The 72089-nt window shown below is 42.3% G+C and overlaps 1 pseudogene; it reads right to left on the bottom strand.

Moving 5' to 3' along the window:
* Positions 1 to 27510: 27510 nt before the first annotated feature.
* Positions 27511 to 55504, bottom strand: LOC120438076 (annotated as a pseudogene).
* Positions 55505 to 72089: the final 16585 nt, after the last annotated feature.

The raw sequence follows: 72089 nt of genomic DNA, 5'->3' as shown, positions 1-72089 counted from the left end.
TTCCACCACGATAAAATCACACCTCATGCAGAGCTCTCTCTCTCTCTCTCTCTCTCTGTACTTCAAGAACAGTTTCCGTCTAAAAATCTGTTTTCTGCATTATTAAACTTGTTGGTTACGCATAAGTCTACCATTGTTTACAGCGCTGTCAGCCGCTGTTTTTCCCTTTAAATACTTCGAAAAGAAAACCTAATTTCTGCCGTTCAATAGGCTACTAAACAAATTTAAACTTTTAACATTATGCAAAATTGCAAAAGCAGCTAAGGTGTGTCTCTAATAAAACCTCTGTAATTTGCTCTGCTTCAATTCAGCAGCATCAGGTAATGTTCATTGGTTGATTAATGGTTTTCTTTCGTTTATGATCTACTGCTGAATATTCTTATAAAATTGTTTTTCTGTTTTAGCCTCAGCTACGTTGACACAAAGGCATCTGCTGTGATGCTTACACATTAGATAAAGTCTCGAAAGTGTCAGCTTTCTTTTTATAGTTATAAAAATATGCAAATGTACTGATCTATGATCTGAATTATACTATTGACTGACTGTCTGAGGCTAACAGTTACACAATCATGATAGTTTCCACTTTCTCTTTTGTATCACACACACTGAGACAATATTCGGGATAAATAACCATGAAAGCAATTTATTTATTCAGTTTAGAGTGTCCTGATTCGGAGATGTTGAGAACCAAAACAAAATACCAGAGGCCCAGAAGGATGCAATCAAACAGATGAGTTTATTGAACACACGCGTGGGAAGAAGCACACAGCATCACATCTGCGGGGTTCTTCCCCAAAAATACACAGAATGGTTTTTATAGCGTCGGAGTATAACGCCTCCTCTTGCGTTCTAAGAACATAATTTGTATTTCTAAGAACATCATTTGCATCTTGTACAGACAATGATCAATTTTTAGAGCTAAAGTCAGACACAGAAGTTCCTCTTTCTAGCATCTTCTTTCCAAATATGGCGATGATTTCAGGCCCCTCAAGTCCCCATGGACTTGTCTTCTTTTAGCACATCTTTGGTCACTTGTTACCAAGCAAACTCACTTGCAACAGGTTACAACAAGAAGCTGAATGCATTCGGGCCTCTGCTCAGGCCTGTTCCTAGATTATATGTATTATATGTGTTTTGTAAGCATGTATGCCGTTTTAACCTTAATGTTGTGTGTGTACACAATGATTATGGCTGCTCCTGTAATACAAATGCCAACCCAAAAATACAAAATGAACTTACACAGACAGGCAGACAGAACACACAGCATGAATGAGAGTAGATAGGGAAGATCTTGACACAGACCAAAGAGAACACAGGGCTAATATACACAGAGGGCGCAATCAGGGAATGAGAGACAGGAGGAAACACAGCTGGGACAAATCAGGGCTGACGAGACAAAGGAAGCAAAACCAGGCACGCATTAACATGAGACACGGACTTTCAACGTAAAACAGGAAACATAACACAGAGGCATAAACTTGACAAGGGGATCCAGCTGACAGGGAGACAGAACAACTAGAGAACACAGAGACATAAACCATAAGACAGAACTCTAACAAAGAAACCAAAGACTAGAAATGATAAATAATATAATAAACTCAAAACCCTGGCTCAACAACCCAGGCATCCTAACAGAAAGGGAGAAAGAAAAACAGAGGGGAAGGGTGCACAGTAGGAGAAGAGACTATGAAAAAATTGTTTTTAATTCTTTGTGGTGGCATCTGTGGCATCTATTAATGTCAAATCTAGCCTTTCTTTAGCAACATGAGCGAACTGCTTTTCTATTTAATGAGCATTTCTGTTTACATTTTAAATAATAATAACAATAGTATTTGTTTTGCTACATTCTTTAGGAATGTGACTGTAAAACCCTGCCTATTGCCTTCAAATTAAAATATTTTTTGAGTAATAATTTTTAAAAATATTTCTTAACATCATTATGTGGGCATAAGTAAGCGGTGTCATGGGCATAAGATTGAGAACCAGGCTTTAAAGTCTCTTATTGCATGTTTTGTTTGTTTGTTTTGCAACTAGAGAACACAGAGACCGTAAGACAGAACTCTAACAAAGAAACCAAAGACTAGAAATGATAAATAATATCAAAATCAATTCAAAACTCTGGGTCAATGACCCAGGCATCCTAACATTAACTGCAGCAGGTGGAGCTGTGTTTTAGCATGGAACATTTTTTATTATTATTGTATTTTAGGCGCATATACGAATATGGCAAAGATGTAACACTAAATTAAATGCCACAAATGCAGAGCTGAAAAAAAAACCCCAAGGGTAGATATATTTTATATTGCCTCTCAACAGTAGTCCATCTACTGCACTAAGCTCTGATTTAACATGATAATACCTTGAACAAGACCCTTTGGGCCAGTCTCCTTGGATATTTTCCATCACTGTTTGCAGCTCCTTGTCTGCAGCTGTCTCTTCACATACTTGTTTTATCTTTGCGTCAGACACTGGCAGAGACTCCACAATCATATCAACATGATCATCTACTTCTCTCTCAGTGGAGTTTGTGTGACACACCTGTGATGCTCGTGACAGTGCATCTGCTACAGCTAAATACTTTCCTGGTGTGTATATATCAAGTCAAAGCTGTACCTCTGCAGTTTCCGTTGAATCCTCGGCGACATCTCATTCAGATTTTCTTAATGATTGAAACAAGAGGACAATGATCTGTCTCAACTGTAAAGGTAGGAAGACCATAAACATAACAGTGAAAATATCAAGTCCATATGCCAGCCCAAGACATTCTTTCTCAATCTGAGCATATTTGATTTCAGCCTTAGTCATGGATCTAGAAGCATAAGCAACTGGTTTCCAGCTCCCTCTTCAGCTTGAATAAAACAGCTCCAAGCCTGTTGCAGCACCTTCACCAGTCTTTTATTATGTTCTTGTAGGGTGGAGCCCCAAATAACCACTTCAACAACATAACAACGAACATCTTGTAATCCCTCTAACATGTTGTCCATGGCACGAGGAAAATCTCAGATGCTGAGATTATGCCAAATGGCATTCTGAGGAATCTGTACTTACCAAAAGGTGTATTGAAAGTACAGTATTTTGAACTTTTCTCATCTAGCTTTATTTGCCAAAAACTCTGTGCTGCATCTAGCTTTGAAAAGTATTTGGCACCTGCCATTTCACTTTCAATTTCTTCACACTTTGGTATCTGGTAGTGCTCACGTTTTGTAAGGCTTGATTTAAATCGAAAGGGTCCATGCATATTCTCAAATCATTGTTTTTATTCCTTTTATCCACGCACACCATTGAGTTTACCCACTCAGTCGGTTCTTCCACTTTTGTAATGACCATAACTGTGACATCCTGTCCAGTTCTTTCTTTAAACGGTCCTTCAGTGGAGCTGGGACTCTCGTGATGAATGGATCACTGGCTTTGCATCCTCTTTCAGCTGGATACTATAAGTGCATGTTAGACATCCCAAACCTTTGAAGACATCCTCATAATGCTGTACAATGGAGTCAACTGCTCCTCGCTGTCTACTTCCTGCTTCTGCACAGCTGATGTGGTACACTCTTTCTACTAGGTTTTGGATGTCACACCACCAACAGTGATTCACGACCCTCTGGTACAACAATAAACACTTTACATTAAACATTGTGTTTTATTGTCAATTTTATTCTGCATTGACCACTGCTTTCAATATTCTTCCCATTGTAGTCTTTTAGAGGTAGTCTTTTCTTTATTATTTTGGGTGCTCTCTTTATTATGTCCTCTGATTATCGGTTACCATCACTGGAAATTTTCAGGCAAGTTTTGGCTGAATTGTTGTTAACACCATGTGTCCCTGAGTCTCACGAGCAAGCGCTAACTCCTGGCTGAAGACAAGGAATGCTGTTATTTAAGGTGGGAAATCAAAATTTGGGAAACAAAATAAAAACACACACACTACCAGAGAAATGTATAAAAGGCACCTGTTAGAGAAATGCCTTGTTTGGGAAGAAAGTTAAAATAACCCACCTACAAAGCGCACACACACGCAATGAAGAAACAGCTTACACTCATGAACACGTGAAGATTTTCTAGCAAGGTTAAAGCAGCAAAACTTAACATACACCTGTTCTTAAATGATAAAGTTTATCCACTACTAACAAATAAACTTTCTGGGTTGCAGGACAACAACAACTTCAAAAAGAATGAGACTGGTATGACCAACCAGTGATGAAACAACAAATTTAGTGGTAAAGAGTCAAATTGTGAGATGTTTTCTGCTGATTGAATAATATAAGTGATTACTGAAGGAAGGAAAATTGCTTTTGGGCTTTTAAACATGATCCTAAAATTTTAACATGTACCTGTGTTGTCCTGTCAACTTGGTGGGTTAGGAGTTGATTATATGGTGAGAAAAAAACAAAAAAGGGGAGGAAAGGCTGACACAGGGCCTGCCCGGTGTTTCTCCCTCTCTGAATCACACAGCCAAAACAACATCATTTTCCTGTTCGTCTGTTTTTGTTTTGTTTTTCTCTTTATGTTTAATTAAAGGCTGCTTTGCCGGCCCTGAAAGCCGAGGCTGACCTGGATTCCTGCTCTCCCTCTACCATCTTTGACATGACCCTGACCAAATGCTGCAGCAGCTGGACCCACAACAACAACCTGAAAATGTCAACAGTGCTGCAGGAAAGCGATCTCATGCAGCAGAGACGGAGAGTGTTAAACTCAAGGCCCGTTTCACTACACAGGGAGATTCCCAGACAGCTTCAGCTGACAGAGCTGTGATGAGATGCACATTAGGCCCGAATGGAAAGTGAGGCCGAGCAACATAATGCTGACCTTAACAACTCTGCATTAACACTGTGCAGGAAAGTCATGGACCAACACGGATGATTGGGCAGCAAAAAGGCGCGACAGAGACAGGAGGAGCAACTGAGGTCAGGAGGCACCTCAGAATGGACAAAAGCACAAGAAGAAAATAAGCTGAAGGCACAGGTGTCGGGGCTCGGCCAGGAGCTGACCTCTGAGAAGAGCCGGACAGCAGAGCTGCAGAAGGCCTTGGAGCAAAGTAAGGAAAACATCAATAAGCTTCAATATGGCGTGTACAGAAAAGACTCTGAGGTTTCTGCCCTCAGTAAGAGTTCAAGGCATCAGAGCAGAAGCTGAGCATGGCTCAGGAGGAGCTGGACAAGGAGAAGATGCAGGTTTCACCTGCAGTGAGCATGGACACTGGAGAAAAGGACTGCCTGATTTGGGGCCAGAACCAGGACAGACTGACCTCAGCAAGGGGGGCAAACAGATTGAAATGGAGGAGGGCAGGACCCCAGGAGGCGCTTCAGGCCGTGGTTTACCCAGAACACCAGAACAGGAAAGTGATGAACACAAACACACACAAACACACACATCTACATACACTGACTCAGAATGAAAAAAACACAGACATGAACAGAGGTGCACTCGTTGATTGAGTGAGAAATGACACACAGGCAGCACCTAAATCGAAATGCTGATTCAATTCACTGAGAAGTGATCCACACACATACACATGCACACGCTTGTGCAATGAAGAATGCTTTGCTAACAAATGCTTATGCTGATACACAAAATGCTGCACACAAACATCCAAACACAGAATCTGTTACAACAACAAGAAGCCATTGATTGTTTATTGGTTAAATTGTGTTTCATGTCACCCAGAGGGCATTTGTGTAGATTTAAAGGACAGGGTCTAAAAGCAGTTTGGTTATGAAAACAATGTCTGTGCGTGATGTCTGTTTATGGCTAAGGGCCTGGACTGAATTGTTTACTGTGCTTCACACAGCCTGTTAAGGAGCAGTGGTACAGAGTGAAAATGATGAATTAACGGTGTGAGTTTTATTTTGGGCGCCACATTTTGTGATTGAGACTTAATTGAAGGAGGAACACACTGGAAAAAACAAAACAAAAAAAAAAACTTGGATTCATGTAAGCATCTCACGTGTATTTAACACAATTGCCTCAGGCTTTAAAGTTAAGGGTAACTATATAGTGTAGAAAGTATGATATGTAGAGAGGGTAGATTAAATTGTTCATATCATATTTAAGTGAAGTAAGTCAATAATATAGCAATGTTAAATCCGCTACACTGAGCGGGTTTTAGTCTCGCTTTCGTTGGATCGTGGTTTTAAGGAAAGCATCCATTTCAGTCAAGTGGAGCAGCCACCTCTACTTTTTGGTATACCGAAAAAAGTAAATTGGGTGGTTTTGCATTAAAAGTCTAACTTGTAATTTGAACACAATAATTTCATGTTTCTATGAGCGTAATTAAACCATGTAGGATCTGTACAAGATTAAACAACTTAATTTGTTCTCGTTGAAATAACACGATACAATCTAGTAAGAGTGGTTGGTTGCTGAACTCACGAATTCACAAGACCGCATAAGATTTCAAACTGCAGGAAAATCACTGGAGTTATAAGAGGCGAACAACGACACACACACCACATGCATGCTATTGTTATGTATTGTGGATTAAACTGTCAAAACAAGAACAAAAGAATTCTGCATCAAATGCAGAAATCATAGCTTTCCTGTATTTCCTAGATTGTTGGCATGCTGGTTAGTGTTGTTGCTTCACAGTAAGAAGATCCTGGGTTCAAATCCACAGTCTGGCTGGTTTGCAGTGGTTTCTCTCTGGGTATTCTGGTTTCCTGTCACAGTTAAAAGTCATGCAGTTATTAGAGCTAGGTTAATTAATGATTCTAAATTACCAGTGAATGTAAGTTTAAATGGTTGTTTGTTTCTATGTGATAAACTGGCAAGCTGTCCCGCCTAGTAACCTATCACTTCAGGGTTATTTCCCAGCCCTCCTGCAACCAGGATAAAGATAGGAGGATGGTAGTTGTTGTAGACCCATTTAATTTTTATGGTAACTAGGATCTAGACTTTGTTAAACAGTATGTAATATGAAGACAACATGTAGTATTTAAGTGACCAAGTAGTATTTGGATAAAAGTTATTGAATAGTGTTGAAATAAAATGACAGAATTGTGAAGGATTAAAATATTCCAAGAGCTCAACTTACTGTTGAGCATACTGTTCATCTGAACATGTTTCAATCGTGGTTTATGAACACAAAATGCACAGGTTTACTGAATATGAATAAGTTGTGTTGATTTAAATCAGTTGTTTAAGTTTCTGCCAGAGCAAAACATTTGTGTGCAACCAATGTCACTATTGAATCAAGTAAATCCAACATGTTTTTGGTTTTTCAGTGCAAAAAGGAGTTACAGTACCTGTATTCCTACACAATACTGTCCCGGGAGGGAGAAAAACTTTCTGGTGAAGTTTTGGTTGATTTTTGGGTTTTGCTTAGTGTTAGGTTGATTTTATTAGTAAGGTTTGGGTTGTTTTCTTTCTCTAGGAGAGAGAGAGATGGGTTTATCTTGGACATGTGTCCAACAGGCCCCAGTATTTGGTATTTTATTAGTATTTTGTTGGTTACGTTTGTTTTGTTTTGTTACAGTGCACTGAGATAAGGAAATCTGAGCGGTGTGATCCACTGGTGGTGATATTTTGGTATTTTGTGAGTTCCTGATTTAACAAATCAGCTCTTTAAACCAGGCCTGAGAGATTGAAATTTAAAGCGCTATGAAATATTTTTACTGAAAACAGTTGCAAAGTGTGCTTCTCCATGATTATAATGGGCTTTGGAGAAATTCACTTATATGGGACATTGATCACATGAGAAGTCCTGAGTCTAAAAGGATTGCAGCGAGTCAATCCAGTCAAAAAACAAGGAACTGTTTTCATTTAAAATGATGACGTCATCTTGCTGGTGATGGATACTTATTTTGAGATAATTTTTGTTTTACACTCTATCTAAAAGCTATTTTTGCTTGAAATAAATGTAAAATGGTTCATTTTTAGATATACAGACTAAATAAGAAAAAAAAGTCATATATACTTGAAACAAGTTTAATCATCTAACACATGAGACTGGAAACTAGCTTGTAATGTTCATAACAAGATGGACAAGATAATCTGGCTAAATTTAAGACAATAAATCTTGTCAAGCTACAAGGAATTTGCAGTGCACAGTCCAGTCACATGCATTCATTCGCACACATTCATACCAGATATTGCTGATGGAGTCTCACGCGCAAACTATTTGAGAAACATTCACCTTTTTCCTTTAACTAAGAAAGTCACTCATTGGAAGGTATTTATTTCAGGTTTTTAAAGAAAGGACATCTTCAAGGTTATATTTTGTCATAACATAGACACTGTTTCTGAAATGGACTGGGTAATATGACGTAAAATCAAGTAGGTTTTCAACATCAGTCAGTTCAGTTGCTTGGGCAAGGTTGGGAATTGCCACTTCATAGGCAAGAAAGTCTTTGTTGAAACCCAAGGTTTCATACACCTGGTATTCAAAACAATAAAGTACACTATTAACAATAAAAATGTTTTTTACAAGTCCAAAGATAGGGTTTAAACCATTTGCTGAAATGAGTATAAGAGACCTGTCACAGATGTATTTGTTTCCATGTAAAATAAGCCACTTTACTCTAACGGCATGATGTATAGCATCTTCAATCCCCAAAATCTACAACCTTTGATTGTAAATGGTCCATATTAGCAACCTCTGATATAGGACCTAGTTCTTTCTCATTACAAATATCGGATGCTCAGTTCCTGCTTCACTTTGGCAACACTCCAGCAGCTGATTGTGGTTTACAAAGAGACTTGCACACATTCTTAAAGTTTAATTTGGATGACCATTGTTTAAAAAACTGTGTTTAGACTCGAATCTCATGCACATATGACGTATTACAGGTCCCAGGGCAATAATTTGAGAGGAAGGTGCAGCATGTAATGTTGCTTTGGGATTACATTTTTTCTGGGAACAGTTGCCTGAATTGTTTAAGATGATCTTCTATCATTTTTTTAGTTTGGACACAGTTTGTAAAGACACAACTGGGGAAAAAAGTATTTAACAATTTCAATTAAATCCAAAATAAACTGGATAAAGGGATTTTTCTCTACAACACTGTACAATAAGAATGGCAAAATCTTGATCAATATAAGCATTTGTCAGAGGATTGTTTGAGTCTGTTGTCACTTGAAGCTAAAGTAGCAATACTAATTGGTGAAGGCTTGTCACGTATGTCCACTGATGAAAAAGGAAAGTTCTGCATGGCAGAATTAAACAAGTCAATTCAAATTTCCAGATAAAACAAGGTATTTCAACACACACTTAATTTCCATTGGTGCCACTCCTTCAAAATTACATGCATAATATCCTGTGGCATCTGCTCTATGAGATTAAAACCTGGAAATCAACTAATTTGCTTTGTCTATTTATGCCAAAAGTCGTTTTGAGCGAGGATTTCAAAAATTCAGTAGTTGCCCTTTCTATTTCAATGCACTGCCTAATGTGTCCGTCCAATGTCCGTCTGGTGAAACTATGTTCATTGAAATTTTCTTGCATTTCATCAAAAGTACACTCACAATGACGACATTTGCTATCATAAAACCAACTCCTTCCTTAAATCCTGCAAGCTCATGCTGGGCAAGAGTGTCTCCACACACAGCATCAACTGCTCCATTTAAATAAAATTCCCCATTGACAGTGTTAATCATAACACCATCGTTACAGTAACTTCAAGTCCTCATTGATTCTCCGTAGTATTATATCTACCCCACACTCATCTATGTCCCTAGACTTTGCGATTGCGAGAAGTCTGATGGAAGCCAACTTTGATCTAAACTTAGGGTCTATGTTGCCTAAGGTGTAATAAAACATTAGTAGTTTATTTACACTGCATACACGTGACCCTAGGGGTTTACATTTCTATCTCATCAGAATAGAGTATCAGTTGTAAAAAGCAGAGTTCTTCTTTGAAAACAGTGGGTGGGTTTTGAAAATAATTCCATCATTAATGTCATACAAAAACTGGCATTGGGGCAACTCTGAGGTCCAGCACTGAGCATGTCAAATAGTCTTGAATTGGATAATAGCTGTTTCAAACTTTCAATCAAAGGAATGTAGTAGAAAGACTTGTTTTTGATTGCAAGAACTCTCGATTCTCCCTTTTTAACTCTACAGGCATACTTGGAAATGATGATCTCCTCAGGTGTGACAGGGTTGAAATACATCTGTGTTACACGGTCCTGTAGGTTTGAAGCTGCACATATGGGAAAGGGATCCTGAAAGTTGTCCAGTATTGAAAGAACTTCTTGTTGTAAAGGTCCATTGCTCTCAGGTTGCCTTTCCAGGATGGTCTTTATTTTTCCCCTCAAGGACGTCAGAATAGAATAGAATAGAATAGAATAGAATTCAACTTTATTGTCATTGCACATGTCACAGGTACAGGGCAACGAAATGCCCTGTACCTGTGAAGAGCTGTTTGATACTGTTGGACACCAAGGACAATGTTGTTGACACTCCTCTGATGGGGGAAAAAAAAAAACACACCAGAGACATGAAAACGTAAACAGAAAATATAACAGAAGCAAAATGCAACTCTATTTCTTTAGCTCAAATTAATGAGCCACTGAATGTTGTAATTTACCAGTGGAGCAGTAGAAGAAGAAATCAGCCAATAATTGGCATTGTTTTGCATGACATGCCACATGCATGACTCACGTGGCACAAACACATTGCACCGAGCAAGATGGAGGAGCATGAAAGGTTACAACAGAAAAAGGGAACAAATGATTACCTCATTTATTTTTTTTATGTAATTCTACTTCATTTGTCTTTTATGTCTAAAAGTGAACATATTTTACACTGTTAAGCCTATTTTAAACTGTTGAATGTGCCCAGAGTTACATACATTGCAATGAACTGCACAACTCTTGTGCTTAACTTCTTCGTAATGTACATTTGTTCTTAATAACTTATATAGGTGAAAGTAATAGCTGAATAAAACCAGTGAAAAAAAACAATCAATTAATTGCAAAGATAGTGGACAGATTATGAAAAAAAAATCATTAGTTGCAGCCTTACATTGAACCAGACTTATTAACAAGTTAACAATGACACCCCCATAATATCAGATGAAGCACTACCTGTGATAGGTGGCATTGCTCCCGCACACCAAAAGCAAATGCAGCTGCACATCTGGCAAGATCAACAGTTTCTCTTTTACCCTACAGGACAAAAAGAAAAACAATTGTGTAAGAAAAATGACTCACTCAGAATGTGTTTCAAATTCCACCAGATGCAAAGCAAAACAAAGAAATATTCCAAACTGTTGTACATTTTTGCTATTAAAAGATTCCTACTACAATGGATAGCTAATGAAGCTGCAAATGTTATGAACAATTTAAGAGTTATTTAACCCCTGTTGGGCCATAAAAATGCACCCTTTAAAGGCCTAAGGCCACAAAAAGGTCCCAGGGCCTTTAATGAAACTTAACCAGTCTTTATGGAATCTACTCTGAAGTTAACTGAAAGAAAAATTTGAAAACTGCTTGGTTCATGGAGCATCTAACAACAACCAAGGCAGGTACACAACACTGGTAAATAATGAGTTTATTTATTATGTTTAAGTATGGTAACTAAGCCTACATTGTTGTGCAAGCCTGAATTTCAACGGATTCATGCATTCTAAATTAGGCACTGGCCTTCATACCTATTAAAATATTCTAATCAAGTAGTTTATCTTAGAAAACACAACTTTAAAACTATAACCTTCACTTGAACTGAGTACATTTTCTCTAGTTAGGCTTTACTACGGTTTTACTGAAGCTGAATTGGGGTAACTGTGCTTGGTTAAGGTTAAACAACACACATACATTTAAAAATTCGCGCGCGTACACACAGAAACACATAAAGTACATTACCCGATTCTGATGAGGTGTTTGAAGCTCAGCTGCGTCTTGCTCCATCACGTTCTGACTTTCCTGTCGTTCCTCCTCCAACACCTCCGATGTGACTCGAGGGTCTAGTGGTGGTGGCTCTACTTCAGTGCCATTGGCATTGCTAACAGTTTGTCTGGGTTCGGCAGTATAGTCACCAAAAATGGCTGTACCAAAATTTTCGCCTCCTAATACATTTGCATCGGATGAAGCTCTCAGCCATCCTGTAGGCGGGTTCCCAGTGGCTAAGTATTGTGGATGTGTGCGTCTGAGATGGTGGTAAAAGCGAGTTGGCTCACGGTAATCCTCGGCACATCCATCGACTCCACAAATGACACAGAAATCTGGACTGCGACTGTGTGCAGTATTAATGTGACTTAAGAGAGACTTCAATGTTAACGCCACAAAGACAAAGCAAATCACACACCTCCAACAGGCCATTGTAGTAGACTAAAGTCAAGCAGAAAATATGTTGCAGAGTGGAGCTGTTGTCGCGCTAGTTTGGGAAATACCAAGTTCATGGGGGGAGGGGGGTATTACAAACTGTAGCTGTAAAAACAAAAAATGGTCACAAATAAGGTAAAATGAAATAACACCTATAAGAGTGTATTTTAAATCAATGAAGAAGAAATTTACCTATCATACTGACTGTGTTTTATGAACGTACAAACCACTAAATTGTATATAGAAGCAAAAATTGAGATGTCCACCCCTTCATGTCCCATGTTGGTTGTTACCTAACTCCGTTTGAATTTGGAGTCACAGGAATCTTCTGCACCTGGCGTTGAAAGAAAAACTGTAAGAAAAACTTCTTCAAGAAAGAGAGGTAAGCAATTTTAATTTTTCGAATGTAAGTAGTGTGTAGTCTAATCACTGTTTTAAAGTCAAGCGGACAGAATAATAAATTTAATTTGAGCGCGGGAAGGAGTAATGTAGCATGCTAACGGATGCTAGCGTTAACAACAGCCACGCATGTGGTTCAGAGAACATTTAGTGAAGTATCTACTGTAATGTTGTGAGAATTCCTAGCTATTCTATTTATAAGGGGCAATGTTAGCCATTTGTATTAACTTAAGTTAATAGGCACACTGAAATTTCTTTCAATTAGCAAGAGAGCTAATTAACCACATTCAGGGTTTTCAATTGTCTTTGACTGATTTACTAGCTGCTTGAATTCCCTCACAAGGTGTGGGTTTAAATTAATATTTTGATATTAATTGGATTTATTAAAGTGGGCTCAAAACAGTGTTATTCAGGAATCAGGCTGGTTGGTAAAACAAGTAGCGCTGTGTGTCGATTCAAAATTGAAACAGAAGATGGCAGCACTGCATGTACAAGGATGCCAGCTGCCATTAAACCCGAAGAAAAAAAAGCTGTATCCCAGAATTCATAGCGGCCCTAGCTCAGTTTCCAAAAATGGCGGCAGCTAGTTAGTTTAAAATTTCTCTTATTACTCTTTCTAGGTCACAAAATAAGCGTTTAACATATTTTCAGGCGAGAATGTAGCCGTGTAAACTTCAAATATCTGGACAATTTATCAAGACACCACATATTTTCAAAAGCGCTCCGACATTTTCGGAGCGTCTGTTACCACTAGCTCGATAGCTAGCCGGGGTTTAATGCTCACTAGAGCCTGTGAGAACACGGACTCCGGGCAAACCATTTTCAAAACCACCGCCGTCTTTCACTACTCAGGTGAAACATGATATATAAGTCACTTAAATAACTTAAAAATGTTATTGTTTGGCTTTTTCAGTATTTTATTTGTTCCTGAGTAAATCTGTTTGGCTGAGATTAAAGTTATAGTTTTTACACAGCTGAATAAACGTCAAGCAGACAACTGATTATTAGAAGTGTGAGATGCTCGAGAATATACTCCGGTGTCCTGTTATATTTTAGATAGCAAGGAGCAATCTGCAAATTTCTTTAAAATGTAATAAACTATCATCTTGTCTTTATTTTTAGTTAGCACATACCTTAAACACTTAAAGCTGTAAGCTAATGATAGTTATATAAGAGCAGATGCTGGTGCAATAAGCTGTACATTTCGTCCAATGGATGCATGATCTGATTAGTCGACTAATCGCAAAAAATAATCGGTGACTAGTCGACTATCAAAATAATCGTTTGTGGCAGCCCTAGTCAGCATAATCTTATTGATGAAATTCAATGACACAAATCTGGGTGAGTAAAAGTTCACGGGCAATATTGTATAACCCTTTCAGACCTCAGCCTGGCTGTCTGGACATTTCTTTTCTATTATAGCTTTAAAAGGGTAAAAATGTTGAACAATCAAAGCGATTTTTGGCGTGAATCAATTTGATTCTCATGGGACTCAATTAAGATTCAACTTTTCAAATGTTTTAACATAACACTAATTGTAAACATTTGTCTTGCAGGTGACTGAGCAATGGAGAAGCTGGATAATGTAACAGTATCTGTCCTTAAAGGTTATATTTGATAATACATTTGTGTGTATCTGTGTGTGTATGTATATGTGTATATATAACAGTTTTGTTTGTGCAGTTATGTGCTTGCACAGTTTAACTGGTGTTTGTCTTTTTGTTAGCTGCAAGCATTGACGAGCGCATGCTTTTAACATTGACCCGTGATGATCTGAGGGACCTTTTTCTGGGCCTGAGCACTTTCTCAGAAGAAAACATGTGTGGTCAATAATTCATCCTGAGGTATTTTGTAAAACATATTTAGTTCAACTAATCTCCAGAAAGTATGCTTTTATTTTAGCAGTACTTGACATTTTATTTTCTCACCCTAAACCAGGAAGACCATCCGCTACCACAGAAACCTGAAACAACTTCTTCACCCAGGGTAGTTGCAACAGGCCCTCCAACCGCTGATGCTAATGTAGGCCAGCTGAAAATCTTGCAGCTCCCCAGTCCTCCGGAATATGTTGTGTACACCGACAGTGAGTTGGAGCAATGCCGAAAAGAGTTACCTGGAGTTGGCCTGCTCCGGCGGGAACAGGCATGCGTCATGTCAAAAGAACTGAGATGCAGATTGGTGAGAAATACAATCACAAGTATGGTGTCCCTTTTGAGAGCAAGCCAAGGCCAAATGGGCGATACCCCTCTAAGTCTGAAATCACTGCAATGGCTAAAAAGTTGTGGAATATTATCCTATGCTGCAGGATAATGATGCAAGCGTAAAACACGTAAATTTTTGTATTTGTGTGTCATATATAAATCATTTGTTTTGTTCAGGGGCATGATATATATGTATTTTTCACCAGGAGAGCATTAATGCCAAGTTACAAAAAGGCTGCAAAATATGAAAACCCCAGTAAAAGGCAAGGACCAACACCGGAGGGGATGGCCCAAGAGAAGGCTCACTGACCTCTCCCAAGGGATGAAGAAGCTGATGATGAAGATGCTGATCGCAGTTCTTCCAGTGGTGCATCTACTCTGTTATCACCTGTCAGAAATTCTGTGATGCCTCCACTTCATGTGAGTACATACATGTAATTTTGTAAAATGGTTATCAACACACAGCCAGTAGTAGCTAATGTTTTGTGGAGTCTACTTCAGTAACAATGAAAAACCAAAATGCTCTTGTACTTCTCTCTATCTTAGCTGACAAGGATAGTCGACAAATACAAGCAAGACATTACAAAACATTACAAGAAATGTGCAAGAAGGCAAAACCAAACCAAGAAGATGTGTCCCAGCTATTAGACCTCGAGTTTGAAGCCAGAAGATCCTTCATTGACTCAGACACCATGAAAGAGGAGAACAGAGCTCGCCTCATCTTGGATGCATATCCATGCTTTAAAGAATTGCATCATGTAAGTTTTGGAAGAGTTAATCAATAATCACTTTAATTTCAAATATATTTGGTGTGGTAGTAAAGTTATTTTGATTTTATTTGTTCTTATTTTTTTAAACCTATTGTAGGCATTGGGTGAGCTTACATGAAATTTTGGATCCCACAACAACAAGTTCATCAGTCAAATAAAACTGAGATGGGAAGAATTCTGCTCCAGGGTAGAGTTCTACTGTGTGTCAAAGAAGGCAATGAATCCACCAATGACCATGGACAAAAGTAAGTTTACCATTTGAATACAAAGTTCTCATCCTTTAAAATTTATGTTTATGAAGGTTTGTTTCTGCTTTGTCCAGCTGAAGCCCACCTTGCACTGATGAAGGCTCTTCCAACGCTCTTTCCACACCTGCCCATCCACCAAAAAGATGGGGAATGCTTCTGATGCATTTCTACATGTCCTGAAGGTAAGTTTTGTAAAATTTGCTTATAAAGATCTACAGAAAATTTGGCAAACGAAATTTTTCGGTCAAACATGACTCAAAAATGCTTTTTAGGTTTCAGCCGAAAGACTTAAATCTATAATTTATTGTTTTCATTAATTTCTAACGTATTTAGTGTACACGAGTGTGGTCACATAAGGGTCGCTTGACACTGATAAACCATAGGTCAAAACTACTATAAAATGTGTGTAACCAACAAAGAACAAGATAATGGCGTCTCCGGCGTTATGACCAAATCAACAAAAAAAACATACAATTAACATAAGATGTTAACTGTCATGTCTTTTGTGTGTCTTTTCTGTCATGTCTTGCAGCCTACAGAAGATCCAGATGCTGTCCTCCAGAAAGCGAGGCTTGTCATGTCCAGTAGTGATGTTCGATGGATGCAAGTGTGTCATTGCTGTTGGTAATTTACCAGTTACAACATTTGACAAAGAAAAAAACTTGGTGAGGCTATGATATATGTGATGGCATACTTTTATGCACTCCATCTGACTTACCCCAAATGCGTGGCAACCCTGCTGTCTGTCATTCAGACAGAAGTTCTCAGGATGCCATTCATGAGCATGACACTACATCATCTTACAGAAAAGCCCTGGCAGAATGGCATGCATTTATTGGAAAGTAGTGTGTAAATTTCAGATAAGATTATGAGAGGGCACTTCTGTTTTGTTTTTTGTTTTTTCAATCTGGGTCTTATTTCTAAAATGGAAAATGTTCATTTACTCACCCAGACAAGTTTTGTGGTATTTGGTGTCATTCGGAAGAAATTTGAATCTTTGTGGTCTTCCTATGTCACTCGTCAATTTTAATGGGGCAATGGCGAAACCTCTAAGACTGTTGAAATGTTGAAACCACTTAAACAAACTCATAATGTCGGACCTGTACTGTTCAATTGTATCTTTATTATCTACAGGTTATTGTTAAAGTGGACAAATAAAGATGGACACTTATGCTCTGTTTCAATTTTGTTTTGTCCTTAATCAGCAATATAATCTTAAAGTAGTGTTTACCTAAATTTAAAAAGAAGAAATATCTTTAAATTGATTTAATGTACTAGTTTTAGATTATTTGCCTTGATTTATTCGTTAGAATAAGTGTTTTATACCTATTTTCAGATTTAATTTCTTCAACATTTTACTTAGAACAAGTGGTTAAAAGCTTATGTTTGGGTTTCAAGCCATGATTGGTTGCCTGGAATAAGTGTAAAAGACTTATTTTAGCTTTATTATCTTTATTTGTGGGCTACAATAAGTGGTTAAAGCTTATTTTAAGTTTCAATGTTCTGATTTGTTGCCTGGAATAAGTGTAAAAGACTTATTTTTAGCTTTATTATCTTTATTTGTGGCCTACAATAAGTGGTTAAAAGCTTATTTTAAGTTTCAATTGTTCTGATTTGTTGCCTGGAATAAGTGTAAAGACTTATTTTTAGCTTTATTATCTTATTTGTGGCTTACAATAAGTGGTTAAAAGCTTATTTTAAGTTTCAATGTTCTGATTTGTTGCCTGGAATGAGTGTAAAAGACTTATTTTTAGCTTTATTTAAATCTAGATATTGTTCTTATTTCAAGAAATCTTAATAAGAAAAAAACACTTATCCCACTGGCAGATAATTTCACTTGTTTTAAGCAAATCTTCACTAAAAATAAGTGTATTTTCTAGTATTAAGGAGGTGGGTTTTTGCAGTGCACATGCTGACTCTGCTGATTTATGGATATATTCAATCATTTACATCACTGCACTCACACCAGGAACAATATATTACATGATTGTGTTGCACATATTAACAACATTATTGACATTGTTAAATAAAAAGTGGCTGAATATATCGTTGCATTCTCACCTGCTCATTAGTGTGACTGTTGTGAACCAAACACAGATCAGTTCAGTGTTCTGACAGTGTGTGTTTGCACGCACAATTATTAGTGTTGTTTTTATGTTACCTGCTCATCCATGTGCAGCCTTTCTCTCTTTGCTCATCTGACCCACTGTCACCTCCTCCTTTCTCCTGCCCAAGCTCTGCACCTCCTCTGTCACCACCTTCACTCTCCTCTGCACCTCCTCTGTCACCTCCTTCACTCTCCTCTGCACCTCCTCTTTTGCCTCCTCTCTCCTCATCTCTGCTTCCTTGTGTCCCTCTTCGATCACCTGCTCTGCAAACCTCTTGTACCTGATATAAAAAAGCTCAGTTAATGTTTAAATGGTTTGACAGAGGTGGGATATTCACATGGTTTTGGAGAATGCATGTTCCCTTACCAAGAAGCTGGAAAGCATTTGAAACACCTTTTGCCTTTCCTGGGTATAATCACCAATTTCCTTGTTATAACACCTTGAAATGTTTCTGAGGAAAACTTTTATTATTTCATCATTTGATTGTGTCAAGAAAGGAGTTTTCTCAGTGGCCACTATAATGCTGTGATTGTAGCTAATCAACAAGCTAAATGTAGGACATCCTTGTTAACATCAAAGTTTGCAGTGATTTATGGTGGCAGACGTCAACAAACAGAGCAAATATTTCCTTTTTCTTACATTGCAATTATTTTACATTCAGTATTTCAGATTTTTTTGCAGATAAGCTAAAGAACAGCTAACCAGATGTTTCTGTTAAACTCAGCGTTTCAGTCATAGACTCCATCTTTTTGTAACTAACAAGCCTACAAACATGCAGCGTCATTCACCGTAGGTCTGTGTGTGCAGGTGTGAGTGCTGGAAATGAGTGGAGTCTGAACCTTACTGTCTATGCTCTGAACTAACCATTAGCAGCTAGCTGTCAATGACAGAGTTAAGCAGGAGGGATGGCAGATGGCTAAAAGATGCTAACACGTGTGACTGTATTGTAGCAAACAGCGACTTAAGTTACAATTCAGTGAAACTGACAGTGATCCTAGACAGTCGGCTACATCACTGGCAGCCTCTGGATTTTCCTCACAGGAGGCTCGGCTGGCAATCAAACAACTAACTAACCAACTCCAGTCAACTAATCATCAGCTAACTTAACAACACAGGTATTTACCTCCTTTGGGTCGGACTTTTTTTCTTTGTACAAGCGGCTGGTCTCGACCAACAATTAAATAGTGTTGCCTGTCCGCCTCTTTTCATGTCTGATGTCTCCACAGTTCAGTTAGCAAGCATTTAGTTAGCACCAGTGACTGGGCTAACAAACATACAGCAAATAGTGAAGGTTTGGTAGAAAGCCAGTTGGGTAATACCAAGTATGCAGTGAAGGGGCGGGGGTTACATTACTAGATGATTAAACATGAAACTATTTTGCTGGCAAAGAAAAAAATCTATTAAATGATTAAAAAAAAAATCAACAAGCTTTTATGCAAGATAATTCATAATTTTATAAACTGGAATGATGAAATTATATTGGCTGGATCTGATTATTGGGGGTCATGACCCCGTAACTTCTAAATTACGCACATGGTCCTGAGGTCAAATCCACCATCTTTGTTTCAGTGCTGAGCTTCATGTTCTCCCGTGTTTGTGTGCGTCCTCTCCGGTACTCCGGCTTCCTCCCACAGTCCAAACACATGCAGTTAGTGGGGTCAGGTTAACTGTGAGTGGTTGTGTCTCTCTGTGTTATTCCACCTTAATAAATGACTTCCTGTCAGCATTAAGTGCTTCTGTAGGACTGATGTCATTTTCATGGGTTGGATCATTTAAATGAAGCTGGACTCAGATGCAGTAAATAAGTTGATTGATCATTAATGAATAAAGCTGGTCAAATCCATCACGTGGACACATGTGATTGTGTATTGTAGTATTGATCCCAATGCTGGTATTAGTCCTGGATCAATAACACTGGATGGATGCGTTCAGCATGGAGCCCCTGAGCTGTGTTACAGACAAACATGAAACTGACAGGTCTGTGTCATTCACAGTCTGTAACACTTCTAAACAACAGAGGCTGACCCAAGTGCCTCAGAGCCAGGCACGCTCACATCACAGCTCTCTAAAGAAGTTTCAATATAAGAGCTGAAAGCTGTGTTTGCTTGTGTTAGCTTATTATTGTGGAGACTAACATTCAGCGATCATGTGTTCAGACTCATAATGATTACTCTCATAAATCCTGATCTTTGTATTTACTGTGTGTTGGATCAATAACTGAGATTCATCGTATCACACAGCTGTGCTGCTGCTGCTGCTGGTGGTGATGTCAGCACATCTGGAACAATACGAGGTATCTGCTACCAGACTGAGCAGGACGTGAGACCTGTGGACTGTTTAAACCTGTCCCTCCACAGGTCACTCAGACCTGAACCACACCTCAGTGAGATTCTCTGACTTCCTCAGTAGAGACAGAAACCATTCAGATCTGGGACGATGAGCTGACCGATGATGTCACACAGACTGTGTTTTCAGGAACAGTGATTCTGATGTGAGCCTGCTAGCTGACAGCAGACCTGATGAAACCACATGTTGACATCTGTGAGGACAAACTGGACTCTTTGACTGCACCCTGGTTCTCCTCAGAGGTCTGTACAGGAGCATGTCCACCCCACTGAAGATCTCAGTCACTGTGAAACATAGAAACCTGCTTGTGTGGCCTCTGCCTCACATGTAGATACAACTACAGGTTTCTCTGTCAGTCAGACTGAAACAGTGTCCTGATGCTCCATCTATCATGTCCTGATGTTTCTCTGGGTCAGCAGCTTCTCCATCACCATCAGAGGTTCACATGGAGCTGATCCAGTATCTCCAGTAACTGTGTTCTGTGCCTCACTGGTTCATCCTTCTGTCTGTGTGGCGTCAGTCAGATGTTGAGATTAAACTCTGTAATCTTCACTGTGTCACAGAGTTCAGTGAGTCCGTTATTCACAGTATCAATCAGATCATCAGAGAACAGCTGATCAGCAATCAGTTGCAACAACAGCACCTCCTGTGGTGAGAGGATGCAATAATGCAATGTAGGATTTTACACTGAACACTTCCAGTCATGGAAACTGTCTGTTGGATCTGTGTGGCGTTGCTTTCTTGTTTTGGTTTCTTGGTTAGAGTTCCTCACAAATGTCCAAATTATTCTTCTAATGAGGCGTCGACCATGTTTTCAGTTCTTTGGAAGAAAACATAAGCCCTTTGCCATCATTACTTTTCTTTGACTTCTTCAAATGCACCTGAACTCCAGCTGGTATTTTTATTGGATTTTGCAGCTGTTTATGGTCATTTCACTGGCAGGGACCACTCCCTTGGTAACGATGAGCAATGAGGATGAGGAAGTGTGATTAGTGCTGCGGTTTGGGAAGGCCTTGAAGGGGACTGGCGGCGGCTCTCGGGCGGGCAGAACCCCAAAGATGGCATCCTGCAGGAGCAAAGACTGGGCATAACGGAGGTTTTGGAGAATGTTGTGAATGTATACCAGGTAGGCTTGTGATGACCATCGACCCAGGAGCTTGAATGAGTGGTCAGGGATTCCTTTGTGGGAGGCAGAAGTCGCGACACCGGTGAGGAAGGGATGGCCAGGGAAGTGATTTGGAGGAATCCCGGAAGGCGAGGCGCTTGGCGAAAGTGTGAGAGGGCCATGTCCTGATTGGGCGTGGCCAGATTTGAGTGATGAGCGGAGGATCTGAAGGTAAGGTGTGCTGAGATTTCCTGAGGTTGAGGTAAAGGGTTAGTCGTTTGAAGGGTCTTAAAGGAGAGTTTATTTTGAAGTAGTATGTAGGCGTGGTGCTGCCCGATTGATTGGTTTGCTTCGTTTGAGGATGAAAATGAAGCAGTCTTCAAGTCGGATGGAACTTGAGGATGAGGGGTGGTCGAACAGCGTAAGGCTGAAGAGGCGAGCAGGAACATGGCCGGTGTGTGTGTGCCAGGAAGTAGTCGCTATACTTCAGCGGAGGTAGAGATGCAGCGATGCAGAAGATCTGAAGTTAGGGAGTAAGCGGTGTAGGGTCATGGCAGGTGACTGACGTTGGAGACTTTTGATGAGTAGTGATATCTGGAATGACGTAATGTTTGGGTATGGTGAACCTGTGAGCAGTTTGGCAAGGAAATTGATGCCGCTTTATGGAGGGAATTTTGATGCTCTGGGACCGGAAGACATGGAAATGAAGCTGGAAACTGTTGCAATGTCGAATGACGGGAAGGGCAGGTTGGAGTTTTGATGCAATGAACGGAAGCTTGCTACGAAGCTATTTAAAATCGCTTCTTGGGAGATGCTGATGAGTTCTGCGATGAGGGGGTTTAGATCTCGAACGTCGTGGCTGAAAATGGAGGAACTGGGGTCGCAGCTGCCTCTGCGTGGGGCGCCAAGGCTCTGAATGTCTGGGGGGAGATGCGAGACAGAGAGTCGGCAATGGAATTGAAGTGGCCTGGAATGTGTTCTGCTCTAAATAGGAACTGATGGGTGACTGATAGCAACGTGAGCCGCCCCATGAAGGGCATGATGGAAGGAGAGTTGCTTGACCTTTGTTGATAATGTCGACTACGGCGAAAGTTGTTGGACCGAATGAGGATGGATTTTTGACCATTCGTGGCCCCACAGTAAGGCTCGCGATGACTACGGGTAGATTTAAGTAAACAGCTGATGAAGGCAGGAACCGATCGTGGATATATTCTACGGAACTCGGGAGGCCAAGCTGAAGAGAACCACCTTGGCCGTAATAGCCCCAAAGCCGACAGAAGGGTGGCATCTGTGAAGAGCTGAGCATCATCGGGGTGGGAAAGCCGATCGTTGTAGAAGAAGGTGATGTCCTTCCAGTTGGTGAGCAGAAGTTGCCAGAGGCGCAGTTCGGCCCTGGAAGAGCTGTCCAGCGTGATGGAGTCGGTGGCGGTTTAGATGCAGCGGTGAAAGCAAGTGAGAGATGAAGGAGCACCCTTGAGGATGATGCATAGGCGAAGTTTAAGTGTCCCAACAGGAGAGCAGCTGTCGTTTAGAGCAAGTGGGAGCGAGAAGAAAGTTTTGGAGGAGAAGGGTGATGCGATCGAGCTTTTCGGTGGGCAGGGAGGCCTGGAAACGTTCAGTGTCGAGAGTTATCCCGAGGAACTCCAGGGATGTCGAAGGTCCCTCTGTTTTCTCTTCCGACAAAGAACGCCGAGTTTGGAGAAGACTAACCTCAGAGTGGATAATCCGTGAGCTGGTGGTGGCGTGTGAGGGGAGATGACTAGGAAGTCGTCGAGGAGGTGAACCGAAAACGGCAGGTTATGGTTGTTAGAGAGGATCCAACATAGAGCTTCGGAGAGTGAATCAAAGAGCTTGGGGCTGCTTTTGCAACCGAAGGTCAGTCTGACGGCGAAATAATAGGCGTCCCTCCACTTGACTCCGAACAGGTGCCAGAAGTCGGGGTGAATCGGCAAGACCTTGAAGGCACTTGTGATGTCAGCTTTAGAGAGCCATGCGCCTCTGCTGGTGAGTTTAATGAGAGAGATGGCATGGTTCACTGTTGAGTACTTGAGAGAGTAGTCGTCGCTGGGAATGAGGCTATTTATGCTTGGAATCTGACTGCCGTGGGGAGCAGAAAGATAGATGATTATGTGCTTTTTTCCTGAATATTTCCTGGTGGCGATGCTCGGAGGGTTGATGCGAAAGAGAGGGAAGGGAGGTTCGGGGAAGGGTCCGATCATGAAACCCTCCCTGACTTCCTTGGCGAGCAGGCTGTCGACGGTTTCTGGGTCTTTGAGTGCTGACTGCAGGTTATTGCAAATGCAAGTAACCAAAGGCTGGGCGATGATCCCTGGGTGGAAGTCCTCCAAGAAACCTTCTATTAAGAAGTTGACGAAGTTTGGGTTAGGGTGATTTTGTAAGGTGACTTTTAGTGCTGGAATGTGGATGGGTGTAGAGGCTGAGGGAGCTAGCCGTGGCTTGGTGGGGATGTGGGGGCATGCGGGGCGGGAATGGCTGCCGCCACAAGAGGAGCATCAGTGAAGATAGCGGCGTTGAGACAAGGAACAGCTGGAGTCGTTGGGGGAATGCGAATGGCAGAGCTGACGGCTGCGCGGCGAGGACGGCTGCTGGAAGGCGCGCCGGACGGGCCGGCTGTAGTAGGGCACTCCGCGGCGGCTCCACTAGGAAGATCAGATCGTGGATCCTGAGCTGCTAGGGGAAAATCAGGCGGAGAAGGAGTGAGGTCGTGGTCCGATGGGCTGAGGGACGGGGAATTCATGGTGATGAGCCGAAGGTTGAGTAGTAGGGCTGGGCAAAACGATTATTTTCCTAATCGATGAATCTAGCGATTAATTTTTCGATGCATCGATTAATCTAATGATTAATTTTTCAATCCGATTCAATTTCGATTCGATTCGACTAACGATTTTTTCCCCATTATTTGACTTGTATAGCAATTTCACATTTACTAATTTATGTATATCAATGAAAAACACAAATTTCTTCATTTGAAGACCTTTTAATAAAAAAAAAATTTGCAAAATAAAGTTGTAGAGGTCGTACAATCAATACAATAGAGATAGCATTTAACAAGAAATTAAATGTGCAAACATATATAAAATTAAGGAAAAGTTAACAAAACATTTCAAATAAATAGCAACAATGGTGTCTTTAAACAAACAAAATGTAACATTCACTTTGCTTTCTGCCAAAAAGTGCTCTTCATTCACAAAACAAAATCCACAATAACATTGTACTACAATCTTCTGTTTTTAAGGGGGTCATTATCCCTTGGAATAGGGGCTTCCCCAAAATACAACAGTGCTTCTTTCCTCACTGCCTCATTTTCTCCATCCCCACCCTGGTCAGTGTTTTCATTACAATCTTCCTTCTCAGAATCTGTACCCAACAAAGTGTCCAACACAGACCTCTTCTTCGTCGGGGGACTCGCTGAGGCTTCCTGTCCCACATGTTCCTGCTGTAACTGTGGTCTCTGCTCCCTTTTGAGATCAAGTGTCTCCCTCTGTACTGTTACTTGCAGTTTCAGAGCATCTTCTGGAGAAAGGAATTTCAGTTTACTGGCGTGGATCGAGGGCAGCAGCAATGGTGACACATTTTTCCATCTGCTTGAAATGCAGATACTTCTGGCTACACCTATACAAGATTTCCTCTTCTGCACAGTTCTGGAAAGAGTTCACTGCGGCAGAATCAAATGATTTGTTTTGGGTGGATTTCAGGAGACCTTTCAGCAGGGGGGGAAGAACAGAGACTGTGACATAAGACTGGCCACTAAGAACATTAGTGGCTTGCTCATAAGGCTTGAGCACCTCCTTTAATTCATCCAGAAGAATCCACTGATCACTTTTCAGATCTACGTACTGTTTCCCACGCTGTGTGACTTTTGGATCTGAAAGCGTCGCAACCACTGGCCATCTCTGTTCCAGCAGACGTTCAATCATGTAATATGAACTGTTCCATCTGACAGCGACATCCTGGATTAGTTTATGCTCAGCTGTACCCATCTGTTTTTGCTTCTGCTTAAGTTTGGTGCTAGCTGGCTCAGTTTTCCTGATGTGCTTTACAAGGCCCGTGCAGCTGATAGTGCCTTATCAATCTTGGGGTCTTTCAGTGCATGGTTTACAACCAGTTGCAGTGTATGCCCGGCACACCGATAGGACACCACTCCAAACTTCTCTTTCAGGATGTGGAGAGCTGCAACTATGTTACTTGCAGTATCATGCACAATGGCAAGGACATTATGCAAGGAAATGTGGAATTTTTCTGCCACCTTCTCCAACCAGGAGGCAAGGTTTTCTGCAGTGTGGCACTCTTCAACTGGCAGTGTTGCTAAATTGAAGGAGTGAAGATCCCAATTGTCATTAATGAAATGACAAGTTACCCCTAAGTAGGACTCTGTGACCAGACTTGTCCAAGCATCAGTGGTAAGGGAGATTTTGGATGTGGCTTTTTTTAGTTCATTCCTTAGTTTCTCCACTGGAGTTTCATACTTTCTCTCCATCATGCTTGTAAAATGAGGCAGAGTGTAACCTGGTTGGAAAGTGGTCAGCATTTCTTTGAATCCCTCACCCTCAAACACAGCAAGTGGTCTCATGTCTTTTAAAATAATAGATAAAACGCTCTCGGTAAGTACAGCCACCTCCTGGGGGGTGCATGGTGTACTTCTTCTCTGAAAGTAGTCCTCCAGACTTTTCTGTTTGTTCCTGAAATCATAAATCACACACAGCACACAGATGAATTCGAATAATTACAAAATAATTATATGGAAAGCATAATATCAAAATAATTTGATAAGGATCTGGTTGTTATATATATATATATATATATATATATGTACACACACACACTGTTATGCCATGTGCTTTCATAGCATAACAGTAAGAGATTAATGAAAATCACCAATGTTGAACATATGATATGTAGCCGTGGTGATGGATGCAAAAGATAACGTCAAAAAATAACGTTTAAACAGCCATAGCTGATGGCACCTTTACTGGTGCACTGCTTTCTAGTCATTAGATGCCATAACTTTGTCCTATAAGATCAAGCTGGAGAAGCATTACGTATAAAAACAGCGTTCAAATAGGATGAAAGACATTAAATTTGACAAATCAAGAGTTTGTTGTCATTTTGCTTTTGCAAGCACTTTAACAATGTTGTAATAGTGTCCACGACGGCTACGTTTAGCAGGTGGTGCATTAAAATATCCCCATACTGTAGAACTGCGTGTTCGGGTGGAGTGGTTTAAGTCGACTGCCTCACTCATGTTGCCGCTACTCGCTGCCACCATGTCTTTTTTTGAAAGTGACGACGCATCGACGCAGATTTTTTTATGTCGACGTATTTTACGCGTCGATGTAATCGATTACGTCAAAGCATTGTCCCAGCCCTAGTGAGTAGGAATCAAGCTCTTAGGATTTGCGAGGTGTCTGACGATGAGGAGTGTTCGCATGAAAATGAGAACAGCGGGTATTGGAGAAGGGGGGCTTTTATAGGCTGAGGCCAGAGGGAGCAGTGGTCCCGCTGCTGAAATTCAGATGACATCTCCACCAGTTTATTCCTGCAAACCTCTGAACCTGAACAACAATGATGCTGCATTGCTGGCTGATCCCAAAAGGTTGATTCTGTTCATCTGGACGTTTTCAGAAACGTTTGCTCACTGATCAGGTGACTTCTTCAGTCTCAGCTGACTGCAGCTTTACAACCTTACAAACAGCACATTTGCACAATGACTGAAACCAGCAGCACCTGATATATATGATACTAATATAATACATATACATATATAATCCATACTAATGATGAAGGAACTGAGCTCACAGTGTTCATTCAGTGAACTACTCAGTTTATTTTGGCCTCAGAAATGCTCACTCTGTTTGTACATCACTGTCAGCAATAGACTCATTCTGCTGTGTGGACAGGAACACATGTGACATCACTTCCTGTTTGTTTGTGACTGAAGAGGAAGAAGTTTACAAGGAATCATTTAGAAGAGTTTCAAACATCAACTGATTGAATCCATGAATGTGAAAACGTGTTTGTGAGTGAAAGAGACAGACATGTACAGACTGAACTATCTGTTCAACAGTCAGAGTGTTTCTCTAACAGGAGACACTCTTTACACTCAGCACAGGGACACCGAGGAACCAGGACTGAACCTAAACCCAGGATAAAGAGTTTGAGTGAATGTGGTGTTGAAGGTGTGGAGGTGGATCAGAGAGTCAGAGGAGACTCTGTAGAAGGACAGAGTGCCAGCAGGACAGTCCACATACACTGCTGCTCTGTTAGAGACAGAGGAGGAGGAGGAGATGGATGTTTCTCTGCTATTGTGCCAGACAGAGCGAGGACCATAATCAGAGCAGTTCAGACTCCAGGACTGATCATTGTATCAAACACACACTCATAACTGCCTCCTTTCCTTCTGATTCTTCTGTAACTCACTGATATATAAACGTTTCCTTTCCACTCGACCTCCCAGTAACAGCGACCAGTCAGACCATTTCTACACAGCAGCTGAGGATAAACATCAAATCTGTCTGGATGATCAGGATATGACTGAACCTCCCACACATGTGTCACCTTCCTGATGTTGTCAGACAGTTGGAGCTTTGTGTGTACTGTGTTTGTGTCGATTGTGAGTTGACAGGAATCTGATGGAGAGAACAAACACAATCCAGCTGCAGTTATTGATCCATCATCTGTTCATTGATTGACACTTTGATGATGACTCCTGACATCAGAATGATGAAGATGGTTGAATGTGTGCTGCTTTGTTTTCATGAATCCTATTAAAACACACTTACACTTCCTCAGACCTGGTGTCAACCATCGGACTCAGCAGGCTCCACCCTGAAAGGAGGAGGGGGTCAGAGCAGCACAGTCAGCATGCACACATGGACATTACATGGCTCTCATACACAGACTGTTACACACTGAGCTCAAAGCTCGGCTCCACTGTTTTATTCAAAGAAATCTACATTTATTTATCAGCACATTTAAAAACAACACAGGTTAGTGCTGCACAACCTCAAATAACTAAAATTTGAGTTATTTTTTCATTTTGGCATACTATATTAGCACAATTGATCTAAATTCAGACAATAAATTCAAAATCCGAGTAGAAAAAAGTTATATTTTGTACTGTAGAACCCACAAACATGTTTAACGAATCATTTTCATAACTTGAAATGCAAATAGAAATTGAACTTTTCTAAAAATTATGCACAAGTTTTGCAAACAACAAAGTTATATGGTACTATTTACCTAAAAATGCAGCCAAGGCCTCAGGCGTTTTTTATATAACCATTTAAATCTATTTACAGAACAATCAGGTGTGCTGCATCAAATAAGAAGGCACACAAATTATTTGTGCCAGTCCAAAAAAGATAGTTTGTGTTCAGTATAAGACAGAGAGAACACCACAAGCTTAAACCTTGCAGGTCTGACAGCAGGAGGTGTATCACTCCTGTTTTCCATGTGGAATAAGCGTTTACACTGGAATCTGCCTTTGGTGGCTTTTTTAGAGCAAATATGAAATTCAGCAGTCTAACTGACACACAATACAAAACAATAACTACACAACACACTAACTATAGCCTCCAAACATGCTAAACGTCACTAATGTCTCACATATGAAAACTTGCTCTCTCTATTTCTTTCGCTCGCCCCCTTTCCGTCGCGGGTGTCACTACTAAAACTTCCCCTTCTCCCTAAACAACCAAGTGCCACATGATGCCATATCATTTTTTTTGATTGGCTGACATGGTAAACTCTAACACCAATAGGGAAGGGGTGTTTTTCTTTTCTTTTCACTACATAGCGCGGAGAGTGTTTGCTAGCGCTGTCCGTAAGCATGCGTTTACCATTCTTCCGCTGTAAACACTACTGTTACACATTGTTACATTATAACAATGAGAGGAGTTAATGTTAAATAGGCTGCCATTAGCAGCTAATTCTAATTACAGGTGAATAATTATTACCAGCTAATGCTAATATCACTTTCCCTTCCTTTTTTTTTTTTTCTTTTTTTTTTTAGTTTTCTCCTCTATATACGGGACAGACTTAACTGGGGGAAAGAAAGGGGAGAAAGAAAGAGGGAAAGAAAAACAGCGGGGAAGAGGGACGGGGAAAAAGGGCAAAAAACCAAAAACCAACAGAATAAGCAGACAAAAAAATACATATATCGATCATCTGGATCACCTGTTGAGAAAAAGAAAGCAAGCAGAAGAAAAGCGAGTAATAAACAACATCACAATGATCTATGGGAATATGACAGTAAATACTAAATATTAAACATTATTGTGCAGCACGTAAGATCGACAGCGCACAGTGTGCTTTGAGATAGGAGCCAAAAAGGGTGTGGTTTGTGTGTGATCACCCGTGTGTACACCTGTGAGCATGAGCAGCTTGTTTTTTAAGGTTCCTTCATGTAATGATCTGCTAGAGGGTGTGGGGGCCACTGCCCCGACCTCCAGGGCATGAAGCAGGTATGGAGGAGATCAAAACTCCAGACATCCAGAGGCCCCAGAACACAAGAGACCAAGGAAGACCAACAGAGGGCAGCAGCATGCTATCCCAGAAAGAGCTGAGGAGAGTCCCAGATGAGGGGTCACTCAGCAGCAGCGGAGCAAAGCCAGGGGGTTGCAGTGGCGTGCCCGTGAGCTCCGCCCGGCAGCCAGCTGTGCCTGGTGACCCGAGCCCGGGCCGAGGCCGAGGCACCCGCCTCCAGTGGCCCGGCGAGCCCCAGGCTCCAGGCCCCGATAAGCAGCCGCCAAGGGTGAGCGGTGTGTACCTGGGCGCCCACCCGGACACAGAGAACCACCAGCGCACCGATGTCTGAGGCGTCCGCCACCAACAGGGGAAGTGGTGGGGAGATAGGCCTCAAACCTTGGAGGGCCTGAGATGTCCCCAGAGGGTGGCGTCTGATACCCAACCTGACATATAGACACAGACATACAGGCACGCACAGATACAAACATCCATTCCCACCCTCATGCTCTCATAGGCAATTATTCCACACTCAACCAGCGGAGACAGACATAAAGAGGCGCTGTACACACAATCACTCTCCCCAAGCGTACTCTAAGAACCGGGTCCGGGTACCCTTGCCCCTGGAGGAAACTGCACCCAGACCCAGGTGGTGTTACCCTTTTCCCTGCGGTGGGGAGAAGCAGACCGCCCGACTCCGCAGCAGCAGGAGGCCCCATTCCAGACCCCAGTCGGACGGCCAACTCCTCCTCCTAGCCCCCCGCTCCAGCAGGCCGCAGAGAGCGGGGGTGTGTGAACTCAAACCTCCCTCCACCCGCTCATATGTAGTGTTGATGTATGTGTGTTCTAAGGTGCATTTAAAACCCAGGAGGGCATGGAGCCACCTGCCAGAGCAGCAGGTAGGCGCATAGCCCCTCCTGCTAGCCCTCAATGTCTACCTGTATTTAAAATTGAGAGGTGAGCAGCGGCGCCAGGGGTGAGGTGTACACCCTGATGGTAATTTGGATTCTGTGTGGCGTGCCCACCCCAAGATCCTATATGTATGTGTAATGAGTGTGAGTAATGTGAATGTCTAAGTTGTGGGATAAAATTGAGGCAGAGGCAGCCAGAAGGGGACAGAGGGGGATGCCTCCCTGCACCCTGGTGACACACCCCTACCCCAAGGCCCTGCATGTGTGGGTGACTGTGGTGGGCGAGAAGAGGAGGCAGCTGGAGATGGGGAGGGAAGGAAGGGAGGGCAAGTGACCCCTCCTGGGGCCAACTCCCCGCTGACCCCAGTAGGCACCCCATACTCTGCAACCCGCCAGGAAAGGGGCCCAGGCCCATCGGACCGGGGCCCAGTCCCTTCCTTTTAACAATGTGAGCAGCTAGTGCTATGTAGGCTGATGTTGGCAGCTAATGCTAATTTGATTTGAATTAGCATTATGCGCTAATCTTCTAACACTATTTTCCTTACTTTTTAACAATGTGAGTAGCTAATGCTAACACTATTTCCCTTTATAACAATGTGAGCGGCTAATGCTAACACTCTTTTCCCCACCATTACAACAATCTGAGCTGCTAATGCTAAGTAGGCCGCCATTAGCACCTACAACTAATTCAAGGCAAATACGCATTAGAACCTAATGCTCATATCGTTTTCCTTTGCTTTATAACAATGTGAGCAGCTACTGCTAAGTAGACTGCTGTTATTAGCTAATGCTAATGTAATGCGAGTTAGCATTATCCGGTAATGCTAACACTTTTCACTTGCATTATAACGATGTGAGGAGTCAATGCTAAGTATGCTGCCATTAGCGGCTAATTCTAATTAGGGGTGAATAATTATTACCAGCTAATGTTAATATCGTTTTCTCTTCCCTTTTAACAATGTGAGCAGCTAGTGCTAGGTAGGCTGATGTTAGCAGCTAGTGCTAACTTGATATGAATTAGCATTATATTAGTGAGGAGTTAATGCTAAGTAGACTACTATTAGTTGCTAATGCTAATTTTAGGTGAACAGGACTTGGCAGCTAATGCTAATACCATATTTCACATACTTCAGCAACAACAACTCACGACAGGTATGGCAGGGAGTTCAGCACTTAACCAACTACAAACCTTGCAATACCACGTTGACTGAGGGTAACGCGGTGCTTGCGGAGGAGCTGAACCACTTCTTCGCATGCTTTGAGGTGAAGGGACCAGAGGCAGCAGCAGCAAAAACATCGGACAGCAGCAGCCCACATGTCACATCATGTCCTGCTTGCCACCCACACTCGACCCGCTCCAGTTTGCATACAGAGCTAACAGATCAACTGAAGATGCCATTGCTACAACGCTCCACACCACCATCTCTCACCTCGAAGTGCAGGGCTGTTACGCCAGGCTGCTCTTTGTTGACTTTAGCTCTGCTTTCAATACGATACTCCCGGACAGACTAATAGTTAAACTGCTGGAAATCGGACTTCCTTCTACCACCTGCTGCTGGATCAGAGACTTCCTCTCAGACCGTGTACAGAGAGTTAGAGTGGGGCCTCATCTTTCCTCAGCCCTCAGCGTTAACACCGGCTCTCCACAAGGCTGTGTACTGAGTCCCCTACTGTACACTCTGTACACACATGACTGTGTTAGTACCCACCCAGACAACGCAGTCATCAAGTTTGCAGATGATACCACCGTGGTGGGGCTCATCTCTGGGGAGATGAGGCGGCGTGCAGAGCTGAAGTTCAGAGGCTGTCAGATTGGTGTGTAGATAACAACCTGGACCTCAATACCACCAAGACAAAAGAACTGGTAGTTGATTTCAGAAGGAGGAAGTCTGAGCTGCAGCCTATCGGCATCAACGGAGAGTGTGTGGAAAGGGTCTCCAGTTTCAAGTTTCTGGGTGTGCACATAGACACAGACCTCCAATGGAGCTCTAACACCTCTGCGGTTTCAAAGAAGGCCCAACAGCGTCTCCACTTTCTGAGAATCCTCAGAAAAATGGACCTGAAGAAGGAGCTGCTGACCGTCTTCTACTGCTGCTCCATTGAAAGTGTGCTGACATATTGCATCAGTGTGTGGTTCTCCAGCTGCACCACAGCACACAGAAAGGCACTCAGAGGGTCATCAATATGGCCCAAAAATCACTGGACATCCTCTTCCCTCCCTGAAGGACCTGTACAGCACTCGCTGTCTCAAGAGACACATGCAGCATCCTCACGGGACTGTACACACCAGGACACCGGGTGTTTAAACTGCTGCCGTCTGGCAGGAGGTTCAGGCTGCTGAGGTCCCGAACAAATAGACTCAAGGACAGCTTTTACAACAGGGCAATAGCCTTAATCAATGCAAATAGCTGACCTGACTGGCTACCTACCTGGACTTTTTGGGAGGGAGGTAACAGCAGTAAAAACAGTAACAATAATAATATTTATATTTATAACAAGGTGCAATAATAATTAATGTGCAATAATAACAGTGTGCAATACAAATACACTTATTCTTCTTTTTTATTACTAAGTTATTATACTGTGTTGTGTTGTTTGTGTTGCGTTGTGATGTGTCATATCGTGTCGTGTTGTGTTATATGTAGTGCCGACATAGGACAGTTTTCCAATTTCATTGTACTATTGTACTATGTATGACTGTGCAATGACAATAAAGAGTTATCTTATCTTATCTTATATTTCCCTGCTTGATAACAATGTGACCAGCTAATGCTAAGTAGGTTGCCGTTATTAGGTAATACTAATTTGAGGTGAGTTACCCGCTTATGCTAACAATGTTTTTTCGTACTTTTTAACAATATGAGTAGCTAATGTGAGCACTATTTTTCATTCAATTTTAACTTTTCCCCTGCGATGTGAAGAGTTAATGCTAAATAGGACGCCATTAGTGGCTAATTCTAATTTTAGGTGAATAAGCATTAGCAGTTAATGCTCATACCGTTTTCCTTTGCTTTGTAAGAATGACAGCAGTTAATGATACGAAGTCTACCGTTATTAACTAATGCTAATTTGAAGTGAATAAGCATTAGTAGCTAATGCTAATACCATATTTTCTTGCTTTATAACAATATCAATAGCTAATGCTAACACTACATTCCCTTCAACTAAGCCTATTTAGCATTAATTAACTTCATTTAGCATTAAGAAGTTAATGCTAATTTTAGGTGAATAAGCATTGGCAACTAATGCTAATACCATATTCTCTTGATTTATAAAAATGTGAGCAGCTAATGCTAAGTAGGTTGCCGTTATTAGCTAATGCTAATTTATCCTCTAATGCTAACAATGTTTTTTCTTACTTTTTAACAATATGAGTAGCTAATGCTTATATTATTTTTCCTTCAATTTTAACAATGTGAGCAGCTGAGTAGGTTACCGTTATTAACTATTGCTAATTTGATGTGAATTAGCATTATCAAATAATGCTAACTATTTTCCCTTGCATTATAACGATGTGAGGAGTTATGCTAAGTAGGCTGCCATTACTAGCTAATGCTAATTTGACGTGAATTAGCATCACCCGTTAATGCTAACTCTTTTCCCTTGCATTATAACAATGTGAGCAGCTAATTTTAAGAAGGCTGCTGTTATTAGCTAATGCTAATTTGATGTGAGTTAGCATTATCCGATAATGCTAACTCTTTTCCCTTCCCTTTTAACAATGTGAGCAGCTAGTGCTTGGTAGGCTGATGCTAGCAGCTAATGCTAATTTGATGTTAATTAGCATTATATTAGTGAGGAGTTAATGCTAAGTAGACTGCCATTAGTGGCTAATGCTAATTTTAGGTGAATACGAGTTGGCAGCTAATGCTTTATAACAATGTGACCAGCTAATTTTAAGAAGGCTGCTGTTATTAACTAATGCTAATTTGATGTGAATTAGCATTATCCGATAATGGTAACTCTTTTCCCCTGCATTATAACGATGCCAGGAGTTAATGCTAAGTAGTCTGCCATTAGGGGCTAACTCTAGTTAGGAGTGAATAATTATTAGCAGCTAATGCTAATACTGCTTTCTCTTTCCTTATAACAACTTGAGCAGCTTGTAACAAGCTAATGCTAAGTGAGCCACTTTGCTCCGCTAAGGATTTGTGTGACCATGATGGAAACTCGGATAAGCTAATGCTGCTAAGCTAATACTGTTTATGGGCCCTGTTAGAATCAATATTTCATTCTCATTCTGTTGTTTGAGAACAAATTTATTGTGAATTCAGCTGTGAATGTACAGTTTGTCATTATTTAAGCTTCCATTTCTAAATGTTAGCTGCTCCTGTCTGCCTCTTTGTGACACACACAGACTGAAATGATTCACAGCCTTGTTTCATCCTTCTGTCACTGTGGACATACAGCATGGGAAACATACACATGGCTGACACTTTATTAGGTACACAGTGGCCACTATCTCAGGTATAGTACACCTGTGACCTAATAAAGTGTATCTAAAGTTACAAAATGTTGTCTCTGTCCAAATATTTATGGACCTAACTGTAGGTCTACTTTTAATGAAACTCAACATGACTTATCAGTTATCATTAATGTTCCTGCAAACAGACACCTTGGAGACCCCCTACATAAATATCCATGTACTATCCAGCTAGACTAGTGTGTCTGTCCCTGAAAATACTCCTGCATGTGTGATTGTTTATGTCTCATCTGCAGGAAACAAACAGGAAGTGAGTGAAGGACACAGGAAATGTTTCCAGCTCTTCCTCCTCTATCAGACATTCTCTCCATACCTGAGGTGTCCAGTCTCCAGCCTGGATCCTTCAGTCCAGCCGACAGCAGCTTCAGTCCTGAGTGCCCTGGATGATTGTAGCTCAGGTCCAGCTCTCTCAGATGGGAGGGGTTGGAGCTCAGAGCTGAGGCCAGAGAAGTACAGCCTTCCTCTGTGATCAGACAGCCTGACAGACTGCAGACACACAAAACAACAATCCATCTGTCAACAATCATTTTCTCTTTGTCACAATAACATCTATCCATTTACATCCATTAGATGTAACTTTATTTATAAGTGACAATTCCCAACAGACAACAACAGTCATCTCAAGCTGTTTAACAGTGTAAGGTAACAGCGTCCAATATTAGAGAAAGCCCCAACCATCAGACAATCCACTGTGAGCAGCACTTGGTGATGGTGAGAAGGAAGAACTCCTTTGACACAAAGATCCTCCCAGTAAAACAGGCTCCAGGAGGAGCATCTACCATGACTGGTTGCAGGGTGAGGGAAAGAGAGAGATGAGCTCAGAGAGACAGAACAAAACACAAACTAAGGAGAGAAGACAAAAGTTAAGGACATGCAGTAGTGACATATAAAAGCATCAGGAGTGAAAAGAGGGAGTGGAGAAGAAAGCAGAGCATCATGGGAAGTCCACCACAGCCAGGCTTTCTTTGTGTTCGCTGCTTTGAAAAAACCTCAAACCGAACATTAAGCTCCTTATTCCACACGCTGGGATCATTTGGCCTTCAGTGGTGTTCTGGCTGACACACGGAGTGACGGAGTGCTAAAGAGTGAATCAGACACACCAGTGTCATCCCTGATATCTCCACTACATTTAATCGTCCTTCAGCTTGTGGCTGCAGTTAACTGGTGTGCTAGTTAGCTGGGAGCTAACTCACTATAACATTGGTTGCTAAACTGTCTAAACTGTGTGAGCAGCTGTCATGGCTGCTCTGTGTTACTCTCCAGCCTCTCAGTTTTTCCCCTTACAAACTAGAAAACCTTCTTTTCAGCTTCTCCACCTGAGCTGTGGCTAAGCTACCAGCATTCAGTCTCAGTCTCTCTCACTCAACAATTACACTTGTCACCCAGACTAACACCACTCCACATGTTCACCACTAAGAGCGCTAAAGACCACATACAGTGAGATTATCACTAAATGTCTGCTGTGTCTGGCGGTGACTTGGGTTTTACTAACTGGCTACATGAGCATGATTAGCTGCAGTTCCATCTTTGTAAAAGAGACTCAGCATTAGAGCTGAATGCATGGAGCCTAAACTCTAGTGACAATGAGACACATACAGTGTGACTGCTGTGACTTTACAGCTGGGCCTCATTCACTAACATTAGTAACATTTATGGTTAACTCTTTGTGGGCTAGAGATGTGTGTATCTTAAAAACATACTGCTCTCAGAGCCTCGAGCTACTGACCATTAAAGTCAGGCCTTTTTACCTGCCGAGGGAGTTCAGTTCAGTTCTCCTTTCAGCTGTTTACATTCCCCCACATGCTGATAAAGCTATGGCTATGGACGAGCTGTATAACATCATTATTGGACTTGAGAACAAAAATCCCGAAGCTGCCTTTATTGTGCTGGGAGACTTCAACAGAGCCAACATGAAGAAGGTTCTCCCCAAATACTATCAGCACATCTCCTTCCCCACAAGAGGTGATCAAACACTGGACCACTGTTACACTCCATTCAAAGTGCTACAAACCCCTCCCGCCCAGCTTTTGGCAAGGCAGACCATTGTTCCATTCTGCTGCTGCCTGCATACAGACAAAGACTAAAACAGGAAAAACCAGCTTCCAGGGTCATCTACAAATGGGACAGTGAGGCTGAGGAGGTCCCTACAGGACTGCTGACACAACTGACTGGCAGATATTTGTGGATGCAGTTGATGGCAACATCAATGAACTCACAGACTCTGTCATTGGATATATTGGAAAGTGCATGGATGATATCATCACAAAAACCACTGTCCGCATATATCCAAATCAGAAACCCTGGGTAAACAAAGACGTTCGCGCCAGTGGCGGAGCGGGGGGGTGGCTTACTGGGCTTAAGCCTGGGTTGTTTTTTCAGAAGCCTGGGGTCTTTTGGGTGTATTTTTTCATAGTTAGATGCCTGGCTGACAACTGTATAAAACAAAAACTACACACAATATTGAAGCACATAGTGCACACTGTGAGAATTCACGACTGTGCGTAAATCCCCCTGATATTGGTATGATCCGAGCTCACTGAGCGCGGGGGCGGGCAACTGCTGCCTGCTGGTGCGCTGTTGGAGAAACAGAGCCAGGCCAGTGTTGCCAACTTAGCGACTTTGTCGCTATATTTATGAGTTTTCAGACCCCTTAGCGACTTTTTTTTTCTAAAAGCGACTAGCGACAAATCTGGCGACTTTTCTGGTGTTATTGGAGACTTATTTATGGCGAGTTTTTGGCGTGGCGCGCGAATCGCTCCTACTCTCAACAAGCAGCGGGTGCTGCCATGGGCACCTCGCCCGTGCCAAAGGAGCTCTGGGCGGAGGATAGTCCTCACGCAGCTGCTATCAGGGCAGGAGGCGTTCACACCTATCGTCAAACTGCAAATGAATCGTGCATGGCGAAGCCGCTGCTCCGCACTGACTGTAACATGATCAGTTCTTCTTTACTGTTATGCTGTTTTGTGGATCACAAGATTTAAAACTACTTATAAACACACACACACGCACACAAAGTAACTCCACCAGAGTGCCTATTTACGTGTCACTTTTGCGGTCCAAACCGGATAAAGGTGCAAGGTTGGAATGTGACATTAAAAAAAACAATAATTGCTAAAAGAAATTTAATTTGTAGCTCTAAATAAATTCTAAATGCATTTAGGGTATTTTTTTACTCACTTTATGTCTCTTCCACGATGTTATTTCTCTCTCAACAACGTGAGTTACAATTACATTAGCATGACCAATTATGCAAATTAGGCGATGGCGTCATTTGGCGACTTCTAGCGACTTTTAGGACAGCCAATAGCGATTTTCATTACTGAGGAGTTGGCAACACTGAGCCAGGCAGACAGAGGAGAACTGAAGTTCGTCCAGGTAACAAAGCAAATCATTCGTATTGTACAAATAATGTAAATATGGCGGTGTATCACGAAATATTGATATCAAACTGATCACTTGACCCATACTACGTTACTTGCTCTTCAAGTGAATCAGCAAATGGTGAAATAAAAGCGAAACACAGTGCTGTTTCTTTAGAGAGTCTTAGCTTACATGTGTGTTTATTTCATATTTTCAGTTGTTACCCTCCACGGCTAAATAAATCGGTTTCAGTAATGTACTGATATACAAGAATGGATATAAGGGGCTTCTTTCAAAGAAAAAACTCAGGTAGATGTTATTTTATATATTGTGCTTTGTATGTTGTTCAGTATATTCCTATGCAAAACAAGAGGAACTTCAATACACAGCAGTATATTCACAGTTTAAACCAGATATTTACATACACTTTATGGAAAACACAAGAACATTTTTTACTGTACAACATCAATTTAGAGTAAACTTGTTTTGTTTTGGATAAATATTGAAATATCTTTTGAATTAGTTAAATGTCAGAATAAAGAGAGAGAGCTGTCTATTTTTTTTATCACTTTCATCAAATTTAGGAGTACATATACACTGAGTTTATTGTTAATTAATAAAGAAAACTCAGGCGATTCCATTCTGAGCTGAAGAAGCTTCTAATTGGTTAGTAGAGTCCATGTGAGTAAATTGGTGGCACACCTGTGGATGCATATAAGGCAAAACACAGAGCCTGTTTCTTTCACATGGGAAAATCAGGAGATATCAACAAAACACCAGAAAAAGAATTGTGGAGCTCCATCAGTGTGGCTCAGTTTTGAATACAATTTGGTGACATTTACAATTAAGAAATACAGATAGTTTCTCTCTTTACTCTTAAAGTTAACAAATATGTTTTATATTTATCAACCTAAAAAATAAACATTTAGTCTGATTTGATGTTACAATTAAAAAGTGTTTTTATCTGAAGAGTTTGTAAATATCTGGTTTCAACTGTATATTTGATGATTGTCAGCACAAAGAGGAGAGAGAGGAGCAGAGAGGAGATGGAGAATGAGGACAGAACAGAGATGGAACAAGAGCAGGTGAGACAGACATGTTAGTCAAATGGTTGTTTACCAAAAGTATCACCGTATCATAGGTACTCATGTATCTTGTACCTAGTGCTTCTTTTTAGGTTTATTTTTCAAATTCTATATTTATTGAGTTATGCAGGCTTGTTTGCACAACAAGGCTAAATAATTATATAAACTTTTCTGAATCTAAATAGTGTACTTTGGTAGAATTAAAAAATAAGTGTAGTGCAGGTCTATGATGATTTTTAGTGCTACTATCATCTAGTTTTGATTCTGGTTCTGTTTTGGTTAAGTCCTAAGTAGTCCTGATTTTGAACTGTTGTAGTCCTGTTTTAATTCCGGATCAGTTCTGTGTCTTGTTGAATTGGGGTTTAGTCCTCGTGTGTTGATACAGCCCGACTTTGTTCTGCCTTGCTGCTTAATTAAAAAACTAGTTTAAGGTGTCCTGCATATGTGACATACATTTTTCCCTATATGAAGTCATTCTTTTTTGAACAAAACAGAGCCAATTAATCTTTCAGCCATTTCTAACCCCCCCCCCAAAACAAACAAACAAACAAAAAAAAATCCCACATGCATACTACTCTTTAGGGCTAAGCCCCGGGTGTTTCAAATGTCTGCCTCCGCCTCTGGTTCGCGCCAAGCTAAAAGTGCGGACCTCTGCCTTTAACTCCGGGGATGCTGATGCATATAAAGTAGCCAGGTATGACCTCCGAAAGTCCATAAAAAAGGCCAGAAAGGACTACAGGGACAAAATGGAGTCCAGCTACCACAGCTTTGACACCAGGCGACTGTGGAATGGACTACGCTGCATCACTGACTACAAGAAGGTCAACACAGGCAGTGTTCAGCCCACTGCATCTCTCACAGACGAGCTTAACAACTTCTATGCTCGTTTTGATGCAGACAACAGAGAGCAGATCCTCTACCCTCAGGAGGACAGTGAGGCTGTAACTTTAACTCTGGAAACACAAGCTGTGAGATGGACTTTTAAAAAGGTCAATCCTCACAAAGCTCCAGGACCGGACGGCATCCCAGGCCGGCTTCTCAGAGTGTGTGCCGACCAGCTGGCAGAGGTGTTCACCAACATCTTCAATCTCTCCCTGAGGCAGTCAGTGGTTCTCACGTCCCTCAAAGCATCCACCATCATTCCCGTTCCCAAAAAATCAGTGGTCTTCTGTCTGAATGACTACCGTCCTGTTGCACTGACATCTGTCATCATGAAGTGCCTGGAGCGGCTGGTCAAAGGTCACATCTGCTCCTCCCTCCCTGACACACTGGACCCTCTTCAGTTTGCCTATCGGACAAACAGAGCCACAAAGGATGCCATCGCCCTGGCAACGCACACCACCCTCACTCACCTGGAAAAAGGGAATACATATGCAAGGATGCTCTTCATCGACTACAGTTTGGCATTTAACACCATCATCCCCTCAAAACTTGCCACGAAGCTCGTCGACCTTGGGCTGGGAACACCAATCTACAGATGGATTCTAAACTTCCTCACAAACAGGCTCCAGGTGGTGAGGTTGGTAAGCACACCTCCTCACAACTCATCCTAAACACAGGTGCGCCACAGGGTTGTGTGCGTAGCCCCTCCTATATTCCCTGTTAACACTGCGACTGTGTTGCTAAACACAAGTCCAACATCATCATCAAGTTTGCGGATGACACAACCATCATAGGCCTCATCACAGGCAATGATGAGGCGGCCTGTAGAGAGGAGGTGATGGCGCTGTATGAGTAAATGATAGTGGACTACGGAAGCGACCAGTCAGGGAACACCAGCCCATCCACATCAGCGGTGTCAAGGTCGAAAGGGTCAGCAGCTTCAAATTCCTTGGGTCAACATCACCGAGGACTTCTCCTGGACCCTTCACACAGACACTGCTATCAGGAAAGCTAGCCAGCGGCTTTACTTCCTGAGGAGGCTGAGGAAGTTTGGCATGAGCGAACATCACCTCAAATTTCTACAGGTGTGCGATCAAGAGCTTGCTGACGAGCTGCATTACAGTTTGGTACAGAAGCTGCTCTGCCAGCAGCCGCAAATCACTACAGAGGGTGGTGAAGGCAGCAGAGCACATCACTGGCATGAGGCTTCCTGCCATTCAGGACATTTATCTTCAGCGATGCCTCCGTAAAGCACACAGCATCATCAAGGACCACAGCCACCCAGCACATCAGTTGTTCTCCTTGTTACCATCTGGCAGGCGTTACAGGAGTCTGTCTGCTTGGACTACAAGATTTAAAACAGTTTCTACCATCAAGCCATACGACACCTCAACCACAACACTTAAACACACACAGCACAGTCCACAGGACGCACTCAAAGCTGCCCTGCAGCTTCACAAATACTCTGTATAATCTGCACTGGTCACTCCACTTTATTGATATTTATATTTAAAAAGTGCAATACTGTAACAACTGCCACAAAAAAAAAAAAAAACTTTTGTACTGTTCAGTTTGTACTGCTGCTCATTCCTGTGCAATATCCCATCTGCCCCCCGTCACATTCCTGTTTAAGATTTTCTTTATTTAATCACTAGTGTGTACATATATTTATATATACATATATATATTTAGTCAGTTAACTGGAAATCTCTCTTTTTTTTCCTTTTGCTACATCTTATTAATATTTTGCTCTTTACTATTTTTCTATTTATTTTTTATTATTTATTTTCATTTTTATTTTTTTTCTTCTACTGTACCATTCTGCTGGTGACTGTCTTCTGCTCGTCAAATACATTTCATTGCGATGTTGACCCTGTGCTAACCTGCATATGACAAATAAATAAAAACTGAAAATTAACATATGACTGAATCTATATCACACTTAAAAGCTTTCTGTAAATAATGAATCAGTGAAAACAAGGCACTTCAGTTGATTTTAACCACAAACTCTGAACATAAACTGCTCCAGACCAGGTTATAGGTTCAGCATCAGTAACAATGGTGATGTAGCCAGGTAAACACAGAGCTAGACAGAGACAGACAAACATTTATGCTCACAATCACACATCTCCAGTTAACCCAGCATGCATGCTTTTGGATTGTGGGAGGAAGCAGAGAATCTGAAGACAACCCACACAGGCCACACTATCACCCTTATTTACAGAATTATAATTTAATTAGGTGATAAAGTAAAAATTATTTGATATTTCAATGAAAATACTTTTTAACAATTGTTTATAAGTCAAGAATAATAGTTAAATAAAAAGCGACAAATCAATAAACACTCAATAAAACCTTGTACAGCTGAAACTCATGTAGACAATGCCAGGGGAGGAAGTAAAACTAAACCTTTGACACCAGAGATGATAACTACCAAAATAAAACAAGAAGTTAATAACAACCATGAGTCCAATTACTGAGTGAACTTAGTAACTGGATGTAGAGGAACACTGAGGGAAGTAAATGAACTCAAAAATACAAACAGTACCTAAAACTAATCAGAGCTGAAGGCTCAGAATATTAAAAATAATTGAAAATAAAACCTAATAGGAAAACTAAAATAAAAACACTAAAGCAACCAAACAGAGCAGCTAAAAATAAAGTCTAAACTACAAAAACACCAAACCTGGGACTGTGACATATTCAGTATATTCAAATGTCCAGCATGGATATATGAAGAATGTGACACTGCAGTGAAATGGAGCCCTGCTGATGCAGACGCTCTTCTGGTCTCACACTGACCACCTGCTGAAGCTAACATGGCTAACACTAGCATCACTGCATGTAGCCCCACTCTTCTCACAGCAACATACAACTCTCAAAGCTCGGCTTTTCACTTATTGGCTCATGTTAGCTTATGAAAATATAAAGTCCCAGCAGTACCAGCTGTTTTATATAATGTTTTTCATAAGCAGTGTTGGGGAGTAAAGGAATACATGTACCGGCATTATGTATTCAAAATACAAAATATGAGTAACTGTATTCCGTTAGAGTTACCGTTTAAAAGGTGATATTCAGAATACAGTTACTTTGTTGAAATAAATGGATTACACTTTTCCTGTTTCATATGTTAGGCTATGCCCTCTCTATTTTTGGTAATTCCATACCCAAACAAAACACGCATTAAGAAGCTCTAATGCCTGTGTCTCAATCTACTTGACCCGTCACCTCTTCTTCGGCCAATATTAATGACATAAAGACATATTTTTAAAAATTATTATTCACAAAATTCCATCCATCCATCCATCTTCTTTACGCCTTATCCGGGGCGGGTGCAGGGGCAGCAGCCTAAGCAAAGAAGCCCAGACCTCCCTCTCCCCAGCCACCTCCTCCAGCTTATCCAGGGGAACACCAAGGCATTCCCAGGCCAGTCGAGAGATATAATCTCTCCAGCGTGTCCTGGGTCTGCCCCGGGGCCTCCTCCCGGTGGGACATGCCCGGAACACCTCACCCAGGAAGCGCCCAGGAGACATCCTTGTCAGATGCCCGAACCACCTCAGCTGGCTCCTTTCGATGTGGAGGAGCATCGGCTCTACTCTGAGCCCCTCCCGGATGGCTGAACTTCTCACCCTGTCTCTAAGGAGGCCAGCCACCCTTCAGAGGAAGCTCATTTCCGCCGCTTGTATCCGCGATCTCGTTCTTTCGGTCACTACCCACAGCTCGTGGCCATAGGTGAGGGTAGGGATGTAGATCGACCGGTAAATTGAGAGCTTCGCTTTTATACTCAGCTCCCTCTTCACCACGACGGACGGGTGCAGCGTCCGCATCACTGCGGCCACAGCACCAATCCGTCTGTCGATCTCCGGCTCCCTTCTCCTATCACTCGTGAACAGACCTCGAGATACCTGAACTCCTCCACTTGGGGCAGAAACTCATCCCCGACCCTGAGTGGGCACTCCACCCTTTTCGGGCTGAGAACCATGGCCTCAGATTTGGAGGTGCTAATCCTCATTCCCGCTGCTTCACACTCGGCTGCGAACCATTCCAGTGCGAGCTGGAGGCCATCACCCGATGAAGCCAACAGAACCACATCATCCGCGAAAAGCAGAGATGAGATTCTGAGGCCACCGAAGTGAAAGCCCTCCGCCACTTGGCTGCGCTAGAAATCCTGTCCATAAAAATTATGAACAGAATCGGTGACAAAGGGCAGCCCTGGCGGAGCCCATCACCCACCGGGAACGAGTCCGACTTATTGCCGGCAATGCGAACCAAGCTCTTGCAACAGTTGTATAGGGATCGAATGGCCCGTAGCAATGGGCCAGACACCCCATACTCCCGTAGCACCTCCCACAGGACACCCCGAGGGACACGGTCGAATGCCTCCTCCAAGTCCACAAAACACATGTAGACTGGTTGGGCAAACTCCCATGCACCCTCAAGTATCCTTGAGAGGATAAAGAGCTGGTCCATTATTCCATGCGACCAGGGCGAAAACCGCATTGCTCCTCCTGTATCCGAGGTTCGACTAATGGGCGAACTCTCCTTTCCAACACCCTGGCAAAGACTTTCACAGGGAGGCTGGCGAGTGTGATCCCCCTGTAGTTGGAACACACCCTCCGGTCCCCCTTCTTAAAGATGGGGACCACCACCCCGGTCTGCCAGTCCAGGGGTACTGCCCCTGATCTCCACGCAACGTCAACGTCCAGAGCCTTCAGGAACTCGGGCGGACCTCATCAACACCAGGGTTCTGCCACCATGGGTTGTTTAACTGCCTCAGTGACCTCGCCCCGGAGGTGGCGGGTCATCCCCTCAGTCGAGACTCTGCTTCCTCCTCGGAAGGCGTGTCAGTGGGATTACGGAGGTCCTCAGTATTCCTTCCACCGCCCGACAATTTTCTCAGTCGAAGTCAGCAGCGCTCCACCAGCACTATACACAGTGCAGGTGAGCACCGCTTTCCCCTCCTGAGGCGCCTGACGGTTTGCCAGAATGTCTTGAGGCAGTCCGAAAGTCTTTTTCCATGTCCTCTCCGAACTCCTCCCACCCGAGTTTTTGCTTCAGCCACTGCCCGAGCCGCATTTTGCTCGGCTTGGTGGTACCTGTCAGCTGCCTCCATAGTCCCACAGGCTAACCAAGCCCGATGGGACTCCTTCAGCCTGGTGGCTCCCTTCACCCTGGTGTCCACCATTTGGTTGGGGATTACCACCACGACAGGCACCAACCACCTTGTGGCCGCAGCTCAATGCAGCAGCTTTGGCAATGGAGATGCTGAACATGGTCAGTCGAGTCAATGTCCCTAGTCTCCCTCGGAATGCTGTTGAAGCTCTGCGGAGGTGTGCGTTGAAGATCTCGAGGACTGGGGCCTCTGCTAGGCGTTCCCAGCACACCCTCACTACAGCGTTTAGGTGCACCAGGTCTGTCCAGCTTCCTCCCCGCCACCTGATCCAACTCACCACCAGGTGGTGATCAGTTGACAGCCAGCCCCTCTTTTTTACCAGTGTCCAGAACATATGGTGCGCAGGTCTGGTGATACGATTACAAAATTGATAATCGACCTGCGGCCTAGGCGTCCTGGTGCCACGTGCACTTATGGACACTCTTATGTTCGAACAAGGTGTTCGTTATGGCCAAACTGTGATTTGCACAGGGGTCCAATAACAAAACACCACTCGGGAGGCCGTTCCTCCCAATCACGCCCCTCAGGTCTCGCTGTGGGTTACCCACGTGAGCATTGAAGTATCCCAGTAGGACAACAGAGTCTCCAGGTGAGCACCTTCCAGCACCCACCCAGGGACTCTAAGAGGCTGGGTACTCTGAACTGCCACTCGGCACATAAGCGCAGATGACAGTCAGGACCCGTTCCCCGACCCTAAGGCGCAGGGAACAAACTCTCTCATCCACCAGGAAGAACCCCAACGTACCGGCAGCAAGCCGAGGGGATATTAGAATACCCACCCCAGCCCGCCGCCTTTCACCAGGGCCAACTCCAGACTGAGACAGAGTCCAGCCCCTCTCCAGGAGACTGGTTCCAGAGCCCAAGCCATGCGTAGAGGTGAGCCCGACTATGGTGCCTCCTGTGGGTGGTGGGCCTGCGGGAGGATGGGCCCATGTCCCCTTTTCGGGCTGTGCCCGGCCAGGCCCCATGGACTAAGGCCCAGCAGACGCCAGCCGAGAGATATAATCTCTCCAACGTCTCCTGGTTCTGCCCCGGGGCCTCCTCCCGGTGGGACATGCCCGGAACACCTCACCCAGGAGGCACCCAGGAGACATCCTTGTCAGATGCCCGAACCACCTCAGCTGGCTCCTTTCGATGTGGAGGAGCATCGGCTCTACTCTGAGCCCCTCCCGGATGGCTGAACTTCTCACACTGTCTCTAAGGGAGAGGCCAGCCACCCTTCGGAGGAAGCTCATTTCCGCCGCTTGTATCCGCGATCTCGTTCTTTCGGTCACTACCCACAGCTCGTGGCCATAGGTGAGGGTAGGGATGTAGATCGACCGGTAAATTGAGAGCTTCGCTTTTATACTCAGCTCCCTCTTCACCACGACGGACGGGTGCAGCGTCCGCATCACTGCGGCCACAGCACCAATCCATCTGTCGATCTCCGGCTCCCTTCTCCCATCACCAGACGCTCGCCCTCGGGCACCCTCCCCGGGCCTGGCTCCAGGGCGGGTCCCCGGTAACCCTATCCCGGGCAGGGTAAACTGTTCCCTCAATGTTTTTCTCATAAGGGTCTTCTGAATAGCTCTTTGTCTGGTCCCTCACCCAGGACCAATTTGCCATGGGAGACCCTACCAGGGGGCAAAAGCCCCCAGACAACATAGGCCCTGGGATCCCTGGGACACACAAACCCCTCCACCACAATAAGGTAGCGATTCACGGAGAATAATTCAAAAAATTATTTAATGTAAATGCAATAGGAGTGTTACAGGCATCGCCCTAAAGAATGTAGCCTCATGGGCAGTGTAGTCCGTGCTGCAGGGAGAAAGGACTGCTATAACCGTTATGTGTCTGTGAGTGAGGGAGGGAGAAAAAGAAGAGTTGAAAAGTACGAGTCGTTACTGAGTAGAAGCAGGGAGCTGGAAGCATGTAAATATAATAATAACCACTGCAGCCAAAAGAGTGCCTGGCGAGCCCAGTTGTAAGTAAACTATTAAGACTCGACTGTACACTGTGTTTGTGTTTTCCTCCGAAACAATAAGTTCCGTTGGAGCAGCCTTTCAACTCCTCTCTCAGTCTCTCACTAGAAAAGTTGACCCAGACAACAAAGTAAAGCTAGTTTTCGACTCTGAGCCTGACCACGAACCCGACATATTAGCCAGAGGTCCCTTTACTACAGCATGAGAATAGTTTTCTATATGAGATTGCTTCAAAAAGTGCAGCCTTACCTAATGTCCACCCTACTGTTACTATTATCATGCTTTTTACAACTACATCATCTTAGTATCGACGACAGGTGCTTCCTTTCAGCCCGCCTTAGCTGTCGGTTATCTTCTGGGACATCTGTTCCACTTCCTGTAAGCATCTAACAATCTGCCGACAGAACTTGCACTTACAGCAAAAGTACATCTTAACTTTTCACCTACTCAAGTCAATCTACTATGGTGTGTGCGTGTGTGCGTGAGTGTGTGTGTGCCTGCTGTGTAGGCTATGTCTGTGTCATGACCTCTCACTATTTGTCTGTCTGTGCGTGCAGAGTTTGCATCTGCTTCCTGAACCTTAGTTGACCTCAACTTAAGCAACCAACCAGGCTAAGGCCATCCTGTGTGTAATGATCTTGACTTATATGTAAAATATATAACAACTGTTTCAGTCTACCACAACTACTTAAGGCTTAATCCATAATACATGCATAATAAACACCCTGCTCTTAACTTGCACTCACTCTGCTTTCGGTTTCACTTCTGCAAAAGCATGCACTTCAAAAACCTATAACTTCCTGTCAGCCTGCAGTCAGCTTCTCACCCACTGAAGACTTCAGTATAGAAATACAAAACATTCAAAACCTTTAAATTATAGATTCAACTCAACAATTTACAGTGGCTATAACAACCTGTAATAAAAACTAATATAATACCCATATATTTGAACATCTGAGTGGCTCTGAATGCAAAATGATGATTATAAAAATAGCAGCACATAATGGCAGTAAAATATTTCTATTCCTGACACTTTCCAAAGATTGAAGTTGGGACTGTTTGCAAGAACTATAAAAGTTCATTCTAGTGCAAACAGACATGAACAGACTGAACTATCTGTTCAACAATCAGAGTGTTTCTCTAACAGGAGGACACTCTTTACACTCAACTCAGCACAGACAGACTGTGGAAAAAGGAGAACAGAAATAAAACCCAGGATAAAGAGTTTGAGTGAATGTGGTGTTGAAGGTGTGGAGGTGGATCAGAGTGTCAGAGGAGACTCTGTAGAAGGACAGAGTGCCAGCAGGACAGTCCACATACACTGCTACTCTGTTAGAGACAGAGGAGGAGGAGGAGATGGATGTTTTATCATGTTGTGTCTGACAGAATGAGGACCACCATCAGAGCAGTACAGACTCCAGGACTGATCATTCCTCCAAGCCAACTGTCATCACTTCCTCCTTTCCTTCTGATGCTTCTGTAACTCACTGATATATAAACATATCCTCTCCTCGACCTCCCAGTAACAGCGACCAGTCAGACCATTTCTACACAGCAGCTGTTCATAAACATCAAATCTGTCTGGATGATCAGGATATGACTGAACCTCCTCCACACGTGTCACCTTCCTGTTGTTGTCAGACAGTTGGAGCTTTGTGTTCACTGTGTTTGTGTCGATCGTGAGTTGACAGGAATCTGATGGAAGAACAATCACAATCCAGCTGCAGTTATTGATCCATCATCTGTTCATTGATTGACACTTTGATGATGACTTCTGACATGATGAAGATGGTTGAATGTGTGCTGCTTTGTTTTCATGAATCCCATTAAAAACACACTTACACTTCCTCAGACCTGGTCTCAACCATCGGACTCCAGCAGGCTCCACCATGAAAGGAGGAGGGGTCAGAGCAGCACAGTCAGCATGCACACATGGACATTACATGGCTCTCATACACACACTGTTAGACAATGTTAAAGAAACAGCCCAACATTTTCACAAATATACTTCAATCCATATGTGGATCAAACTGCTGATGATTTGGACTGATCCTAGATCTGTCAGTACACCACTGTATTGAATGAAATATGACTGATTAAAACAATGACCTTCATTATCTTTATATTCCTCTTTTGTTTATCTTGAAAGCTTAAACAGACTGTTATCAGTCAACATAGCTCATACTGTTGAGTTAGAGTTTCTATACATCTATGTTCTTCACACAAGATAGAAACTGGAAAAGTAGCAAATTTGATTTCAAAATACTGGTGTTCAGAGTACAGATATCCGCACCTTATGGGATGAGATTGAAAAGTTACTTAGAATTATAATTTCCATGACCCGAGTCACTGGACATTGATGTTGGTGGTTTTCATGAATGATCAGATTAAATTTAAATCAACTTTCTTTATATAACCCCACTTAACAATTCACAAATCTTGCAAATGGTGTGTAGCTGGGTGTCACTGGCTCTAATCCAGGAAGCAGATTGACCTAACAACTTTGACTTTTTTCAAAAAGTTTGCTGCCTCTGCGTTTTTAGATCTTTTGGTCAGTTGCTTCTGTGATGTACTGAAGTATAAATACAAGCACTTCATAAGTTTCAAATGCTTTTATTGAGACTTACATCACATTCATGCAAAGAGATAGTATTTGCAGTGTTGGTCCTTCTTTTTTAAGACCTCTGCAATTAGCCCTGGCATACTGTCAATCAATTTTTGGGCCAAATCGTGACTAATGGCAGCCAATTCTTTCATAATCAATGCTTGGGTTTGTCAGAATTAGTCGTTTTGTTTGTCCTCCTGCCTCTTTAGGATTGACCACAAACTCTCAATTAAATTTGGTTCTGGGGAGTTTACTGGCCATGGACCCAAAGTTTTAATGACTTGTTCCCCTAGCCACTTAGTTATTACTTGGTACTTATGGCATGGTACTCACATGATCCTAAAACGGCTCTATACAAAATTTGGTCAATACAAAATATTCACAAATTGTTCTTGGATGGTTGGAAGAAGTTGCTGTTGGAGGATGTTTTGGTACCATTGCTTATTCATGGCTGTGTTCTTTGGCAACATTGTGAGTCAGCCCACTACCTTGGATGAGAAGCAGCCCACACATGAATGGTCTCAGTATGCTTTACTGTTGGCATGGGGCGGGACTGATGGTAGCGCTCACCGTTTCTTCTCCAGAAAATCCGTTTTCCAGATGCCCCAAACAATCGGCAAGGGGCTTCATCAGAAAAATGACTTTTATCCCAGTCTTCAGCAGTCGACTTGCTGTACTTTTTTTGCAGAATATCAGTTTGTACCCGATGCTTTTTAGCTGCCCTTCTTGACACTTCTTGACACCGTCTTCACCTCACTGTGCATCCAGATGCACTCACACCTGCCCCTGCCATTCCAGAGCAAGCGTTGCACTGGTAGAACCCTGATCCTGCAGCTAACTCATCTTTTAGGATATGGTCCTGGCACCTGCTGGACTTTCTTGGGCACCCTGAAGCAACAATTCACAACAATTGAACCTCTTTCCTTGAAGTTCTTGATGATTGGATAAATTGTTGATTCAGGTGCAATCTTAATAACAAAAATATCCTTGGCTATGAAGCCCTTTTATAAAACACAATGATGGCATACGTTTCCTTGCAGGTAACCATGGTTAACAGGAATAACAATGATTTCATGTATAGCCCTCATTTTAACGACTCAGTCTGCTGTTCTATGATTATTGAAATGATATCAGCAGGTTGTTTTATAGCAGCGATGAAGATTAAGTTCATTTTCATGGTGAGAATGACTTTGCATGCCATCTGATCACACTTCATAACATTCTGGAGCATCATAAATTGCCATCATAAAAGCGAAGCAGCAAACTTTGTGAAAACCAATATTTGTGACATTCTCTAAACTTTGGACCAAGACTGTACAGCAAAGCCATTGTTTGACACCACTTAAATCTGGATTTTTGGAATATTTTTCTGACAAACTTTACATTCACATATGTTAAAATCACATGAGAAATTATCTGCATTTAATAGTAAAGTTATATCTCAGAGAGAATGTTAGAGAGCACACAGTGCCTCATTAGGTCTAAAACAGTATACTGAACTAAAGTAGACTGAACTTGAAAATGTACATTCTGTTGTATTGACATTATTAGGTGTCAAAATGGTAAAAAAACAAACAAAAAAAAACAGGACTTTCGGCTTCATGTCTGAAATTAAAGTCATAGGTGAGTAAGATATTTATCCATTGATATAATATGTGTTTTAAATAGTTTTCAGTGGAAAAGACTAAATCCTGACCTGAGAATTTCCAGTGTACAGTATGGACTCTCCACTGCAGCAGAAAGAAGCTGCAGTCCTGACTCCTTTATGTTGTTGTTACTCAGGTCCAACTCTCTCAGACTACAGGACTCGGAGCTGAGAACTGAGGACAGTGTTTCACAGCTTCTCTCTGACAGGTTACAGACATTCAGCCTGAAAAATGTTGAGCAGGAAGACAAAAAACACTTGTGTTAAAGTCTATTGATGGTGCAGTTAGAAGCTATTGGATTTGGCAGTATTTAATACTTTTCAGGACTTGCTGGAATCCTCATTGCCTTATCTTAAAGAAGACAGAAATGTGACAGTTTACTCTGACTTGGACTGAAATACTAAAAGTACAAACATATATGAATGAAGTTTACTTATCAGAGTTTTTGCCAATTGATGAAAAAAAAAACCTAATATCACTTGATCTGACCGCAGAATTTCCAGTTTGCAGTATGGACTGTTCACCCCAGTAGACAGAAGCGTCACTCCTGAATCTTGCAGGTTGTTATTATTCAGGTCCAGCACCCTCAGACAGGAGGCTTGAGAGCTGAGAACTGAGGACAGAGCTTCACAGCTTCTCTCTGAGAGGTTACAATGACTGAGTCTGAAAAAAAGTAAGGAAATTAAAATAAAATCAACAAAGAGACTTATGATTTAATACATGTTATGCATTAACTCTGTACAATTTAAAAAAAACAAATACAACTTATACACACAAAAATATTTCTCAGTGGGAATCAGTGAGGAGCTGGTAGATATTGTTTTATTGACTCAGTACACAAAAGCACACTCATACTATAGTGTTTGAGACTTTGAGACTTATTGCAGCATTTGTGATTCAAAACAAAAGTAAACACAAATTGAAGGGGCTAGATAAGCATCGATGCAGATATTTTAAATATGACATATTCTTCTAATTTCGGCCTCTAGATTTTTGTTCTCTAACTTCATACTTGTTGATCATTGGTCATGATAATTTGCAAAATTATGATGAAGGTGACCTCCCAGCCCAATGTTCCTTCAGTGGGCTGGTTTCAGTCATTATGGTGGCTGTCTATAACAAACGTTTTAAAGCGAAGGTTTGATTACATATTGACTCACAGAGCTTTGTTGGAGGCTTTGACCACTGGCAGAAGCCTCAGAAGACCTCCTCTGAAGCAGAGTATTTCTTCAGGTCAAACACATCCAAATATTTTTCTGATGACAGCAAGACAAAGACCAGAGCTGACCATTGAGCAGGAGACAGTTTATCTGTGGAGAGACTTCCTGATCTCAGGGACTGTTGGATCTCCTCCACTAGAGAACAATCATTCAGTTCATTCAGACAGTGAAACAGATTGATGCTTTTCTCTGCAGACAAATTCTTGCTGAGCTTCTTCTTGATGTACTGAACTGTTTTCTTATTGATCTGTGAGCTACTATCTGTCTGTTTCAGGCTACCTCGTAGGAGAGTCTGATTGGTCTGCAGGGAAAGACCCAGGAGGAAGCGGAGGAATAAGTCCAGGTGTCCATTTGGACTCTGTAAGGCCTTGTTCACAGCACACTGGTAGAAGTGTTTCTCTGCAGATTCTCTTGTTTCAGACTTCTGGAAGGTTGGTTGTTGTTCTTCCAGCAGATTGATTCCAAACTTGATGAAGATCATGTGGACATGAAGAGCAGCCAGAAACTCCTGAACACTCAGATGGATGAAGCAGAACACCTTGTCCTGGTACAGTCCTCTCTCCTCTTTAAAGATCTGTGTGAACACTCCTGAGTACACTAAGGCTGCTCTGATATCAATGCCACACTCTGTCAGGTCTGATTCATAGAAGATCAGGTTTCCTTTCTGCAGCTGATCAAAAGCCAGTTTTCCCAGAGACTTAATCATCTTCCTGCTCTCTGGACTCCAGTGTGGCTCTGTCTCAGCTCCTCCATCATACTTGACCTTCTTCACTTTGGCCTGAACCACCAGGAAGTGGATGTACATCTCAGTCAGGGTCTTGGGCATCTGTCCTCTCTTTCTGGTTTTCGCCACATCCTCCAGAACTGTAGCAGTGATCCAGCAGAAGACTGGGATGTGGCACATGATGTGGATGCTTCGTGATGTCTTTATGTGGGAGATGATCTTGCTGGCTTGCTTCTTATCTCTGAATCTCTTCCTGAAGTACTTCTTTTTCTGTAGATCAGTGAATCCTCTGATTTCTGTCACCATGCCAACACAGTCAGGAGGGATCTGATTGGCTGCTGCAGGTCGTGTGGTTATCCAGAGGCGAGCAGAGGGAAGCAGTTTCCCCCTGATGAGGTTTATCAGCAGCAAATCCACTGAGGTGGACTTTCTAGGGTCAGTTAGGATTGTAGTTTTGTGGAAGTCCAGAGGAAGTCGACACTCATCCAGACCATCAAAGATGAACACAACCTGGAAGTCTTCAAAGCTGCAGATTCCTGCTTCTTTGGTTTCAGTAAAGAAGTGATGAACAAGTTCCACCAAGCTGAACTTTTCCTCTTTCAGCACATTCAGCTCTCTGAAAGTGAATGGGAATATGAACTGGATGTCCTGGTTGGCTTTGCCTTCAGCCCAGTCCAGGCTGTATTTCTGTGTTAAGACTGTTTTCCCAATGCCAGCCACTCCCTTTGTCAGCACTGTTCTGATTGGTTCATCTCTTCCAGGTGAGGCTTTAAAGATGTCTTCTTGTCCGATTGTTGTTTCTGGTCTGTCTGGTTTCCTGGATGATGTTTCAATCTGTCTGACCTCATGTTCATCACTGACCTCTGCAGTCCCTCCCTCTGTGATGTAGAGCTCTGTGTAGATCTGATTCAGAAGGGTTGGGTTTCCTGCTTTAGCGATGCCCTCAAACACACACTGGAACTTCTTTTGCAGTGTCAATTTTACCTTACGTTGGCATACTGTAGGAAAATTCTCTGTAAACAAAATACAGAACATTATGCCTCATCTTTTTAAAGCGCATATATTTGGTTACATTTTGGTCCATCTCTTAAAACAATAGTTTATTTATTAAGTAGCTAGAAACTTTATAGAAATCTTCTTACTCTGCAGATGGTTGGCCAGCTCCTCCTGCTTCATTCTCCTAAGGAAATTCAGTGTGATCTTCATGAATGCCTCTCTGCTTCTCCTCTGATCATCATCTTCCCTCTGACTCTCTAAGCATTCTGGGTAATCTGGACTCAGAACCTTCTGGATCTTCTTCAGCTCGTTCTTCACAAAAGTGATGATTTTGTCCTCCAGCAGCTGGAATAGAATACTTTATGAATGAGCCAATCAGACTGAAATCATGGAGCCAAACATCAGATCCAAGTTGGACACACTGATAATCCACTGGTCTACAAAGAGCAGCATGGAGATGACTGTGAACAGAATAGATGTAAAAGTCGTTGTTGTACATGTACAGACCATAAATATGGAGTCCAGCTGTGTTTGATGCTGCTGGGCAGACTGACCACTGGGAACCTCTGAGCTCTGCTGGTCCACTCTGTGGAGGAACCATGAAGGGTTAGATCAAACACAGGATAAAGATCCAGTAATTTCCGTTAAAATAACGTAATATGAATCAACTTTGTCAAGTTTTAAGCTCGCAGATTAAGAGAATATTGGTAATTTTTAGTCAGCTTTGATGCCAGGGATGATGTTGCAAAGCTTACAAGAAACTTTGAAACTTCATTAAATTGAAAAACAAAAAATCAAAATTAAGTTTATGAATAATTATCCTGACTGTGTGCATTAGTATTGAACTTTGAGCTGTGTGTTGTTGCTGCTCTTCACTTTTTTTTTGAAACTGCTTCTGTCCTGTAATGGTTTGTCAGCTGCTGTGATATCTAAAACAACAGCAGGAGATATTTCTGGATTTTAAAAGGACACATGTCCAACTTTGGGACTGAAGTCTTTTTGACCTCAAACAACATGTTGTCATTTTGGATTCAGGAGACAGACACTATCTCTACTTTCAAGATTAGGCTTCAAACTTTCCTTTTTGCTAAAGCATATAGTTAGGGCTGGACCAGGTGACCCTGGATCCTCCCTTAGTTATAGTGCAATAGAGCGTGAGCTGCGGGGATTCCCATGATGCATTGGGTTTTCCTTTCTAGTCACCTTTCTCACTCAGTATGTGTTAATAGACCTCTCTGCATCGAATCATATCTGTTATTAACCTCTGTCTCTCTTCCACAGCATGTCTTTATCCTGTCTTCCTTCTCTCACCCCCGTCCGGTCGCAGCAGATGGCCCGCCCTCCCTGAGCCTGGTTCTGCGGAGGTTTCTTCCTGTTAAAGGGTTTTTTTCCTTCCACTGTCGCCAAAGTGCTTGCTCATAGGGGTCAAATGTTTGTTATGTTTTTCTCTGTATGTATTATTGTAGGGTCTACCTTATGATATAAAATACTCTAATGCAGCCATTATTGTGATTTGAGCTGTATAAATAAAATTGAATTGAACTGAATACTGACTTACATTTATTCATGGAGATTCACTCTAAAAGCTTAGCCAATATTGGGGTTTTTTTTGTTTTTAATGAATCTTTGTAACAATCTGAGGATGTTTCAGGTCAGATTTATCCAGGAAAACACAACCATGTAAAGGAGTCATCACAGCTCTCTGACCTCGTTGGTCCAGGTTCAGCACTGAAGTATGGAGGTTGAGGTTTGGAGCAGTCAATCCTCGCAGAAGGACAGCTGGACCCTGCAGACTGTGACCTCTGACCTCTGCAGACACAAACATGATTGAAGCAGCTGTGATCACACAGACTGCAGATGATGCAGCTGTTTCCTGTCAGTAACATCCTCTTAGATTAGAGTTCAGCTTTTTACAGGAAAACTGGACAAAACTGATTTTTGTTACAAATTCATTTTCATTTCCTCTCAGCTCACAAACACAGTCAGAAAATCAACCAGAATCAACACTGATTATAATGTCAGTGCAGAATTATTTCTGTTAACTAATTTCTGTTAACTTCTGTTAACTAACTTCAAATAGTGAGTTCAGTTCTATGACCCCGTTGGAGCATATCAGAGACATTTGTGCACATTAACTGCATGTTATGGGTCAAATGTTTGTGCATGTTGGAGGTATTTCTTCTTTGTAGTGATCAGTGTTGGCTCATTACTCAAAGTCATTATCACACATATTGCACAGAAGACTTTAATTAAAAGTAATTCACTACATTACTTAATTACTCCAAGGAGAAAAACATTCATTATACTACCCATTACATTACTGTCATTGTTGTGACTACTTTTATGAATCATAACATAACATCTGTTTTTTCTTTAAAACAGTGAGAATATACTCACCTAGTTTTGCTATGTAAATTTCTAATTAATTTTACTTTTGGAAAGGTGATTAGTTTGGTATATTTTGTTCCTCCATTAATAAGACCACGCTGTGGGGGTGTGGTGGAATTTTTGACCACATTTTGAACTTGTGGAATCAGATTAAGTTAACTTTTTATGTTTAAATTTATGTTTAAGTTGTAATAATAAGAACTCATTGAGTTAATTTTTTGTTTATAGTTTACCATGAAATAAACACCATATATTTTCAAAGAATCACGTCAGAAGAAACGTTCTGAAACAAACCACTTGTTGCCACCCACGGCCTTTTTTTGGACTATTTTTCTGTTCTGGAACTTAAAGGCTGTGACAGTCATGTTACTATGTAAAATGAGCTGAAACACTGTCTCAGAATGACCATTTAACAACATAAACCTGAGGCTAACACCCCACACACAACACAGATCCTATCCTGATGAAGACACACGTGATGTTTCTCTGAGTGTTTATGAAAACAAATCAAAGATGAAACAGCACAAAGACACTTCAAAGTGATTCTACTGTGGAAACATGAACAGGTAGAAACCTGCAGCCTGACTGCTCCTCACTGTTAAGTGATATATATATACACATCACAGTGATGAGCAGTCAGGCTTTTTGTAAATACTTATGTCTTTAAGAACTCTGGCAGGTTTATCTCGTGTAACTTCCACTGTAAATCATTTAAAGCTGGACTTTAAAATTAATTACATCATGTGTAGACACGTCACTCTTACAGGACACAGAGCTGGGTGGAGGTCCAGGTTGGTTTATGTGAATAATGATGGAGCAGTGATGTGAGTGCTGAGCTGTGACATGGAGAAGAGTCATGGACAGTTAGAGATGGTCATGTCACCTCTGAGCTTTGGTCTGGCTCTCATGTTCCCCACACAGAGTGCTTTTAGAGGGAGGGACTCCCTCCTCTCTGTCCTCACACTGATCCATGCTGCTCAATTCAGCTCACACACACTTTCTACCTTCACCTGCAGAGAAACACAAATCATTCATGTGCACATCGACTGAAATCCTCCTTTCCATCATGTGTGCTGTCCAAATATCAGCTGCTTCTTTCCTGCTTCATCTCAGTGTCAGCTGAATGCAGTCAGACAGCAGTGTGAGGCAGAGGAAGCTGCCATCAGCTGCTCTGCTATGAGTCCACTAGATGGAGCCGTGAAGCACACACGATGCATTCACTGACAAACACTGATTTACTGTGACCGGAAGCTTCAGTCCATTAATATTCAGACAGTTTATCTTTAAACATTTCAGCTGATCCAAGACTCCAAGAGGATCTGCAGAGTTCAAAGCTTCACTCTAATTATTTCTCTATAGTTTTAACGGGAAAAATCTTTCTAAGCTCCTTAGAATGCAATAGGTGTATGTTGCTGGGGGGGTTCTCATGATGTGCTAAGTGTTTCTTTTTAGACACTTTTTTTCACTCACTATATCTTTATACACCCGTCTGCATTTAATCATTACTTATTATTGATCTCTGTCTCTCTTCCATAGTGAGTCTTTGTCCTGGCTTCCTCCCTCACCCACAACCAGTTGCTGGAGTTTTCTTCCTGTTAAAGGGAAAACTTTTCTTTATCATCATCATCATCATTTATTTATATAGCACTTTAAAGTTGTCACGTGAGCAGATGTAGACACAACTATCCGGCCCTGCAGCCATATCCAGCACTGGGCCCAGACCCGCCATCTGACCTTGGCTGGAGATAAGCAATAGTTTGGAATCCAGATGGGGACGAAGTGTCTAAACAGTTCTGTTATCAGGGAGAGAATTTGTTGTTGTTCAGCCAACAGCCCTGAGACCACAGCTGGCGCCAATATGGTAGCTGAATGATGGTGGTTTTCCTTTAGTGTGAACAAATGCACCTCAATTTTAGAGTTGATCTAAATGTCCATCACTGATCTCTCAATCTCCTGTTGGAGAGCCATGAGCTCCTCCAAGATGTTGTCAAATTTGCGCTCAAAGAGCATAATCTGAGTATTCACGACATCCGTGAGGTTCTCTGAGATCTTATCCGTGTTGCGTTGCATGAGCAAAGTTTGAGAAGTCACAGCTCGTCCCATTGTTTCCATCATAGCAGGCAGCCTTGTGGGGTTTTGAACAGCCATTACCTTTTCTCTAATCTTGATAAGCCAGGGCCAAGCCAGCTCTGAACAGCAAGAGCCCCGTTATCATGGTGCCAAAGGGTAGATGTCTTCAATGTCCTCGATTGATAATCCCACCAGGCACGACCCTCCAGTTATGCCACCTGTCAATCGTGTATCCGGCGGTGAGCGTCCCACCAGGACACTCGGGCTCACAGTTGATCAAATCCATAATTCACCTTTTAGGTTTTGAGAACAGGCGTGTGACTCTTCCAGAGTAAAAAAGTAGACTAGACTAGACAAGGACATGAGAAGCAAATCAGAAAAGATCTGGTAGAGGAGAGCGAAAAAAAGTGAGTCCGCCTTCCTCAAGGGCCAAATGGGAACATTACATAATAATAATAATAATAATAATAATAATAATAATAATAATAATAATAATAATAATAATAATAATAAAGGCTAATAAAAATAAATGTTTAATAATAATAAATAATGTTTAATTAATGTTTATTAATGGATGACAATTGATCTGTAACGTGATGTCATGGTATTTATGTGCATAGTAAAACTGATCAAATAAAGATATTAACTTCTATCAGCAGAAAATAAAAAAACGGAGTGTTTTTCAGTCTCTCTATTTCAATGTGAAACTGGAAAAATGAACAATTGAAGCAAATAAATATTGGTTTAAATGTAAATTGGGTTGGGTTTTTTTTTATTTCACTGGAGTGAATATGAACTGCAACTCTGAGTTTTAGAAAATTAAACCTTAGTGACCTTTTCTTTTCATAGGAAAGACATAAAAGACAAAGTCATTTGGCACCTCCCAAGCTGCTAATCCAAAGGTAAGGCCGCTGATCTCTATGTAACATTGTAGTGATGACAGCCCTACAACATCCAGAGCCGTCAGGAACTTAGGGTGAGTCTCATTGACCCCAGGGACCCTGACACTGTGCAGTTTTTTTTTACTACATCAGTGACTTCACCCCCAGTGATGGAGCGAGTTAAGTAACCAATCGAATAAATTCACATTGGCAAAAATAGGAAATCAATTGTTCCTTCAAAAGCAGAGCCAACTGATCACAAAAACAGGCTTTTTGTTCACTTTTTAAATTATTTAAAAACGCTCTGAAGAGCAGAAAAATCAACATAGACATGATAGACATGTGCAGGCATAGTTTCAAACAAAGAATTATTTTGCAGATGTATTTGAGTTCATGTAATTCATGTAATTATGGCATCAGTTCATTACAGTGTGTTATTTTGTTTTTTCCATCACACTGCAGGCAGAAATCAACCATCCAGTTCTGAGCATAAAATAAAACTACATTAGCTCAGGGTCAAAAATATATAGATATCTATTGCAAAATAACAACATTGTTCCATCCATCCATCCATCCATCTTCATCCGCTTTATCCGAGGCCGGGTCGCGGGGGCAGCAGCCTAAGCAGAGAAGCCCAGACCTCCCTCCCCCCAGCCACCTCCTCCAGCTTTTCCGGGGGAACACCAAGGCGTTCCCAGGCCAGCCGAGAGATATAATCTCTCCAGCATGTCCTGGGTCTGCCCCGGACATGCCAGGAACACCTCACCCAGGAGGCGCCCAGGAGGCATCCTTGTCAGATGCCCGAACCACCTCAACTGGCGACTTTCAATGTGGAGGAGCAGCGGCTCTACTCTGAGCCACTCCCGGAATGGCCGAACTTCTCACCCTATCTCTAAGGGAGAGGCCAGCCACCCTTCAGAGGAAGCTCATTTCCGTCGCTTGTATGCGCAATCTCGTTCTTTCAGTCACTACCCACAGACTGTGGCCATAGGTGAGGGTAGGGACGTAGATCGACCGGTAAACTGAGGGCTTCGCTTTTACACTCAGCTCCCTCTTCACCACGACGGACCAGTGCAGCATCCGCATCACTGCAGCCGCAGCACCAATCCGTCTGTCGATCTCCGGCTCCCTTTTGAGCGTCCAAAACATATGGTCGTAGGTCTGGTGATACGATTACAAAATCGATCATCAACCTGCGGCCTAGAGCGTCCTGGTGCCACGAGCACTTATGGACACTCTTATGTTCGAACAAGGTGTTCGTTATGGCCAAACTGTGATTTGCACAGATGTCCAATAACAAAACACTGTTTGGGTTCAGATTAGGGGGGCCGTTCCTCCCAATTACGCCTCTCCAGGTCCTGGAGGGGCGTCCTTCATGTTTGAGAAAACCTGCTAGCATGCGTATATGGATCCAAAGATGGACAGGATTCCAAAAGCATACTTTTTCATGTTCCCATAGGTGTCAGAATGGCAGATTATAACAGATATGTGGCTCTGAACCATAGTATAGACACCTCAGTATTAGTGCTCTGAGTTTGGATTGTAGCTTCTAACCAGCTTTTTGGTCTGGGTCAAGTTACAGCAAAGTGCAGAGATGGAGGGAGGCGTTCGAAGGTTGCATAAATGGAACTTTATTCCTCTGGAGGCAGTGATCATGTACAGCTGAATACTAACATTTCGTTCTTGTTTGGCTGCAGTGGCTACCACTATACTTTTATTTTTATCCAAAAATGTTGATTCTGTTCATCTGGACGTAGTGTTTTCAGTGGGAGAAACTTTTCATCACTCATCCAAGTGACTTCTTCAGTCTCAGCTGACTGCAGGTTTCCCCAAATCTTATAAACAGTACATTTGCAAAATGACTGAAACCAGCCCAGCAAAGGAACAATGGGCTGGGAGGTCAGTTCCTTAATCTTAATTATGCAAATTCTCATGACCATTGATCAACAACCACTGATCAATGGCCATGAGTACCATTCTGAGAGAGTTGGGATGTGTACATCCTGGACATTGAAAGAGGCTGTGTCCGAATTCAGGGAAGGATGCTTAAAATGCCATATTTGGAGGCAATGACGTCTGGCGACGCAGCGAGGACTGTCCAAATTCAAAGAGCACTCAAAATGTGGCGACAAATGTGTCCCTACTTTTCCATGAATTTGAGGGTTAGTCGTGTCCGAATTCAGGGGAAGGATGCGCCAATGCCATATTTGGAGGCAATGACATCACGGCGGCGACGACGAAGGCTGTCCGAATTCAAAAGAGCACTCAAAATGTGGCGACAAATCGTCCTACTTTGCCCTGAATTCTAAGGATGGTCCGATGTATCCTTCATGTCCTACTATATCCCAGGATTCATTGCGGGTCATAGAGGAGATTTGTTTCTGATAACAATGGTGGTCGAAGCAGGAGAGGAAAACACTTTCAAATATTTTCAAGGGAAAGACTCAGGGAAACCGAGTCAACGATAAAACCCCTGAAAACCATAAATTTCACACCAGAGCCTTAACTCTCGTGGCCCGGTACCAAACGACCCACGGACCGCAGCTGTACAGAACCTGTGATGTCCAGACGGTGTTCCTCTGGTGTTCTGCTGTGAAAACTTTTGGGTTTAGGGATTAACATAGTTGCCATGGTGTCCTTTCTTCTCTTATTTGTTGTGTGTTTGATCAGGACAATTCTGGAGAAGATGAGCCTGCAGGGGAAAGTCACCCCCTTGCAGGCCAGAAGACATGAGATAACTTTAAAGAATACAAAGTACGTATGTGTGTTATCAAGAAGATAATTCTTAAGAACACAAGTTAATAAATGTGCAATTACTAAGAAATGTTGTGGTGTTTTTATTTGCCTGCTGTCATTTTGCTTCCTCATCAGAGGGACATGAGGCAGCAAAGAGAGGCTGAGGAGAGAGAGAGCAGGGGAGGATGGACAGACCGTTTTCACTTCTAGAAAGATTAATTCCAAAATGAGTTATGCATTGATAAATTTATTTATTTGAATATATTTGTTACATTGTTATATGTGTTGCATTAGTTTAAAGGTTTTATGTTATTAATAAATTGATTCAAACAAACAGTAATTGTCACTGAACTCAATTTGATTTACAGGCATTTGTAACACGTATGAACACAACGCTAACTTTGAACAATATTACTTGGATATTTATTTGATAGCAATAAAGTAAATAACAATAACAATTAAACAAGAATATTTCAAATACACAGTATGTAAAGATGGAAAAACAATATTTACAGTTGTTCACACAGGATTAACCTGAGTGACCTGTTCCTGGACCGTTTCTTTAACAACTGTAATAGATTACAGGAAGTCTCTGGCAGTGTTGCTGAATCTGCCCGAGCAAGATCAGACGTGGATGAGCTGCTGCAACTGAGACCTGCGGTTTGTCTTTTCTGGTGGGCGGTGGAGAATCACACAGGGTGGTCTGCAAAGAGAGCTTTAGGATGCTTCCTCCCACTGTCCACTGCATCGTCCATCCACAGGGTTTGCAGGGCTCACTCATGGCTGCCACACCACTAAGATGTTTACAGAAATATGCAAGCAGGAGATGGTGGATGCCATATTATTAGTATAATACTTGTAACTCTGTAGCAGACAGCAGTTTGATAAAGTGCTATGTAATAAAAGAAACAAAAGATTAGATTCTATCGTTTCAAAGATATTTAGTCTATATATTTTATATGATACAGTACATGTGTGAGAATGACCGATGTTGTGTACGAAATGATCGTCTGCCAAAAAATGATTTCGGTTTTGCCCTAAACTGATTGCTCGTATTTAACCTGCTATGAATAAGTTGTTGGTCTATAATCATTGAAGCGTCAAATGTGTCCCTCATAAGTGATATCAAGTCACCTGCCACCAGCAACATTCCAGTAACAAGGTAGAAGCTGCAATCAGTTTTTGGCAGTGACTTTTATATATCCTTTATTTATTCAGTCAAAAAAAATCTTATTGACATTAGAAATTTATTTTTTAAGAGTAATCTGGCCAAGAGGACAGCAGACAGCGCAACAAATATATCAATTGTACCTACATTATAACCAGAGTTATAAAGATACTTGAACAACAGGTAATTATTGTATATATAAAACCCCTTAGTAAACCATGTTCACCGAAGTCTATTTACCAACATACAGAAAGATATTACACATATTACACTCGGAAACATTGGAAATCAGTTTTGCCAGGCGAACACTTTTTTGGCACAATGCCGGCAATATTTCAATTATCCGTGTAATTAGCTAAGTAATTCCTAAATGCGTGTAGATTAAAGGAAATTATTTTACCTGGATATGATTGTCTCTGATGAGCCAAGGGCACAAAACGTGCGGGCGACGACGATAAGGTTTTTCTAGCTCCTCGAGAATTAAAATGGTCCAAACAACGGAGCGACATTTCTGGGTCCATTTTAAAGTTTTCGCGCTGTGGCGCCAGCGTTCGGAAAAACACGCAAGTAAGGGCGAAGTTGAAGGCTAGGAGGCTGTCCACAGCCCATCTGTTATGTTGGACACTCATTGTTTGTTCAATAAAGTTTCTATGGAGAAAAAAAGGGGGGCTGTCCACAGCCTCTCACTTCCTGACTACCTGTCCGTCTAAGGACACTACCTTGTGACGTAGGTAGGTAGTGTCCTTATGAGCATCCTTCCCCTGAATTCGGACACAGCCAGAGTGTGTAAGGTGTAAATAGACTGCAGAGTCCTGGCCTGATGAGGTAGCTCTTCTGTGTTGTGCCATCCGCTTTGCCAGAGGTTGTTTGGTTTCCCCGATGTATAAATCCTGGCAATCCTTACTTCACTTAACAGCGTACACTATGTTACTCTGTTTGTGTCGGAGGTGTCATGGTGCGCTGTATGGCAGGCAGGCAGGCAGGAAAAGGGACCCAAAATGCAGGACTCTCAAAACGGGACTGGAACTCAAAACCCAGCTTTATTGTTGGCAAAACTTTCTCATAAAATAAAACTCACAAAAGCAAAGCAAAAACAAAACAAGACTCAGAACAAAGGTGCTGGAAGACTGGACGTAACAAACAAACAACATGTTGAGGGTCAACGCAACATGGAACAGACGGAGATTCTGACATAAATACACAGAAGGTAATGAGTGAGGTGGGAACACACAGGGAGCACAGCTGAGGACAATTACGCGTAACAAGACAGGGAGGATACTGAACTGAAGATACTAACCCAAGACGCGGACCTTAAATATAACACAGGAAGAATACAGAAACACAGACAGGAGGTGAGAAAGAGCACGGGGAGAGCACAGACATCATGGGCTGGGGAAACATGGGATAAAACACGAGGGGAAACAAGGCACAGGAGCTCAGAACTATATGAACACAAATACACAGATGGAGACATAGGAGCAATTACACAATGAAATCTGACTAAAACATTAAACTAACAAGGTGGACTCAAACCACAATACAAAATAACAAAACACAAAAACTGAAACCGCTGGGTCATAAGACCCAGGATTGTGACGGTGGGACCCAATCCTTGGGGTGGACCAATTTTTTGCGCAGCGTGTTTTGGGTTTAAAAGCCACAGAGACTCAGTGTTCAGAAAAAAATGCATCTCAGCTGTTTCAATATTCCTGACATCTACGAGGTCACTACGGGGTTTCGCTTAGGCAGTAGTTGTCCCTCTCTCCTGGATTGGCTGGAGTTTTCTTTGGTTGCCTTCCCAGCTTTGACAAAAGTCCAGCTGGGATAACCACATTTACCAACATTTCTTTATCACCATCTGTAAAATTTGTACTGCAGATGTTTCTCTAAGTCACTTGTGCACACACCACAGAGAGAGAGGTGCCTGCCTTCCCCAAAGCATTCAACCTGTGTCACGGAATACATTCCCCATCAGGCTACCTTCTTAACGGTTATTTCTTTAACTTCTAAAATTTTCTTTGTATTTACACCCAGGAAACACAGCTGAGGTGTGAAAGAGCTGCATGTGGGTCACGAGCCATGGGTTGCCAACCTCTGGCTTAGGAGGATGTCCTTTTTTTCCCTAAAGCTGTTAAAACAGTTCAAAGGGTGCAGGAGGGGTCTAATTTCACGTTCAGCTGTCTGTTTTGAGTTTGAATGTATATTTCTCTCAGAAAAGCTTATTTCTTGCATTGAAACCTTCTTTTCTAGTCTTGTAAAGGCATTAGTTTAACTGAGAAACTTTGTTAATACAAACTTCACGCGAAGGTCAGGAGAGAGGTAAAGAGATTTACACACACAGTTATAGGGAGGCAGGTCAGCTGTCTGTAGCATCAGACCCAGTGCACAGGAGGTGAAAAAGGATTGTAGTGAGAGTGGATTGAAGTGTCAGGAGAGATCTGCAACAGAAGGATACGTTTTCACTCACAAGATTAAACGATGCATACATCAGAAGTCTAGCTGAGGTTCAGAATTTTACAGAGAAAGTTACAGAGGCAAAGCTGAAATTATTTGGGCATGTGAAGACGGAGGATCTGCTGGAGCTTTCAGGCAGGAGAAAATAGAAGAGCTCTGAGAGAAAGTTTATGGATATGTTGAATGAGCAGAATACTAAGGTATAGGATTATATGGGTGAAGAATAGGGAAAAAACACTATGTTGAAAAAGCTACATGTCCCCATGGAGAAAAAAAAAATTAAAATAAGTACTGTTCACTCATCTTTTAAACACTAGATTTTGAAGGATCTGATTAATAATGTGGGGTTTTGGTAGGTTTTCAGAGCTATACAATGTCGGATTTATACTACCAGTCAAAAGATTGGACAAAACTTCTCATTTAATGTCCATGACCAGTGACAATGTAGATTCTCACTGAAGGCATAAAACCTATGAATGAACCATGAATAGCCCACGCCAGATGGTAGAGTTGAATCCAGGGCCTTTTTGGTGTGAGGCAGTAGTGCTAACCACTTTCTTGCCTGTCTGTTAAAGTTTTACAACAAAAGTCTCAGTGTGTGAATTGTTATGGGGAGGTCTTAAAACAAGATTTCACAGCTTAAAATGGTTTTAAGATACAATGTCATCTGAAACAGTGACTTAGTGATATAGATCACCCAGGTATGCAAGTAAAGTAACAAATTTTATTATTTATAAAATAAATAAGAAATAAAGACATACATTCTCTGTTAAGAGATTTTTAGGATTTTGGGATTTTATTATGTTATGCTTAAAAGTACGTTTCATTATCTAAATGTGTTTGCTCTTTTCAGTATTCAGCTTAAACTCTGCAACTCTGTGCAGACTCCTAAATGGGGAAGTTACACAGGAAGCCTGCAGTTCTATTTTCTCTCTTCCTCTATGTGCTCTCTGAATAAAGTCTCTTCCTTTTTACTGCAGCGGTGCGAGTCTCCTGAGTCTCGACCGTGTACACGTAAACCTGTCTGAGCCTTTTTATTCCGACCTGGGTTGCAATACAGGAAAACTCCTGACATTTCTTGGTCCTTCGAGCCGGATGGGACACAGCGCTTTTGTGTAACCCCACAGGAAAGCCTCATCGAGTCCTGCCGTCGTGAGAAGCCCGCGCTGAAGTCTGTCGACAGCTCCTGTCCAGGTACAGGATAAAGTCCAGAGGCGTGGTTCGGGTTCTGGCCAGCGTTCTTATAAGTGGTCCATGGCGGTGGGGGTCGATGAGGTAGACCTGAGAGACTGGCAGCAACCAGGTGAATATTAACACTCAGACACCTCGCGTAAAATAAAATAGAGCTCGTCAGGGACTGGTAGCTCCCCCATAGTGGGTAAAGTAGGCTCGCCCAGAGGGGCTGGTAGCGTTTTAAAATAAAGATAGAGCTCGTCAGGGACTGGTAGCTCCCCGTAGTGGGTAAAGGTAGCCAGCAGAGAGACACTACGGTGTCCGTGTTTTGTTTTGTATTGTTTTATTTTTGTTGGTGGAGTAAGTTGATTTTACAGCACATTAAGGAGGCTGAACTATTCCACTATTTTGTTTGCTGTTGGCCACCCAAGTACTGGTGAAAAGAGAGAAACAGGTCGTGTTTCATCACGTAAAGATGACACCACTTTCAAGAATAGCTTGAAAGTAGAAGGCCGTGTCAACTACCTCTCTCGATTCTCGTGCCAGAGAAGGTGCCGCAGTTGTGTTAAAATTGTGTTAAAATTAAAAGGATTAAAATGCTGCTGACGAGCAGTGGTTAGAAAAAATGTCCAGGCGCCGGACAAATTAGTGCATGTGAGCGGACAGAAAGCCGCACCAACTAGAGAACAAAAGAGGTGGTTAAAGGTGAAGCACAGCCAGAAAATGATTTGATGACCTGTAATAGCAAACCAATACTACCAAAGTCCCTACACATATCAGCAGCATTATTGTCAACAGGAGGGGGGATAGGAGTGGTAGATAAACTTTCAGAAATTTGTCGGAACATGCATGATTTGCCAAAAACATAATGCACATAATGCGCATAATGCACACCACCTCATCCTTTTCATACAATCCACATGAGTTTATTGAGCTAAATGAAAGCCAAGGCTCAGAATACGCTCTCGTGATCATAGGCGTGATCTCAAAATGGCCAGAAATCTATCCAGTAAAAAAAGCAGATGCCAGTAGCAAAATGTTTGTGCAACCATTTTATTTCAATATATGGCATCCCCACTCTGATAAGATCAGACAATGGGACACATTTTGTTAATGAAGTAATCAGTAAGGTCTCTGAAGCACTAGGAAATAAAACAGAGACTGAGAAAATGCATGGAAGAAACAGGAGAGACCATGGCCTGAGTGTATAGGCCTGGTAAAATTGTGGATGAGACTGACACAAAGTTCTCAGGAACTCACAACTTGAAATTACTTGAAAATAAAGAGATTGTTCTAAACAACTCTCCAGTATCTTGCAGGTTGAAACCAGGTGATTGGATCCTGATCAAAGTACTCCAAAGGAAAAATTGGAGTTCACCAAGGTGGGAAGGTCCTTATCAAGTGCTACTCACCACACCTACTGCCTGCAAAATAGCAGAAAGACCGTCCTGGATCCATCAAAGCCACTGCAAAAAGTGAGTGGCGACCTAAATGTTTAGGCGCCGACACCCCTAACTCCTGTATGGTGATCTATTGGTGGAGGGAGGGCTGATCGGGTATACCCGCCTTCTTCTTCTTGCCAGTAGTCTACTCATCAGAGGTCACAGGTGTGTCTGGTCATCATGAAGACACTCGTCCTCCTAGTGGCTAATGTTGCACTCCTGGTGAGTTTCTAAACACTCACCCGAAAGAAAGAAGATGAACAACGCATGGTATCGATATATACATGATAGCACACCCAGAAAAGACTGCTATGTTTGCTCCTATATGCTAGCGACATAATCGCCACCTTGTATGCGAAGGAATGGACATAATTCAGGCAAAGTGTGCATAAGCTACGCCAGCCGTGGGCATCAATTCCATGAGGAACCTCTCCAGATAGGATGAAATGGCACATGTGACGAATGGTTCTGGGTTGACCTGAAAGTGAAGCACAGAAGTAAGGTTAAATCATTCCCAGTCTTTCTTGGAAACAATGGGAATTTGAGCCACAACCTATGCTACCGCCAAGAGAACGGATCCACGCTAATGGGAAACACCACCAACTGCAAAGCAGTACAGACACACGCTCCTGGAGGGCCCGTGAAGAGCAGCAACATCTCAAATGGCACCTTCTGGGTGCAAGGGATGGCCTGGGATATCCTTCCTGGGAATTGGACAGGTCAGTGCGTTCCCATTTTCATATCTGACCACACTTTCAAGATAACCATGGGCGCCACGTCAACTTCAGCGTCAACAACAAGGAAAAGGCGAAGCACCCCAGACCTCAAGCAGTATGATTCCATATGGGGTTCCGATGTCCCAGAGGAATTTGAACTTTGGACTGAAAGACAAAAGGTTCTGAATGCTTCATGTAGATTCAACGACGAATGGGATCAGGAGATTGATGCTCTATGCATTGCAGTAATGCAACATAGGGTAGCATTGGACATAATTCTTGCCGAGAAAGGAGAATTCTCTTTAGCAACACATGTTGCACATACATTCCAGATAATGTGCACTCACCGAACATGACTGATGCTCTGAAAACACTCAGACAACTTCGGGATGCACAACAACGAGACTATGCCGCAAACACAGAAGACTGGCTTACGTGGCTTTTAAGCGGCTCTTGGAAGTCCCTGCTGATTAAAGGACTTGTTTTTGTTGGTGTTATAATTATTCTGCTTCAATTCATGCTTGCCTCACCCTGTCACAGAATGAAGACGGTGATAATGAGATAGACGCTTGGATATAACATGTTTACAAGTGGCCGTAGGCTGATACACTGATAGTGGTTGCTATGTACATATACATATGTACAACAGGAGGGAATGTTAAGAGATTTTTTAGGATTTTGGGATTTTTATTATGTTATGCTTAAAAGTACGTTTCATTATCTAAATGTGTTTGCTCTTTCAGTATTCAGCTTAAATGGGGAAGTCACACTCTGTGCAGACTCCTAAATGGGGAAGTTACACAGGAAGCCTGCAGTTCTATTTTCTCTCTTCCTCTATGTGCTCTCTGAATAAAGTCTCTTCCTTTTTACTGCAGCGGTGCGAGTCTCCCTGAGTCTCGACCGTGTACACGTAAACCTGTCTGAGCCTTTTTATTCCGACCTGGGTTGCAATACAGGAAAACTCCTGACATTCTCAAAACGAGATTTATAATCTTCTTCATTGCGCTCTTGCTTAGTATTTCACTCTTCAAACCAAATCAAACACTTTTTGGCTGGATATATGATTGTAAGTGTCACGGCTGGGGCAGCAGTGGTGTGTGTGTGGTGAGAAAAAGGATCCAAAATGCAGGTACTGGCTGGGGTGCAAGTGAGGGTTTTTACACGGTAACAAAGTGACAAAAACAGGAGGAGCAGAAGAGGGGAGTTAAGAAAACCTAAACTGGGAAAACTAAAGAACTAAGCTGAAACCAAACACACACGGGAGGTGGAGCAAAATGCACAGAGAGCCATAGAATGAACACCAGGTTACACAGACGCGACACAACGAGGAACACAGGCAGACACACACTGTCATGATCCTGGGTCCTTTTGACCCAGCGTTTTGTGTTTTTCTATTGTGATTTTGGTTCTGTTCTTCCTCTGTTTAGTGTTTATTCAGTTCTGCCCATGTGTTCCTGTGTTTAGTCCGCGTTTCTTAGTCTGTGTCCTTGCTTGTGTAGTTCCTGTTTTATTGTGAAGGTCTGTGTCTGATGTCAGTGTGTTCTGTTTACGTTTTCCCCTGCCTCGTCAGTTGTGATGTCTTCCAGGTGTGTTCCCCTCCTGTTTCCCTTCCCCTGATTCCTGGCGTGTGTATTTATAGTGTGTGTTAGCTTGTCCTCGTTGCTGTTTCGTCTGTGTTGTTTCCCCTCGATGTCCCTGCGTCTCTCTGTGAGTGTTTCCTCGGACCTCCCCGCATCTGCGTTCTGGTTTGTTTTGTTAGTATGACCCAGTTTAGGTTTTAGTTTCTTTTTCCCAGTACCTTTGTTGTTCGTTGTCCTTCCTTCAATAAATACTCACCTGCACCTGAGCTGCTGTTTTGGTCCTAAAATAATTCCACACGGCTTGCACCCGCGAACCGTGACAGCACGAAACAGCCAACATGGACCCAGCAGCAGTAAATCCGTCGGAGGAGCTCCGGGACGACATCGTTTATAATGTGGAGAATCTTCTCGGCCTGTGGCTGGAACACCCCCCGGAAGAGCTTCGCCGCGTAGTGGAAAGCCGGCTACAACGGCTCTTTTCCGGCCTGCCATGGCTACTGGAGTCTCTTCCCCCGACCA

This window comes from Oreochromis aureus, linkage group 3 (assembly GCF_013358895.1).
Source record: "Oreochromis aureus strain Israel breed Guangdong linkage group 3, ZZ_aureus, whole genome shotgun sequence".
Lineage (NCBI taxonomy): Eukaryota > Metazoa > Chordata > Actinopteri > Cichliformes > Cichlidae > Oreochromis > Oreochromis aureus.
Note: the sequence above shows the minus strand (reverse complement) of the source record. Positions and strands in the feature narration are given on the sequence as shown.